General features: G+C 41.9%; 2 protein-coding genes across 7 annotated transcripts in view; one reads left to right on the plus strand and one right to left on the minus strand.

The window, feature by feature from the left end:
• Nucleotides 1-1486: 1486 nt before the first annotated feature.
• On the plus strand, nt 1487-57539 carry LOC143287551 (solute carrier family 22 member 21-like). Of its 3 annotated transcripts, none has more exons than XM_076595629.1 (12): nt 1487-1602; nt 6439-6814; nt 9305-9392; nt 17976-18093; nt 19544-19759; nt 36272-36496; nt 41084-41218; nt 45584-45666; nt 47370-47490; nt 47754-47826; nt 49315-49490; nt 53838-57539. In XM_076595629.1, exons 2-12 carry the CDS (start codon nt 6449-6451, stop codon nt 53872-53874), a joined length of 1638 nt encoding a protein of 545 aa, XP_076451744.1. In that variant the 5' UTR covers nt 1487-1602; nt 6439-6448; the 3' UTR covers nt 53875-57539. The 3 variants fall into 3 exon arrangements, with proteins under 3 accessions (XP_076451744.1, XP_076451743.1, XP_076451745.1); XM_076595628.1 differs by having other exon boundaries at nt 49315-49486; XM_076595630.1 differs by lacking the exons at nt 1487-1602; nt 6439-6814; nt 9305-9392 and adding an exon at nt 14771-15125 and having other exon boundaries at nt 49315-49486.
• Nucleotides 57540-67639: 10100 nt separating this feature from the next.
• The window catches only part of LOC143287552 (kinesin-like protein unc-104), a 123257-nt gene continuing 118807 nt past the window's right edge, over nt 67640-72089 (minus strand). For all 4 annotated transcript variants that reach the window (XM_076595634.1, XM_076595633.1, XM_076595632.1 and 1 more), the window contains one exon: nt 67640-72089. This exon is cut by the window's right edge and continues 1335 nt beyond it. The gene's annotated coding sequence lies outside the window, so the exon portion shown is untranslated.

Below are 72089 nucleotides of genomic sequence, written 5' to 3' on the forward strand. Positions count from 1 at the left end.
TTCTCCCCAGGGGCGGTCACTGCTGTTTGTCTCTGACACATTCCCCCCAGGGGCGGTCACTGCTGTTTGTCTCTGACACATTCCCCCCAGGGGCGGTCACTGCTGTTTGTCTCTGACACATTCCCCCCAGGGGCGGTCACTGCTGTTTGTCTCTGACACATTCCCCACAGGGGCGGTCACTGCTGTTTGCCTCTGACACATTCCCCCCAGGGGCGGTCACTGCTGTTTGTCTCTGACACATTCCCCACAGGGACGGTCACTGCTGTTTGTCTCTGACACAGGTCTCCTCAGGGGCGGTCACTGCTGTTTGTCTCTGACACAGCTCCCCTCAGGGACGGTCACTGCTGTCTGTCTCTGACACAGTCCCCTCAGGGGCAGTCACTCCTGTCTGACAGTCCCCTCGGGGTTAGTCATCCCTGTATTTCTCTGACATATTCCCCTCAGGGGCGGTCACTCCTGTATGTCTCTGACAGTCCCCTCAGGGGTGGTCACTCCTGTGTTCCTCTGACAGTCCCCTCGAGGGCGGTCACTGCTGTCTGCCTGACACATTCCCCTCAGGGGCGATCACTCCTGTATTTCTCCGACAGTCCCCTCAGGGGCGGTCACTGCTGTCTGTCTTTGACACATTCACCTCAGGGGCGGTAACTCCTGTATTTCTCTGACACAGTTCCCCCCAGGTGTGGTCACCGCTGTCTGTCTCTGACACAGTACCCTCTGAGGACAATTCACTTGCAGTTTCAAGAAGGCGTTGTTACCAGCTGAATTGCCGCCCTCGCTGAATTGTCGCCGGCGATAATTTGGCAGTGCTCAGTTGACTACTGATTTGTCGCTGGTTCGCTGATTTGTCGGTGACAATTTAGCGGACCAGGGACAAATCAGCGGGTCACAAAACCGCCAAATTGTCGCCGGTCGACGGCAAAACAGCAGCGGTGGGCAGTTGTCAGTAGTGGTTAGGAGTGGTCAGTGGTCAGTGATGTGAGTGGGTGTTTACTGTGTGTGTGCGCGCGTGTGTGCGTGTGTTGGGCATATGTTGTGCAATTTTGTGCAATTATTAATAATTGCAATTTGTAGTATTGTCTTGGTGTATAAAGATTTTATTTTTCTCTTCTGTGCCTTCATGTACTGTTGTGTGGTACAATGCATTATTGTGTAAGTAATGTTTCATGTGAGGCGCTTAGAGCCCAATACATGGGGAGTTTGTGCCAGATAGTACCATATTATTATTATCATTATTATCATCATCATTCTTCGTCTCTTTTTTTCAAGGCCTGACTAAGCGCGTTGGGTTACGCTGCTGGTCAGGCATCTGCTTGGCAGATGTGGTGTAGCGTATATGGATTTGACCGAATGCAGTGACGCCTCCTTGAGCTACTGACACTGCCACTCGTCTTTTTTTCCCTTCATCTTCTATCCAGAATTGTCCCTAATTCAAACAAAGAAGATATATACTGTCTTGGGTAACACCGGTACGCGCGCGGTGCGTAGCGTAGCAAGACTAATCACGACACGTGATGATGCGCTGTCCCTCAGCTGGTCATGTTAGTTCACAGTCTGACAGTCTTCAGAGGCTGGTGGGTTGTTCACGTCTTTCACCGTTTGCAGGTATGTGTTGTGTAAAGTTCCTCTTGGTCCTTTTGGTCTTGTGTGTGTGTGTGTGTGTGGGGGGGGGGGGGGTGTTAGGGGAGGGGGGATTTTGGTGCATGAACTGAGTGCTTACTGCGCGCTGCGTTGATTTAATTATGCGCAATATGTTTATGATGATGATGATGATGATGATGATGATGATCTATGTCTGTTCTGCCTCTTTATTTTGAGTGTCATTGTTAATAAAAGGAGCTTCCTGCGCGCAAAAAACCAAAACCAAACAAACAAAAAATAATTATTGCTGTTGTTGTTGTTGTTGTTCCTCTTTTCTGCTTAATTTCTTCTTCTTCTTCTTCTTTGTTCGTGGGATGCTACTCCCACGTTCATCGCATGTATGAGAGGGCTTTTACGTGCATGATGGTTTCACCCCGCCAAGTTGCTCATGTTCACAATATAAACATAATATAGGCATGAATGACTTGTACGTGTTTGAACAGCAAAGGGATCACACGAAATCATAAAAAAATGACATGTACAATTACTATATATAGGAAAACTTAACAGTATTAAAAACTCAAGAGAATATCCAAAGAGATCACGCGAAATTATGTCGACTCAACACATAACGTTCAACGTATCCAAGAACGCTCAAACAGTATTAAAAGTCAACTAAAACCAGTTAAGTAAAAATATATCAAGGAGGAAATTAAGAACCCACCTCTCTCTCTCGCTCGCTCGCTCTACCTCTCGGCCCTTCCCCTTTCTCACTGTCTCCATCTTTCGTTCTCATATAAATATACATTCGTGCCCCCACCCTCACCTCCACCTAATCCCTCACAAACACCACACACACTGAGGCTCATCATAGCACAGGGGTTCATTTTTGACTCACTTGTGTAAACAATGTGAGTCTATGTAATAACCCTGTGTTCGGTTGTGTGTGTGTGTGTGTGTGTGTGTGTGTGTGGTAAATTTTAACATAGTCATTTTCTCTGGAAATACTTAGTATTTTTCGGTTTAACAGTTTAAGTCACGTTTTGTGGACAAAGATAATTTTGTTCCCGACAATTTTATATTTGAATGCATAGTAGCGTCCTCGAGAAGGCAAAGTTCATACTAATTTGCAAGAACATGATTAACGTTACATGTTAAAATCTCTTTCTGTACATACATCACGGGTCTTGTACTGTGCACCCAGACTCACAATCTTTCTTCCTAACTTCGCCACTGTTTCGCGGTCAGTCCTGCACTTCACACTCAGCCCACACCGTATCAGCACACAAACAAAAAAGTCAAAACCGATTCCAAGAAGCAGGAGTAAAACAGCCGGAGTATATAAGTAATTACATGAAACGATCGTAGCTTATGTAAACAATACAGCCTGGTTTGACATTTCTTGTGGATACAGTCAGTGTGAGACCTAAATTCAGCTTGTTGCTCAACCTGTTCCTAAATATTTGTACGTATTCACTTGCTCAGTGTCAATGCCTTTGATAACAAGGGATCGGACAACAGTTTGCATCTCTTAAGTTGAAAAAATTTTTTTTTAAAGAATCTTTCAACTTCCCCAAAGTGTGTGAAATCGAACTTAGACAAATCTTCAAGTGCGGAATCAACAGAATCTTTGATGAAAGATGTGGGGTTACTTCCTTTGCAGTCATTTGCGTACAACGTGAATAAAACTGGAGATAAAACTTGGAGAAATTGGCACATGATTTTGACATTTTATGTCTCCAAGAGACCAGGACAAGTGCAGACAGACCAATACATTTTGAGAATTTCACAGTCTTTCAAAGGAATGAAGGAAGAGGGGTAGCAATCATACTGAACAAAAACCTAAAAAACAAAGTTTCCACCATAAATCTAGAGAAATGGTGTAGCAACTCATGTGAATTAGTGGGGGTGCGTCTTGAAAAACCTGACGGAGTTCACAAAAGCATCGTGCTCATCAATGCCTATGTTCACCCAGGAACCTGCACAACAAAAGAGGATTGGGCCTTTTTAGAGGAAATAGAGAACGAACTTGGAGACTCAGTCATTATCTGTGGAGACCTTAATGCAAGATCGAAGTTATGGGACCAGCGGAACACCAACCCACAAGGACTCGCACTTGAAGGAATGATAGGGGAAATTCTTCTTAGCCCTTTAACAACCACATCCCCAACTCGCCTTGGAAGAAGACAAGGGGACAGTGACAGTATGATCGACATCGCTCTAACATCTCCAATTCAGAGCAGAAATGAATGCAGAGACGCTTCCACACCAAGGCAGCGACCACCTCCCGGTAGTTTTCAGTCTACAGAAACTGTCAGATAAACCCTGTATGAAACTGCGTGATCCATTTCAGTATGAAACCAAAGAGACAACCGTCATCGAAAAATTAAGACGCAGAAGAAACAAAAGAACGGCACTGAACAGGATGCAAACTATTCAGCCCCCATGGTGGAATACCGACACAGAGAGAGAGCTTGGATAGAAAAACATGCGGCTGTCAAACTTTGGCAAAAAGAAAGAACAAACCATCTCCGGACAAAGATACTGAAACAAAAATGAAAGAAAAAACTAAACAGTTTGAAGTCATTGCTCAAGAGGCCAAAAATGACAAGTGGAAACAGTTTTGCGAGGCACTCAGTTATCACACAACATTCTGGCAATTTTATCGTCGCATGGAAGGGAAAACGTGCACAACAACAACCCCAGACATGGTAGACACTGACGGAACCAAGCTTAAGACAAACGAAGAAAAAAGATCTGCCCTGCTCAAACGTTTCATACAACAGAGCGATCAAAGAAACTTAGATGAGAAAAAGAAATATGTTGAGTAGTTAAACCAAACCCTTATGCAGACTGGACCTGATGATGACTTGACAATAGATGATCTAAACGAAGCAATAGCTAAATGCAAGAAAGAATCGGCTCCTGGCCCAGACAAAGTTCGCTACTCAGACATCAAGGAGCTATCGGAAGAAGACAGAAGCAAACTTTTGAATCTATATCAAAATAGTTTCCACAATGGACATGTGCCGGAGGACTGAACACACAGCTTCTTAAAACCCATACCAAAACCAGGAAAGGACCATCGTCAGGTAAGCGGCTATCGGATCATAACCATGCAAAACATTGCCGGAAAGCTCATGGAACGCATGATAGCCAGGAAACTTGCAAGGGATCTTGAACACAGGCACATTCTCCCTTCAAATCAAGGTGGTTACAGAACAGGCAAGTCCACATGGGAAAATGCAGCGAGGATTGCATTTCTTTGGGACAGGGCAGTAAGCAGCAAATTTCCAAAATGCAGGGACAGTATATTCGCTCAGAGACCAGGTGAACAGACAACTGTAAACATAAGAGAGACGAGAAACACACAGCTTTATTTATCTTCCACAGATGCCATCGAGACCTGTAGCTTTTCTTTCATTTAAACATCTAAACAGGAACCAACCACATGTTCAGCAATGTCAATAGTCATTTTCATCGTCATTCGTCTTCATTTTATTACATCTTCCTAAATTTCTCTAGTTTCTCTGATGAGGCGTCCAGGTTCTTCCCCATCCACCCTACAATCCTGATTAGTCTCTTGCGATCTTTGGTTACTTTCGTCTCCGAAGCACAAGTTGGCACGGCGGAACATTTTACGAGTCCAAGGCCTGTCAAAAGCGCTTTTTTTGGAATGGTAGTTGAGGCGCTTCAGACTTTGACTTGCGGGAAAGTGCATTTTGAAGGAACGTGTATACTACAGGAAAAGCCCACTGTCGGTAGCTTTTCTACAATCCCAAGTACACGTGATCGACATTACACAAAGTGACAGTTCGTTGGATATATCGAGAAAGCATCGATGGGTATCCATAAGGCATTATGGAATGAATGTCCAAGGAAAAGGGAGAAAAAGTAAGTGGATTTTTTTTTTTGGTGACGATCCTAGTTGACATCAAGATTTAGGAATTTTCAAAGAATGTTTTCATCAATGGGAAATTAGGAGGCAGTTGTCTACTCGGATTATTCTATTTTCCAAGCAAGAGGAAGGGGAGAAATGGCTCTGAACTGGATGCCGTTTAGTTTGCACTATTTTGTTGTCACTCTTTCTCTAACTTCACACTATGCAACCAAAATTACAAAGTGTGCGCATGTGTACCGTCCATAAAATGACAGAGAAGGCGTGTGGTGTGGATGAAGATAAGCTAAACAACGTCATTTACAAAACATGTTTCCAGAGCTCAGTAACAAATCCACGGTTTAATAATCGCAGTGACGGAGAGAACCTGGCCTTTCCCGTCTCCCTTTGTTCTGGAGATACATGGGACCGTGGATGACCCGTTCCGCAAACCGTATCGGCATTAACTTTCTCTAGCTTCTCTATCGCCATGTTGCTCTTACGCTCCTCTTAAACTCTCAAAGATATCGCATTTCTATTTAAGGTCCGTTCTTCCTTTGATTGATTTATGCCTTTTCTTCAGCAGAATTCCATCAGTGACAATAATGATATTCGTGTGTGTGTGTGTGTGTGTGTGTGTGTGTGTGTGTGTGTGTGTGTGTGTGTGTGTGTGTGTGTTCTTTCTTTAGTTTCACGTCTTTTCACAACATTAGACGAAAAAAGCATGGTTATGTGTGTATGTGCTCATGGGAGATGAGGGAGCGGGGAAGAGGTGGTGGGATGACTGAAGTGACAGAGTAATGAAAAAAGAAGAGCTGTGTGTGTGTGTGTGTGTGTGTGTGTGTGTGTGTGTGTGTGTGTGTGTGGATGTGCGTGCGTGCGTGCGTGCCTCTGTGTGTGTGTGTGTGTGTGTGTGTGTGTGTGTGTGTGTGCACTCGCGCTCTGTTACTGTGTGCGTGCAATGGCCGTTCTTTACCTCCCAGGTCACAACTGATGATGGCAACTCTTGAATCGCTGGTGGAGGAGGTGGGACCTTTCGGCCGCTTTCAGATCATGCTGATTACTTTCACCTTGCCCACTCTGTTCATTGCCGTTATGAGCATGATGTTCATGGTCTTCGGCGCCGTGGAACCCGATTGGTGGTGCGTGTCACGTGACCAACAGAGCCAATTAAGTCTCTCCCTTTGGAACGAAAGCATGGCGGACACTGGAGTGACGGTCCTGCCCTTTGCCTCTGATGGTCAGAGAACGACGGGAAGGAATTTCACATCTACCAAGGCGTGTGAAGTCATGAGAGAAGGGGGAGGGACGTGTGAGAGGATTGAGTTCTCCCCAGGGATGAACACCATTGTTACAGAGGTTGGAATTGAGGCTGTCTGACCCTGCCTCTGTCTGCCTGCCTGTCTGTCTTTCTGTTCGTCTATCTGTTTGTCTCTCCCGATCTTTCTTTCTCTGGAATAAACATGTACAACTGCTTATAAACAAAATCTATCATCAATGTAAACAAAACAGTCTGAAAGTCTGTGGCCTTTCATGCCCTGCTCTTATGGTGACTTCAGTTTCGATACCCCTCCACTTCCGCGCTTGGGGTGAGTCATGTCAATGTCTTCAGTATCGGCAGATTCATGGGGGGCTGTTGTTGGAGGGACTTGGTGACGGTCTCCACTCTGGGAGGGACGCTCACTCAGTCTGGCTCCGCGACTGAGCCATTATTGTCGTTAGTAGGGGGCTTAGTAAGTGGTGTCTCTCTCTCACAATGGTGTGACTGGGGGAGGGATTGATATAGGTGGTGATTGTGATTACATGATGAGATTAAACACAGTGTGATGATGTGGTTGGTAAAATAATTTATATGGGTGGTGATTGTGAAGACATGATGTGGTTAAGCACTGAGTGTGATGGTGCAACTGGGAAAATTATTGATATGGGTGGTGGTTGTGATAACATGATAAGATTTAACAATGATGGTGATCGTGATGAGAAAAATGATAATGATTCTTTACATTTGGATGGTGTAAACAGGTAAACAGTGGTTTAGAGACATGTGATATTGTTCGTGAGAAAGAACGTGAGGAAGAAAATGATGGTAGAAGGGTGAATGAGACGGGAGGGGATAGTTTTATGTATCAAAATTTGGGAAACTTGGCGTGGGAAGAATCATGCAGAAAAGGGAAAAAGGTGTTATTGAAATCTTGAAATCATAAAAAAAGCTTAACTTGACTGATTGTTGTGTTTTTTGGAAAATGGTTGACATACAGATTGAATCTGTACTTACATATGTAGCTGAAGTATGGGGATTGAAAGTAAATTCACAAACAATGAAAGTGCATACGCATGCAATAAAATGCTTCTGAAATGTACCGATTTATTCGTCCAACATAATATTATATGGCGAAACAGGCAGATACCCTTTGTACTTGAAAACATTTATGAAATGCAATAAATATTGATTTGATTAGAATTATTGAAACTTCCACAATCACGTTTATGTAGACAGGCTTACGATATGAAGTTGATACAAATGGAATTAGATAAAGAAAACTAGGCTTATAGTGTGAAAAAGGTTTTGTGTGAACATGGTTTTGGAATTGTGTGTATGTGTCAGGATGTAGGAAATGAACATCAATTTATAGCAGAATTCAAAGACAGACTGATTTGTTCTTTCAAAGAGAATTGGCACTCAGATATGGAAAGTAAAGAAAAATATAGTTGGTTTTTCACATTTTAAAGCATATTCCAGATGGAAAAATATCTTACAGTTTTTGCAGATAAATGACATAGACTAAATTTGGCAAAATTCCGCCTGAGAACATTTGGCTTCAAGCAAACAAAAGATGGTTTCAGCCCGACACATCCACAGAATCGCCATGCCCTCTGTGTGCATTTAGGGTTGATGATGAAATACATTTCCTGTTTCAGTGTAAGTCATGTGATGACCTGAGAAAAAAAAGTGCATTCTTTGAATTAGACATTGCTAAAAGACACGACCTCGTTGCTGCTTTATCGTCTGATAATGAATTCATAATACAGTCAATAGTAAAATTCATTGCAGAAGCGCAAACATTAAGACATAGACTTATTAACGATAACAATAACAGAAATAACGAGGAAAATAATCATGTGCAGCATCTATTTTTGTGTGTGTTCTGATGATAAAGCAAATACAGATGAATTACATAACATCACTATAGAATGGATGGTTGAGTGTGGTTATATTATTCCTTTTTGATATTTTAAGTGTTTATTTTATTTTGTTTAATTTTGAGGAACTTTGAAAAGATTGTGTGAGGGCGTGTGAGAGGTATTACTGGAACGACCAGAATGTGTTTTGATATACTTGTGTTAAACGAAAATAACCCGTCCCCCCTTGTCAATTGACCCTTGCAGGTAATGACAATAAAGTGTGAAAGTGTCAAATATTGATATATTAAATTTGTGCAAGCATGACCTGAATTAATGCACAAGATGTGTGCATGCATGGCCTAAATCTCATCCTGTGTATCCAGTGTCCGTTCTTATCCCTGTATCCTGTGTACAGTTCTTATCCTGTATCCTGTGTACAGTTCTTATCCTGTTTCTCCTGTGTACAGTTCTTAGCCTGTGTATCCTGTGTCAGTTCTTATCCCTGTATCCTGCGTACAGTTTTTATCTTGTGTCCAGTTCTTATCCTGTGTATCCTGTGTACAGTTCTTACCCTGTGTCCAGTTCTGATCCTGTGTATCCTGTGTACAGTTCTTATCCTGTGTCCAGTTCTTATCCTGTGTACAGTTTTCATCCTGTATATCGTGTGTACAGTTCGTATCTTGTGTATCCTGTGTACAGTTTTCATCCTGTATATCGTGTATACAGTTCCAGCTGGTGTGTGACCTGTCCTGGGTTCCTTCACTGACCATCTCCCTGCAAATGGTCGGCGTGCTGATTGGAGCGTTTCTGGCGGGTAACTCTCTCTGTCTCGCTTTGTCTCTCTCTCTGTCTCTGTCTCTCTGTCTGTCTTTCTCTCTGTCTCTGTTTCCGCCCATGTCTCTGTCAAAATTGTATGATAACGAGTTTGTTTCATTTGTTCGCTCATTCGATTTTATTTGTCTTGCAGAAACATTTCTTCATGATTTCAGCTCTCCTGTTTTTGTTTTTTTTCTCATATACAAAAGTTTCAGTATCCCGGCTGTGAAATCTACAACAAAAGGGAGGCGATCTGCAGGAGTAATATGCCTTGTTAAAATGTGTACTTGCCACATGTGAAACAGGTTTTTGTTCAGTCCTTTTCGTTTTGTGCATTTATTATTGATAACGTTTTGTTTGGTACTGCTTGTGATGCATGATAGGTTTGCTGCTATGCGCTTCCTCAAAGTTCACATTTAATATCATTATTTTAACTGTGAAAACGGAATTGCTTTACTGGAAGAATATTCGTCTGATTGTGTGTTAATTTGCGGCCGGAATGGACGCATATTGTTGTGTGGTGATCTGAATAGCAGAGTGTCATATACTTGTCATCATTGTCAAGCCATTAGTGGTATTTTATATTTCCAATATGTAAGTCACCCAGCTAGCTTCAATAGAATATCGGAAGATAGAGTGTTGAAGGACAAAGGTAAGTTGCAATTGAATTTACGTATTATTTTTGATGTAAGCCTGGAATGTGTTAAGGTGACTGTCAAGGTTGCTTGCTACTCACACATTACAGAGAGCGAATGCGGTGTGAATGATTATCTTAAACGGTCGTGTGACCTATGATAAACATTAAAAGAGTAGTGTGAGTTACGAGTGTCTGAGCGGATTCATCTGACAACATGCCCGTGTTATGTACTATCAAATGTTTAGGTAACAATATCAATAATAAGCAGAATAACAGTATTTATATCGCAGAAGAAATGCATGGGTCGAAAAATGTGCTAATCAGCATATTCAAAATTTATGTTCACAAGAATATCTTGAAAGAATTGCTTTTAGCGATCTTAGAAATGTAGCTGATACCTTCATAATATCATAGGCAATCCTCCCAGATCAGACTCATCACTTATGTCATCTACTAACGAACGCTTTTATAAACAACTGGCAATTTACCTGTATAAAGCTTCAAAACAAGAAAATATAAAATGCATTTGAGTGTGTATTTATTTTTCTCTTTTGTTATTCTGTGTAACATAGAAATACTAAACACAGCTGTTGAATACATATTTTTTCTTCTCATTTTCAGGTTACATTTTTGTTGTTTGACATATCTATATATATGTATATATTAACTCTGAAATGTGTTCTCACCATCCCCTAATGAGGGGCCATGGCCTGTGTTGAATGATACATCCGTATATATATATATCTCTCTCTCTCATTGTGTGTGTGCGTGTGTGTGGGTGTGTGTGTCTGTGACTGTGTGGGAGATGTGCATTAATCTATTACTGCGGTGAAGGAATGGATGCTGACTAATAACCTTAATGACATTAAGACAGAAACCATACTAAGTCTACGCTTATCTTGTCTGCACTGCTGATGTCAACTTCCAAGATTCTGTCAGATGCTTTCAGATGATCTTTTTTATTATAATTATATTTTTTTTAAATGGATACTTATATAGCGCCTATCCTCGGTCGGAGACCAAGCTCTCAGCGCTTTACTAACACGGGGTCATTTACACAACAGGCTGCCTTCCTGGGTCATTGGTCACTGCTGCCATTGGTCGCTCATCATTCGTTTCCTGTGTCATTCAATCAGATTTCAGGCACGCACACATACACACTCAGACAAACATTTTACATTTAACATTTTACGCGTATGTCCGTTTTGCTTATTTACCCCGCCATGTAGGCAGCCATACTCCGTTTTCGGGGGTGTGCATGCTGGGAATGTTCTTGTTTCCATAACCCACCGAACGCTGACATGGATTATGGGATCTTTAACGTGCGTATTTGATCTGCGTGCGTATACACACGAAGGGGGTTCAGGCACTGGCAGGTTTGCACATATGTTGACCTGGGAGATCGGAAAAATCTCCACCCTTTACCCACCAGGCGCCACAGAGATTCGAGCACCGGACCGTCAGATTGAAAGTCCAACGCTTTAACCATTCGGCTATTGAACAATGATGTCACAAGAGATATTTTCATAAAGTAAAAAAAGATCGTTGCCTCTCTCATACCAGCGTCAACTTCACTGGTTATCAATTCGGTATAAATTCGGTTAAAAAAATGTCATATTAGCTTATTGCCACTTCAAAGGATCTCCCCCATCTTACTTATCGTCTTTCTTTTATATATACATCCCTTCCCGTTCTCTCAGGTCTTCAAGAGGAATGCTCCTTCCAAACCCAAAGTCTCTTTAAAGACATTTGGTCAAAGGGCCTGTGTGTCAAGCAGCTTTTGTGTGTAATTCTCCTCCTCTGGATCTCCACCATTCACCAATTCTGTCGTCTTCCAAAACAAATTAAAAAAATCCTTCCCGTTCCACGTGGCCCGTGGACGTGACGAAACCATAGAGTATTATGTCTACTCCCTCCCCCCAAGACGAAACAGAATATTATCTGTCGACTCCCTCCCCCAAGACGAAACATAGAGTATTATCTGTATACTCCCTCCCCCCATGACGAAACATAGTGTGTTATCTGTCTACTCCCTTCCCCCATGACGAAACATGGTGTGTTATCTGTCCCCCCATGACGAAACATGGTGTGTTATCTGTCTTCCTCTCCCCCCATGACGAAACATGGTGTGTTATCTGTCCCCCCCATGACGAGACATAGTGTGTTATCTGTCTTCCCCTCCCCCCATGACGAAACATGGTGTGTTATATGTCCCCCCCATGACGAAACATAGTGTGTTATCTGTCTTCCCCTCGCCCCATGACCAAACATGGTGTGTTATCTGTCCCCCCATGACGAAACATAGTATATTATCTGTCCCCCCCTGACGAAATATGGTGGGTTATCTGTCTCCCCATGACGAAACATGGTGTGTTATCTGTCTTCCCTTCCACCCATGACGAAACATGGTGCGTTATCTGTCCCCCCGCCCCCATGACGAAACATAGTGTGTTATCTGTCTTCCCCTCCCCCCATGACGAAACATGGTGTGTTATCTGTCCCCCCATGACGAAACATGGTGTGTTATCTGTCCCCCCCCCACACCCCCCCCCCCCATGATGAAACATTGTGTGTTTTCTATCTCCCCCCAATGACGAAACGTAGTGTGTTATCTGTCTCTCTCCTCCCTCCCCCATGATGAAACATAGTGTGTTATCTGTCCACCTCCTCCCCCTCATGACGAAACATTGTGTGTTATCTGTCTTTCTCCTCCCCCATGATGAAACATAGTGTGCTATCTGTCTACCTCCTCCCCCCCATGACGAAACATTGTGTGTTATCTGTCTCCCCCTCCCCCCCATGATGAAACATATGTGTTATCTGTCTCCCTCCTCCCCCCATGACGAAACATTGTGTAGTATCTGTCTCCTCCCTCCCCCATGACGAAACATTGTGTGTTATCTGTCTCCTCCCTCCCCCATGACGAAACATAGTGTGTTATCTGTCTCCCCCTCCTCCCCCATGACGAAACATTGTGTGTTATCTGTCTTCCCCTTCCGCCAATGACGAAACATTGTGTGTTATCTGTCTCCCCCTCTCCCCATGACGAAACGTAGTGTGTTATCTGTCTCCTCCCTCCCCCATGACGAAACATTGTGTGTTATCTGTCTCCCCCTCCCCCATGACGAAATATAGTTTGTTATAATTTGTCATCTGTCTCCCTCCTCCCCCATGATGAAACATTGTGTGTTATCTGTCTCCCCCATGACGAAACATGGTGTGTTATCTGTCTTCCCCTCCGACATGACGAAACATGGTGTGTTATCTGTCTCCCCCATGACGAAACATGGTGTGTTATCTGTCTTCCCCTCCCCCATGACGAAACATGGTGTGTTATCTGTCTCCCCCATGACGAAACATAGTGTGTTATCTGTCTCCCTCCTCCCCCATGACGAAACATGGTGTGTTATCTGTCTTCCCCTCCCCCATGACGAAACATGGTGTGTTATCTATCTCCCTCCTCCCCCATGACGAAACATAGTGTGTTATCTGTCTCCCTCCTCCCTCCCATGACGAAACATAGTGTGTTATCTGTCTCTCTCCTCCATCCCATGACGAAACATAGTGTGTTATGTGTCTCCCTCCTCCCTCCCATGACGAAACATAGTGTGTTATCTGTCTCCCTCCTCCATCCCATGACGAAACATAGTGTGTTATCTGTCTCCCTCCTCCATCCCATGACGAAACATAGTGTGTTATCTGTCTCCCTCCTCCCTCCCATGACGAAACATAGTGTGTTATCTGTCTCCCTCCTCCCTCCCATGACGAAACATAGTGTGTTATCTGTCTCCCTCCTCCTTCCCATGAAGAAACATAGTGTGTTATTTGTCTCCCCCCGCCCCCATGACGAAACATAGTGTGTTATCTGTCTTCCCCTCCCCCCATGACGAAACATGGTGTGTTATCTGTCCCCCCATGACGAAACATGGTGTGTTATCTGTCCCCCCATGACGAAACATGGTGTGTTGTCTGTCTTCCCCTCCCCCCATGACGAAACGTAGTGTGTTATCTGTCTCCACCTCCCCCCCCTCCCATGACGAAACATAGTGTGTTATCTGTCTCCTCCCTCCCCCATGACGAAACATGGTGTGTTATCTGTCTTCCCTTCTCCCCATGACGAAACGTAGTATGTTATCTGTCTCCCCTTCTCCCCATGACGAAACATAGTGTGTTATCTGTCTCCTCCCTCCCCCATGACGAAACATGTTGTGTTATCTGTCTTCCCCTCCCCCATGACGAAACATGTTGTGTTATCTGTCTTCCCCTCCCCCATGACGAAATATGGTGTGTTATCTGTCTTCCCGTCCCCAATGACGAAACATTGTGTGTTATCTGTCTCCCTCCTCCTTCCCATGACGAAACGTAGTGTGTTATTTGTCTCCCCCTGACCCCCCATGACGAAACATTGTGTGTTATCTGTCTCCCCCTGACCCCCCATGACGAAACATAGTGTGTTATCTGTCTCCCTCCTCCCTCCCATGACGAAACATTGTGTGTTATCTGTCTCCCTCCTCCCTCCCATGACGAAACATTGTGTGTTATCTGTCTCCCTCCTCCCTCCCATGACGAAACATTGTGTGTTATCTGTCTCCCCCCCCCCCCCCGCCCCCCCCCATGACGAAGTATTGTGTGTTATCTGTCTCCTCTTCTCCCATGACGAAACATAGTGTGTTATCTAACCCCCCACCCCCACCTCCACCTTTACGTCCTCTTCTTTTTCTCTCCCCTCTATTTGTCTGCATGCAGTATCATGGAATGAAAATTCAAACGCACTCGTGAAAAAAGTAAACAGTCGGTCGTACTGTCTCAGGAAATTAGGATCTTTTAATGTATGCAACCAGATACTACAAATGTTTTATTGCTCTGTTGTTTCTTGCGTTTTGTTTATCGTTCAGTGTGTTGGGGCGGTAACGTGACCAAACAAGACCGATTCGACAAACTTATCAGAAAAGCAGGTTGGGTGGTGGGCAGGAAACAGGATAATTTTGACGACGTTTACCGAAAAAAGATGGCAGGTAGATTTTACTCAATCTTAAATGACGAAACTCACCCTCTTTTTTTCGGACTTCAACAGCAAACGGGGAGACCGAAGCGGTAGGTTTCGAGCACCCCGTGCAAGAACAACACGCTACAACTGTTCTTTTATCCCAACAGCAATCCGAACACACAACCTTGAAAGGCAGCACACGCATTATTGACATAACCATTGGTATCATTTATTTGCTGTTTTGCGTGTGCGGTGTAAGTGTGTGTGTGTGTGTGTGTGTGTGTGTGTGTGTGTGTGTGTGTGTGTGTGTGTGTTAGGTAAAACTGTTGCACTTATACGAATGTGTGGAAATCTTAGTTATCGTCTTAGTTATCTTTTACCTTTTCAAATGTTTTTACTGGCAGTTGCGAGTTACGAGTTTTACAATATTGATGTTTTACATGTTTTGTTCAGTATCATGATTTAATTATCATGTATGCATTACCAGGTTTATGATTTAAGATGATGTATTTGTGACAGGGTTTCTTATTCAGGAATCCCAATTTTTATGTACCATTTACTTAACATGATACTTTTTTTTTCCATAGTTACCAGACCAGTGTTTTAACAATTTATAGTTATTTTGCAAAGTGTGTGTGTGTGTGTGTGTGTGTGTGTGTGTGTGTGTGTGTGTCTGTGCGCGCGCGCGTGTGCTTGTGTGTGTGTGTGTGTGTGTGTGTGTGTGTGCTCAAATAAATCTGGTGTACCTGTAGTATATCTTTTCAAATGTTTTTATTGTCTGTTGCGAGCCATAAGTTGATGTTTATGCATGTTTGTACAGTACGATAATTCAACTATCATATGTGCAATAGGATATATGTTTATGAGTTATAATGTTTGATTCATGGCAGGGTTTCTTATTCAGGAATCTTTATCTTAATGTACCAACCACTTTAGAATCATTTCTTTTACCGCACGTTGCTTAATACTGAACCTGCCATATAATCATTTATGATGATTTTATAGAAACATTTCTTGTTCAGATATTGTGTTTCTTAATGTTGATGTTATTTTACAAAGTGTGTGTGTGTGTGTGTGTGTGTGTGTGTGTGTGTGTGTGTGTGTGTGTGTGTGTGTGTAGGGTAAGGGGACTTGGGTGTGTGGGGAAAATGTGCCCGCTGTGTTGTATTACTTGCTTGTATGTATTTCGCTGTACGCATTGCTGTTTCATCTTTTATCAAACACTTGTTATGTTGCGAGTGTGTTGGACTTGGATGATGGCTGAGATATTGTGAAGGGTGAGTGACGAGCCTGTGGATGCACAATTTAATTTCCAAATGGATGAATAAAGATGTATTGTATTGTATGTGTGCTTGTGAGTGAGTGTTTATTGTGTGTGCTTGTGGGCGGTTGTTTGCTCTCTCTCTCTCTCTCTCTCTCTCTCTCTCTCTGAGGCCAAAATCAGAACAAGTCAACTACTCAGATGTCTTTAGAAGCTAGGAGATGTACCCGGGGAGGTTTTTTATTTTGAAATATTTGATATCCAGGTTGCTCCTGTTTTATTATGCGGCGCAGAAATTTGCGACTACCAACAGTTGGGTGTTATTGAAAAGATACATATGTTTGCATGTGAAAGGTACTTAAATGTTGGAATGCAGATGCCAAACAATATGATAGTTGGAGAACTGGGCTGCTGTCCAGTGCGTGTGTTAGCAGCCGAAAGTCGCATACGCTACTGGCTTAGAGTGCACAACATGCCAGAGGAAAGACTGGCCAGAAACGCTTATAACATGTTAAACCATTTCCAAGAGTTAAGCAAAAAGACGTGAGTGTTTCATATCGGGCAGTTGTTATGTGTCAACGGATTTGGAGACGTGTGGCAACAGCAGAATGTTGATGACGTGAGATGTTTTTTTTTACATTCAAACAAGGACTGAGTGATCAATATAGACAGACTTGGCATGATACTATTGAATCCACAGACCGCTTTGAATTGTACAGTACTTTTAAGCAAACGTTCCAAACGGAAAAAAAAATACTTGGACTATGTCAGGCTCGAATGTTACAAATATACATACATAAAATTGAGATTTGTATTTCATCTATCAATACACATAAACTACGATACAGAAAGGATATTGCACCTAGACATTATCATCCCGTGTTTATAAACAACAGATCGAAGGCAAATCCCACGTGCTGTTTAACTGTAAAGCATGTGATATTTTCAGGACAGATGTAAATATTATTTTTAAAGCAAATGGAAATGTTTCCTATGTGATGTCGTGTGATGATGAGTTGTCTGTTTTTCAGTTGTCAGTGTTTTTGTACAAGCATTTCAGGAAAGGTCAGAGTTAAGAGCAGAAGATTGATTGGTGATGATGGAGGATCATGAATAATTCATTTGAAGTCAGGAAGTCCTTTTATGAAAGAAAAAGTCATTTAATTGTTAAGTCAGCCCATTTGTGGTATCTGTATGTACGGTAGCTATCCTAAGTAAAAGCTTTTCACTTCGTGCGAAACTGAACTGATTGATAGATGTGTTCTGACCCCATGCAATTACCATTTTGTTTATTCAATAAAATGTCATGTTATCTCTCTCTCTCTCTCTCTCTCTCTCTCTCTCTCTCTCTCTCTCTCTCTCTCTCTCTCTGTCTGTCTGTCTGTCTGTCTGTCTGTCTCTCTGTGGGTGTGGTGAGGTGTGTACGTGTGTTGGGCATAGCTTGTGCGTTTTTGGTATAATGGTTCATATTTGAAACTTGTAGTGTTATCTTGGTGTATATAGATGTATATGTGTTTTCTACTTCTTTTTCTTTTTGTTGTTGTTGTCTTAATGCGCTGTTATATGCCTTTATGCACGATTGTACATGTATTATTTCATGTGAGGCACTTAGATTGAGCTATGTAAATACTTTATCATCATCGATAGTAATAGTAATGATAATAATAATAATGATATTATTATTATTATGTAACAGGACAACTATCAGACAGTGTGGGGAGGAAGAAAGCAGTAATTTCCTTCACAGCTTTGCATGCAGTGTTCAACCTCATTGCTGCTTTTTCCGTCACCTGGCAAATGTTTGCTGTTATGATGTGAGTTTTTGATAAATGCAGTTTATTCATCACCTCCCGCCCTCCCCCCCACACCCCCCGCGCCCCTAATAAAAAACGAAAAAAAAAAAGATAGAAAAAAAAAAGGGTTTGAAATTCTGGTACACTATCGGAATTCCTGACTAAGCGCGTTGGGTTACGCTGCTGGTCAGGCATCTGCTTGGCAGATGTGGTGTAGCGTATATGGATTTGTCCGAACGCAGTGACGCCTCCTTGAGCTACTGAAACTGAAACTGAAAGTATACCAATTATTGTTATAAACATGTTTGTTGAACTTAACAGGCCATCTAAACATGGTCAAAACAAATATTTGTGTGGTAGATCTATTACTGTTTGATACTTTTCAAACTAGCATAGCATATTCAATTGGCAATCTGGATGCTAGTTTTTTGGATGAAATTTCTACATCAGTAGCGTGGAAAACATACAGCTTTCACGGGCCTTGAAATAGGTCAGAGTGGTCTGGATTATGTGTGGGCACCTCTCCCTCTGTTCTGATAAAAGAATGATAGGGTTAATGAACTGGATTCACAATCAGTGACGAATTCGTGTATGTGACCAACATACATTTTTAAACGCTCTTTTAGCAGAACGAGTTCAGTGTTACAGTATTATCATCACAGACGTCCGTCGCGAATGATGAAGCCGTCATTGAACCCGGAGACGAGAACGGAGCCCAAAGACAGGCTTACAATGCGGTCGCACTGTGGGCAAGCAATAACAGATGACGGGTCTCGTCTCTTTGTGGGATTGACACTTCTGGTCGAGGTCATGAAGGTGCCTCTCCACGATCGCCTTTTAGTAGAACGCGTTCAGTGTTACCGTGTCATCTATCCCGTAGTATCAATACCATAGGGGCACCACTGATAACTTGACAAACAGTTTTCTGTTACAGTTTTTTTACAAGCTAATTATGCGAATAGAGTTTGTTCAGTTCTACTGTATTTTACGAAAAGCATATGAAGATTGCCAAGGAAAGAAACGGCCTGATAAACTCATAGATAAATATATGTTTAGAGTTTGCATTTGCAACGAACAGAAACCCTAATATATGAATACATACATAATGTGGTGTGTGTGTGTGTGTGTGTGTGTGTGTGTGTGTGTGTGTGTGTGTGTGTGTGTGTGTGTGCTTATTAAACGCTTGAAAAATACGCTTGAAATCATTTTCTCCCTTGTCTGAATGGCTGCATTGCTGTTTGAGAATAAAATGTCCAATGTCTGTGTCTCACTCTGTCTCTCACTCTCCCACCCTCCTTCTGTCCCTACACTCTCTTCCCTCAGAGTTTTCTTTCTTTCTTTCTTTCTTTCTTGCTTTCCTTCCTTAATTTCTTTCTTTCTTTGTTGCCAGCGCGTTGACAGGAACGATGATAGGCGGATTGTTGGTGACCAGCTTCTTCCTTCCTTACTTACTTTCTATCTGTGTTGCCAGCACGCTGATAGGGACGACGATAGGCGGACTGCTGGTAACCACCTTCCCTTACCATACGGAGTTCATGGGGGTGAGGAGGAGGGCCGTGGTAGCCACCATTCCTTTTTGGGGGCTGGGGTCCGTGCTCTTCAGCCTCCTGTGCTGGGCCGTACCCCACTGGAAGGTCCTCCGGCTCCTCATCGCTGCCGGCTCCGTCCTCTGCCTCCCTCTCTGGACGTGAGTTGCTTGGACCAGCACTAATCTTCGTGCATACTTGTTTTGTAGTTGTCAAAACAGTTTCCTTATTCTTAGCCACATTTACACAAAATATGGTAATAGACACATTTTGAAGACAGACAGCCACAGCCATGCCATTTCTTACCCATGCATAAGTAGGATTTTCTCTCTCACTGTTTCAGTATATCCGTTTTTTCAGTTTGTCATATATATATATATATATATATATATATATATATATGTGTGTGTGTGTGTGTGTGTGTGTGTGTGTGTGTGTGTGTGTCAGATCAGATAGATATATCTGCTACTGGTAACCTGGATCTCAGTACTACCTGTCACAGGGTCGAATTGCTGGCGACTAAACCAGCACCCCTACCAGTCCTCTCAGGAGGATGGTGAGGAGGGTGGCTAGACATCCTGGTGGAAATAAATGACCCATCAAAGAGCGCCAGCTCTGGAGATCTACCTGCGGCCACCTAGCTAAGGGAGTAAACCTTGACAGAAAACCCGGTGCAGGGCCCCTAAAGCGGTTGGATGGCAAACTTTGTCACTTTCCGGCAGCTCCTGCGGCCGCGTTGGCACCAAAACGTAACAGCCTTGATGTTCCTTCGGATCTGTCAGCGAGGTGGAGAGGGGGGACAAGCTTCATGGGCAACAGCCTGTCTTCCATATTACATTGCCCAGGCTTATATCCGTCCATCCATCCACAAACACCTTGCACCTACAACCTGGAGAGGACACTCCAGCTTCGCTACTAGCACTAGCGTCGGAACAACACGTGAAGCAACAGTTACCGGTTATAAGCGCTCAATTGGCGTAGAGCCGACGCCAGGGGTTGCATTTTACGGCGGGAGGGACCCTCGCGTCCCACTGGACAGCTACCACCCGCCGAAGCTGGGCAGCCCCCAGCCAATTAAGTGCTGTCCTGCCACGACCTGCCTTCTTCTATGGGTGTATGAAGATTAGGAGAATATCCGACAAGCAGGTCGTTAATATCCGCACCAGGCAAAAAGAAAACTTCAAGAAACGGATCAACAATGAAACTGGCCTATTGGAATGTCCGGACAATGATGCCTGGGCTCTCCCAAGATCTGCAAGACATGAGCGACGCCAGAAAGACGGCCGTCGTAAACAGCGAGCTGAAGAGACTAAACGTGGACATTGCCACTCTGCAGGAAACACGGCTGGCTGACTCAGGAACACTAAAGGAGAGGGACTACACCTTCTTCTGGCAAGGAAAGAACTCTGATGCCCCAAGAGAGCACAGAGTAGGCTTTGCAGTCAGGAACAGCCTGCTGAACATGATCGAACCAGGCAGCGGCGGTTCAGAACGACTCCTGACTCTCCGCCTCAACACCTCCGAAGGCTATGTCACTCTCGTCAGCGCATATGCTCCAGCTCTGTCCGCCTCTCCAGACGCCAAGGATGAGTTCTACGAAAATCTCGCATCAGCCATTAGGAACATCCCCAGGACAGAACAACTTGTTCTTCTGGGCGACTTCAATGCCAGAGTGGGTGCAGACAACGATTCGTGGCTCTCCTGTCTCGGTTTCTTTTGAGTGGGGAAAATGAATGAGAATCGACAGCGACTACTTGAGTTTTGTACCTGCCATGAACTGTGAATCACCAACTCCTTCTTCAAGACGAAGCCCCAACACAAAGTCTCCTGGAGGCACCCGCGCTCAAAACATTGGCACCAACTGGATCTGATCCTAGTAAGACGAGCTGCCATCAAAAACCTTCTCCACACTCGCTCTTACCACAGCGCAGACTGCGACACGGACCACTCTCTGGTATGCTGCAAGATCAGACTGCAACCAAAAAAGTTCCACTGCTCAGAGAAACAAGGGAACTCTCGCATTGACAGCAAGATGTCTCAGCCAGACCTTGCAGAACAGTTCGCAGTGGCCTTTGAGAGAGAATTCGATGCATTGCAGCGCAGAGTCTCTGCCACAGAAAGATGGGAAACGCTACGAGACACCATGCACCGCATTACTGACCACCTTTGGGAAGAAAACCGCGAAGTCCCATGACTGGTTTGAGGAGATGACTCCCAGTACTGAGGCAAAGCGCGCTGCACTCACCGAGTACAAACGGTCACCCAGTGAGAAGAACCTGCAAATCCTCAGGGCCGCCAGGAGTAAGGTTCAGCTTAACGCCAGGCGATGTGCAAATGAGTACTGGACAGAGCTCAGTGAAGAGATACAGAATGCTGCTGAAAGAGGCAACATCCGAGGGATGTATGATGGCATCAAGAAAGCACTGGGACCAACACAGAGCAAGACTGCCCCCTCCTCAAATCCTCCACTGGGGAAATAATCAACGATCCTAGCCAGCAGATGGAGAGATGGGCGAAACACTACTCCGACCTCTACTCCACAGAAAACATGGTGTCCAGCTCAGCCCTCGATGCCATCAAGTGCATGCCGGACATGGAAGAACTTGACTCAGAGCCAACTGAGGACGAACTCAGCAAGGCCATTAACAGCCTGACATCAGGCAAGGCACCTGGCAGCGACGGAATTCCCCCAGACCTCATTAAACACTGCAAGACTACTCTTCTGCATCCTCTGCACACAGTCCTCTGTCAGTGCTGGAATGAGGGAGCTGTACCGCAGGACATGAGGGACGCCAAGATCATCACCCTGTACAAAAACAAGGGCGAAAGGAGCGACTGCAACAAATACAGAGGCATCTCACTTCTCAGCATTGTAGGCAAAGTCTACGCTCGGGTCCTCCTAATTCGCCTACAGAAACTGGCCGAACGCGTTTATCCGGAATCACAGTGCGGTTTCCGAGCAGAGAGATCCACGGTAGACATGATCTTCTTCCTTCGCCAGATCCAGGAGAAGTGCAGAGAGCAGACGATGCCCTTGTATGTCGCATTCATTGACCTCACCAAGGCCTTTGACCTAGTCAGCAGAGACGGCCTTTTCAGGGCTCTTCGAAAGATCGGCTGCCCCCCCAAACTGCACAGCTTGATTGAGTCCTTCCACTCCAATATGAAAGGGACAGTGCAGTTCAATGGTAACCTCTCCAAGCCCTTTGACGTACGCAGCGGTGTCAAACAAGGCTGTGTCCTCGCCCCCACCCTATTTGGAATCTTCTTTGCTCTTCTCCTGAGGCATGCGTTCAGCACAGCGCAAGAAGGGATCTACCTGCGGTCCAGATCAGATGGCAGGCTCTTCAATCTCGCCCGCCTCAGAGCAAGGACAAAAGTCCGCGAAGCCCTCATCAGAGACATGCTCTTTGCCGACGATGCCGCAGTTGTGACCCACACCCAGCGGGACTTGCAGTCATTAATGGACCGCTTCTCCCAGGCCTACAAAGATTTCGGTCTGACCATCAGTCTCAAGAAGACAAACGTCCTAGGCCAAAACACGCCATCTCCACCAGCCACCACCCTTAATGACTACGAGCTTGAATCCATCCATCATTCACTTACCTTGGGTCCACCATCACCGACAACCTCTCCCTTGACACCGAGATCGACAAGAAGATGGGGAAGGCAGCCACAACGCTAGCCCGCCTCACACAAAGAGTGTGGACAAATCCCAAGCTGACCACAAAGACAAAGATGGCTGTATACAACGCCTGCGTCCTCAGCACCTTGCTGTATGGCAGTGAGGCATGGGCCACACATGCTCGTCAGGAGAAAAGGCTCAATACCTTCCACCTGAGAAGCCTACGGCGCATACTCGGCATCTCCTGGCAAGACAAGGTGACAAGCACTGAAGTCCTGACTTGCACTGGTCTCCCGACCATGTATACTATGCTGAGACAGCGTCGGCTGCACTGGCTGGGCCACGTTCGCCGCATGCAAGATGGTCGCATCCCAAAAGACATCCTTTATGGAGAGCTCGCCACGGGGCAGAGAAGCATCGGCCGCCCACAGCTGAGATACAAAGACATTTGCAAACATGACATGAAGGCGCTTGAGATCAACACAGAGTCCTGGGAGGACATTGTAGATGACCGCAGCAGATGGAGAAGCACTTTCAAGAATCAGCTACGGATTAGTGAGGACAAACTGTCAGCTGCTGCAACAGAAAAGCGAGCTCGCAGAAAAGGGACGGCAGCCAGCAGACCAGCATCAGCTTACACATGTGACCGCTGCGACAGAGACTGTTTCTCTCGTATCGGTCTCTATAGTCACAGGCGACGCTGCTTGGTCCAAGCAGACAGCCCAGTTAGACATTAGGTCGGATATACTCTATCCATGGTCAGCCATGACCGAAGGAGGCCTACTATCTATCTATCTATCTATCTATATATATATATATGTATGTATGTATAATATCTATGTATAATATATATACATACATACATAATCATATTGTATTGTATTATTCTTTTGTCACTAAAGATTTCTCTGAGTGAAATTCAGGCCGGAGACGGCGCGTCCGGTTTTGTTTTCTTTTTGTGTCTGTAGGTGTATATGAAAGTATGAAAGTGATTTTTTCTAAAACATTTTTGACAGGACAACCCTTTTGTTGCCGTGGGTGCTTGCTGCACACGGGACCTTGTTTTACCGTCTCATCTGAATGACTAGCGTCCAAACCACCTCTCAAGGTCTAGTAGAGATGGAGAAAATACTGGCGAGTGAGGGATTCGAACCTTTGCGCTCGGACTCTCTCGCTTCCTGCGCGGACGTATTAACACCAGGCCACCACTCCACCTGCACCTATAAATGCATACATATAAACATACATATTCATTGATACATATGTACACATACGCATATACATCCATGCATACACTGTCATATTTATTGTTCTGTAACTAATCAACATTACAAAACGATAAAGCATTTTAGTCTGTCTTTTTTAAGATACAAGGGCGCTTTTAATACACTGAGGAAAACAAGACAACTCCCCCCAAAAAAACAACGAACAAACAAGACAAATAGAGCGGGAAGTAAAGAAAAAATACTATTCTTGTTGTTCTTTTTATCATCATCATTATTATTATTATTTCACACACACGCACGCACACACACAGTGGGAGAGCAAAACACAAGGCTAACTTAATGACGTGAGAAAGCACAATCATTATGCCGTCCATGGTGTGTGTGTGTGTGTGCGCGCGTGCATGTGTGTTTGTGTCCGAATGTAAGTGTTCGTGCATGTGTGTGTTCATTTACATTTGCGTATACGGTATACATCGCCTATTTGTGTGGTAAGCACGTTCACCCTACGTCCTGACAAATTAGGTCCGCAGATTACTACACACTGAGGAAATCCGTCATGGTTTGTGCCACAGACTCAGATACACCTCAGACTGATTCGTTTCCGTCGTGAGATTGAATGGAAGATGGAACAGTGACACAGGATGAATCCATTGTCAAATGTAAAGTGATGTAAATCAAGGAAAAGTAAAGTAAAATAAACAAGAAAGGCAAGGCTTTCAAGACTCACTTGTGATACACTTTTTAAAAAAATCCAAGCTTTTTATGTATTGAGTATAATGCATTTACTGTTATATTTATATTTTTTTGTATTCTCTAAACTCTACACTTTGATCTGATATTCGACCCAACAAAAGATCTGTCATTATTATCATATTTTGTTCAAACAGGAACTTCTTTTGCTAAGCATGGAAGTTTTATTTATTGCAAACGTTTTGGTGTAGACAGTAAAACAAGGGAAACTACTCTGCTGGGGAACTTAGTTTGCTTTAAACTGATCTTTCTCATCTTAAACATTACATTTTGAAATTATACTCAATACATAAAAAGCTTGGATTTTTAAAAAAAAGTGCATCACAAGTGAGTCTTGAAGGCCTTGCCTCTCTTGTTTCAAAATGTAATGTTTAAGATGAGAAAGATCAGTTTAAAGCAAATTAAGTCCCCTAGCATTAATTAGAGTAATTTCCCTTTTTTACTATCTGCACCAAAACGTTTGCAAAATAAAGAAAACTTCCATGCTTAGCAAAAGAAGTTCCTGTTTGAACAAAAAATGATATTTATGACTGCTCTTGTTTTTGGGTCGAATATCAGATCAAAGTGCCAAGTTTAGAGAATACACAAAATATAAATATAACAGTAAATGCAGTTTGCATATAATTAGGCTTCATTTTTTATTTTTTTGTGCCCATCCCAGAGGTGCAATATTGTTTTAGACAAGATGACTAAAAAGAACTGAATTTTTCCTATTTTTATGCCTAATTTGGTGTCGACCGACAAAGTATTTGCAGAGAAAATGTCAATGTTAAAGTTTACCACGGACACACAGACACACATACACACACACAGACAACCGAACACCGGGTTAAAACATAGACTCACTTTGTTTACACAAGTGAGTCAATAAAACGAAAGGAAAGGAAAGGAAAAATAATGTGATAAAATGAAAGTAATGTATGAAATAGAGAATGGGGCAGAGAAAGTTGAGAGTCAGAGTTCCGCAACTCCAGCAAACTGTTGATTTAAACAAAATTTTTATTCAGTAAATATGTTACACATGTACAGATAGACAGCGGAGCAACAACAAGCTAACAGCTTATATCGTGCTCAGGAATGTGATTAAACACATTTGTTTCGTTTGACGGCTGGTGGACGCTACACAATTGCAATTAAGTTGAAATGCACATTTTCCAACTGCATATAAACGACAGTCATTGCAGACATACTTTGTTTCCCCCCCCAACCCCCCCCCCCCTTTTTTTTTTTTTTGAGCCGCCGTGGGGATTAATATATTTTAAGAATTTATAATGAATATAAACATCATTTTTAAGATACGTTGTTCACACAAAAGAAAGCAGAAAAAGGTAAGAAAAACAAGTTAGTGAATAAGATAAAGAAATGAGAGAAGAAGGAAAAAATAAAAAGAGAAGAAAAAATAAGAAAAAATATACACATGGAGAGGGAATAACATTACACATAAACGTACTTGATTAGACCGACTAAACAGGAAGTATGAAAAGATTACATGTTCAATGTAGAAGATATAGTGAATCACACCTACACACCTAGAACAGTGCATACTTAAAATCTATTGGATTCAGTGATGAATCTGTGTACAGTTTCAAATATCAGCATGTTTATGTTAAGTTGAAAATTGGAACTACCATGCAGGAGAGTATGTATCTGAATATATTCTTTGGGAAGATTTAAGACAGTATTTCTACGAGCCACCCGAAAACGCGGACACGATAGCAAATAGTGCTCAGCTGTTTCTCTACCATTGCCACAATCGCAGAATGGATCATCCACTAAGTGGCGATGAAACATGTCATTTCTAAGATCACTTCTCTGAAGACGGAGTCGACAATGAATTATTTGTTCCTTACGTTCACCAAAATAATAATATATAGGTACAATGGAATCGTTAGCAGACAAGTAGCGTTTAAATGCACTTAGAAAGTTACAATTCTTGACATGATCAGGGAGAGAGTTCCACAGGGTTGTTGTAGAAGGAAAGAAAGATTTCCGATATATTTCAGTATGACATTTTGGAACCGTGCGTTCAAGAGGTCTACGTCTGTGGTATGGGTTCCTTACTGCAACAAGATCAGGTAGAAGGTCTAACAAATAGTCTGGACGCATGCCACTAATGATTTTATAATATTGTATAAGTTTGTGCCTATCTCTTCTTTCTTTTAGTGTACAAAAGCCAGACTCGTTATATAATTTCTGGTGATTGGTTCCACGAACAGCTCCAACAATGGTTCTTATTGCTTCCAAATGCAGACCCCCCAGAGAATTTGATAGTGTGGCAGAGCAATTATCCCAAATGATATCAGCATAATCAAAATGAGGTAATATAAACGATTTATACATTATTTCAAGGGATTTTGTACTAAGATTATACTTACAACTTTTTAGACAAGAAAGTAACATGGTAACTACGCTAATTATACTTTGAATATGTGCGTCCCATTTGCAGTTGTTCTGGAGTATAATACCAAGATGTTTGTGTTTATCTGTGCTCAGTAAATGTGAAGAACAAAATGTAAGCGGTAGAACAGCGTTATTGTCTCATACAAAGTTTAATAATTCTGTTTTCTCTTCGCTGAATTTCACTTTCCAGAGTTTAGCCCATTTGCTTATTTTTTCCAAATCTGAATTCAGTATTTCTGCTCGAGTGTATGGGTTATTCAGTGCTAAAGACATGCTTGTGTCGTCTGCAAAGAGTTTTACTTTAGATTTGATATTGTCTACAATGTCGTTAATGTAAATAAGAAATAAAAGTGGACCCAAAACTGAGCCTTGAGGGACACCTGCACGAATCTTCTTATAATCCGATTTGTCACCTTTAATTATAACAGCTTGATAACGATCTGATAAGTAATCTGTAAACCATTCGAGTAGTTTCCCTCTAATACCATTCACTTTCAGTTTGTAAATAAGTCCTTTGTGCCAAACACGATCAAATGCTTTTGATATATCAAAATATACTGCTTGTGTTGTAACTTTACGATCAAATGAAAGACATAAGTCATCATATATACATAACAGTTGATTCACGGTGGAATCACCAGGGATAAACCCAGACTGTGAGGGGGAAATAATGTTATTAATTACCAGGAAACTGAAAGTATGTTGGTGAATACACCTTTCAAAAACTTTGCCCACACAGCTAAGTAGAGAAATTGGGCGATAATTGTTACAAGGATCATTAGATCCTTTTTTATGTAAAGGGTTTACATGAGCAGTTTTCCATACCTGTACAAACTTAGCTTCGTCAAGACTTCTGTTAAAAAGAGAGGTCAAGGGATCTAAAATAACTGGAAGTGATGCAATCAATAACGTATTATGAATTAGGTCGGGTCCTACTGCTTTATTCTTGTTTAAATTGAGAATAACTTCTTTCACACACATAGTGGTTAATATTATTTTTATATTTCTTTTAGTTCTGGAATGCGGAAAGGTATATTGGGCAGTTCATCATCCTCGCCTTCCAAAGTGGACTGATCAATGAAAAAGTTGTTGAAAACGTCTGCCTTTTCTTTGTTTGTATGATAAATATTACCGTTGTATAAAATTGGGGGGATTTCATTCGAGTCTATGCCTTTCTTTTTAAGAAACGATTTAACTAGTTTCCACCATTCCTTCTTACCAAAGTTGGATGAATTTGAAACTTTATGCTCTAATTCTGCAGTATAATTGAGTTTCCGTTGTTTTTCTTTTGCTACAACAAAATTACGAAATCGTCTAAATTCTAGCCAGTCTTATAGTTTATTGCTGTGTTTAGCTATGCAATGGAGATGCTTGCGTTCATCTATTAGAAATCTTATTTCATCTGTCATCCAGGGTACATCGTTGGGGTGGACAGTGATAATTTTAGTTGGCATGCATGTTTTTGCTGTGTCCATTAGAATTTGAGAAAACATCTCAGCACTTTCATCTAAAGATCTGTTGCGAATAACATCGTCCCAGTCAACATGACTCAACAAAATGCAAAATTGTTCCACTTCTAATTTACTGTATTTATATATTGTTCTTCTGAAAGACCGCTCTTTCGCTGCAGTGTCTCTGATGATGGCGCAAGGAACACTGTGATCACTACATACTGCTGGTAAAACTTCAGTAGATTTTATAATGGTGGGACTTTGAGTCATGATCAGATCTAAGCAGGACCTGTGTGCCTCAGTAATTCTTGTTGGTTCACTGATTAGCTGCGTAAGCTGATAACGATTCATGATTGATACTAAGTGAGGTGAAGGTGTACTTAAGATGTCAGTGTTGAAGTCACCCATAATTAAAAATTTTGATGATGTGTTATTGACATTATGTATACTTTCTTCTATCAAATCCCAGTAATTTACATTTGAATTGGGTGGTCTATAAAAAGATCCAATTAGCAAACTACATTGGTCCAACTTTGTTTCAACCCAAACTGCTTCTAGATGGTCTATGTGGAGGTCTATCCGTGCTTTACAATGTAAGTTGTTTTTAACATAGATGGCGACACCACCATGTGGATCATTAGGTCTGTCACACCTGACCGGCGGATGAAAATTTATCAAGTGAAGTGAATCATTATTGTCTGAATCTGCAAGCCACGTTTCCGATATTGTAATGTCAAATTTGCTATATTCTGCTTCTAATAGCTCTGTTTTGTTTTTAATACTTCTTATGGTGACATGCATAACTAAGAGGTCAGTTTTAGTACTTGGTCCAGCAAACTGTTCTTGAAAAGAGAGAAAATCACAGAGAACCCACGCCTTCATTAGAGACGGGGCTTGACAAGAATATATATATATATATATATATATATATATATATATATATAAGGCACACAAAATTGTAGTGTTGGTAAACCGCAAACCATTCACACGCATCTGAATTCGTACTTTTTAAGGAAACTCGGCAAAGCATTGTTTTGAGGTATTTTTGAGAATTTGATGAATGATGAATATTAATTTCTGATCATATCATCGACATAACACGCACTCCCACCCCACCCTATCCACGCTAGAGAAAAGAAAAAAAAGTTACCCACCTCCGGATTTGAACAAGCGATCATCACAACTTTAAGCTGTGAAGGCCGAGACAGAGTCAGTAGCACACGCATTGTAACGTCAGTACATTACCCACTACCGCCCCTTTGCCCGTGTAGTCCTGAGCAGGCTGCAGTTACTTGCTGAACGCGTATACCCTGAGGCACAGTGCGGATTCAGAGCTGGAAGATCAACAGTTGACATGATCTTCTCTTTGCGACAGCTGCAGGAGAAATGCTGGGAGCAGAGACGGCCACTATACGTCGCATTCATCGACCTAACCAAGGCCTTCGACCTGGTCAGCAGAAAAGGCCACACTGCTACAAAAGATTGGATGTCCCCCAAGCTCCTGAGGATGATCACGTCTTTTCATGAAGACATGCAGGGCACCGTTCAGCATGATGGATCTTCCTCTGACCCATTCCCAATCAAGAGCGGGGTGAAGCAAAACTGTGTGCTGGCCCCAACACTCTTCGGTACCTTCTTCTCGCTGCTGCAGCCAGTCTGAGGACGGAGTGTATATCCACACCAGAAGCGATGGCAGTCTCTTCAACCTGGCCCGCCTTCGCGCTAAAACCAAAGTGCGAAAGGTTCTCATACGCGAGATGCTTTTTGCAGACGACGCAACTCTGACAACTCACTCTGTGGAGGCACTCCAGCGACTCATCAACCGCTTCGCCCAAACATGCAGAGAGTTTGGCTTGACTATCAGCCCAAAGAAGATTAACATCATGGGCCAGGACGTGAGCAGCACCCCAAGCATCTCCATTGGTGACTTCACACTCGAGGTCGTCGAGGTCTTCACATACTTCAGCTCCACCATCTCCAGTAGCCTCTCCTTGGACGCCGAACTCAACAAGCGGATTGGCAAAGCAGCTACAGCCATGACCTGCCTGGCAAAGATGTTTTGGGACAATCCCATACTGACCATCAACACCAAGATGCAGGTGTACCAAGCCTGTGTGCTCAGCACTCTGACCTATGGCAGCGAGACATGGACCCTCTACTCTCGCCAAGAACGCAGACTCAATTCTTTTCACCTGGGCAACCTCAGGAGAATTCTGGGCATCACGTAGCAAGACCGTGTACCAAGCAAGAAAGTCACTGACCAGGCAGGCATCTCCAGCATCTTTGCACTCGTGACCCGGCGCCGTCTTCGGTGGCTCGGCCACGTCAGGCGAATGGATGACGGGCGAGTCCCCAAGAACATCCTTTATGGCGAGCTCGCCACAGGTTCCAGACCTGCAGGAAGACCTGTCCTATGCTACACGGACGTCTGCAAATGAGACATGAGGGCAGGCGACATGGACCCAGCAGGTTGGGAGGTGGTGGCTGAAGATCGTAACAGCTGGAGATGGACCGTGAAGGCATGTGACTAGAGGAGCAAGGAGAAGAGAGAACACCACTGGGAAGAGGGAAGAGAGCGCAGACGGCAGAGTGCAAAATCCGTACCCTCTGAGCCAGGCGCGATTTTCACCTGCGACAACTGCAACAGAGCCTGCCGATCCAGAATCGGACTGTGCAGCCACAGCTGGCGCTGCAACTCAACAACTTGGCCGAACTTGACGCAGAGTTCCATTGTCTCCCGAGACAGACGGACACCAACCACAACAACAACATTACCCAACCCAAAAGCAAATCCCAAGCGCTGATGTCACGATTCGCTGTTTGAAGTGAAGGCTATCGCAAGAACTAGAGGATTCAGTGACTGAAAAGCCGTTTTTGGTATGGTATGGTATGGTATGGTCTGATATGTCGCGTCGCGTCGTATGGTATTGTATTGTAAGACCTCATTCACAGCACAATGATAGGTCTGAGATGATGATAAACGGATGATTAGCTTGAGAATCCTTTTCAGGTCTGAGGGCAGGATGACGGCATAGCGCTACAGACATGAATAATTAGTCAATTTCGAAACATTCATAAGGCAGCTTCTAGATCCCCCAAGTAAAACCGCAAACGAAATTGAGTTGATGTAAGTAATTAAAAACAACAGCAACAAAAACTTTTGCCTTCATCCAAGAGTGATCAGCATTCTCCATAATTTTGAGGTGATAAATCCGAAACTTCTATATATCTACCACTCCAGAACTAATGAATCTCTTTTGGGGGCACTGAACAGCCGAACCATTTCAGAAAAATTAATATTAGTCAGAGTTTTTTTAATTGAACTTCGGATCCACTCCAAATTTGCCAAAATCTCGTTGGACATCGTTACTGACTCTGATTGGTAAATACATGATTGCTCCATAACACAGACAGGCCGACAGACAGACGACACATAGACCAACCAATGGTCCGACAGACCGACAGACAGACTGAATGACAGATATTCAAAACTCGACAAAATCCCTCTTTTCGTTTCGTTTATTTATTTATAGTATGTTCATCTAAGATGATGATATTAGACTGAAAATAAATGATATTATTAATATCATTACCATTATTATTTGGATTATTATCAATTCTATCATCATGATGATTGTTATTATTAATTATAAATCACCATTTCTGTATATTCAAATAAACAGGGGGCGGTTGAGGTGGGGGGTCGAGGGGGAGGGGACTAAGGAAGGTAGAGAGAGAGAGAGAGAGAGAGAGAGAGAGAGAGAGAGAGAGAGAGAGAGAGAGAGAGAGAGAATGTGGAAAAGATAGAGTACAAAATGTAAAATGGAGAGGGCGAGTGTCAGTGATTAGAGAAAGAAAAAACATAATATTAAAAGGGTGTGTGTGAGAGGGGGGGACGTGAAAGCGGGATTAGGACAAAAAATTAATCAATAATCAAATATTGTATGCACTATTTCTGTAGATTATTATTTAAAAAGAGGTTGATGTGGGGACCTACAATAAACAACCAACTGGACTATTTAACACATAACCAGCTAACTTTAATAAAGAACAGTTTGAAATATACAACTTTTTCCAAAAAATATTAACATTTGAAACTGGTAACACGTGTTAAGTACTTTGTGGAGGCAAAAAAGGTTTCATTACTAAACAGCTTGCTCTGCCGTTAAACGTCCCTTGCAAATGCATTCAGTGTTTTCACAATATTTTGTGTATGGGGCATTTAGTAATAACCTAAATGCCATGCTCTTAACAGCCCTACCAGTTCTTTTAGCATTTGATAAGGCAGAAGTGTTGATTTCAAAAGACAGAAATGAATTTAGCATATTTCTTTCAACAATATTACACATTTAAAATGATGATAAAATGAGGAAGTTCAATTGCATGTAAAGCGTTTTTAGCTCCAAGTTTTTTCAAGATGTTATGCACGTTCATTAGAAATAAGCCCCATAGTGTGAGGGAATCCAGCACATTTCAATATTAGTTCCTCTAATTTGAATACAGTGAATCAAAACTCTTATTCAAAAATTGATGTTATAATTGATGTTTGTACAACCTGATTTGATAGACTGCAGAACCGATTTTGAATCGACACAAAATGAAACATTAATCAAGTTTAGGGGCAGATCAATTAGATATGTTAATTAATGCCATAAGAACGGCAATTAATTCAGCTTTAAAAATTGAGAAGCACTTTCTAATATGATATGGCTTTTCAATTTTCAAAGCAGGAATTGTATATCCAGAACCAACAAAGTGATTTCCTAAAACAGAACCGTCTGTATATATTTTTAAGTGGTGGGGGTATGTTTCAGACAAGTGTGATTAGACTCGAGAAGCTAGTATATCGGGATTTTCATCTTTCTTAATGTCACAATATTGAATGTCAAAAGCTGCTCCAGTTAATTCCCATAATGGAATCCCCCCCGCCCCCTTCCATTCATTTCCACAGGGTATTATGTTTAATAGTTTTACCAAATCTCAGTTTTAATATTATCATTGAGTGATCTGATCGGTAACCCGGTATGATATCTGTGTCTTCAAAGTTCCACATAAGTTCCTCAGAAAGAAGGAAAAAGTCCAGTCGACTTTGTTTTAATGGGGAGGTTCTTCGCCAGGTGTATCGTTTAACTTGAGGATTATTTTCTCTCCACACGTCTATTAAGTTTAATTCTGATATGATATTTTCCGATGTTTCTTTTGCTCTTGTATTGTTTATGTTGTTGTAATTGTCATAGTCCAAATATGGATCAAGAACTAAGTTCCAGTCACCCACTAATATGCGATCATGATCATGATATTTTAGTATTTTATCATTTAATAATTCATAGAAATATCGATCATCTGTATTCGGACCGTACACATTTACTACTAAAAATCTTTTCCCATACTTTTCAAAGATATTATTAGATAGTTACCAATGATATCACATTCTGTTACCTTAATTTTAAATTTAAAGTTATTATTGAATACCACTGCTACTCCTCTTGCATTGGACTTATAGGAAGCAAAACAACATTTATACCCCCATTCTCATGTTACATATTTTTCAAGTTTTGTAGTGAAGTGGGTATCTCGTAAACAGTATATATTGTTTGATTTTTTTCTAAGGTAGTGGAAAACATCTCTTCTCTTTTGAATATCTCCTAATCCCTGACAGTTCAGGGATGATATCGTAATATTTGCCATGTCAAATAAACATAATCATACATAAACACACAAACATATTCAGTGACAAAACACTGAACAAATTGCAAAATATCTGTATGAACACACTGAACATAGTTTTTGTTGACTAAAGTCATGGATTTGATGGGGGTAGAGTACCGATGGACAAATTATAACAATCAATTTAATAACATTTGCCACATAAATGTGAGTTTCACGGCAATTGTATTTGCTAAACATGAAAGCAAGAACCCGTGAATGAAGTTCAGAAGGCACACAACAGTAATATACGTTTACACACACAATCCAGTATCATCCGCTAGCAAAAAAAAACAAACCAAAACCAAAACAAAACAAAACAAAACAACCCCCAACCCCCCAAAACAACAACAAGAACAAAAAACAAACAAACAAACAAACAAAAAAACAACAACAACAACAACAACAACAACAAAACCAACAAAAAAACAAAACAAAAAACGCATCCATCTTGGCTTCGAAATCCACAGGGCTTCCAAACATAACTGCGTCACCCGATTTTTATGTGCACACAATAATTCTCGCGCAAACTCTTCTGACCTGTTTGTATTTTCAACAACTGAAATATTTTGAATAAAAATGTACATAGCCAATCAAAATAAAAAAGAGTAAAAACAAAACAAAACAAACAAAAAACAACAACAACAACAAAACAAAAACAAAAAAAACAAAAAAACCCAACAACCTCGAAACAAAATAATAATCATCCTCATAATAGGGGGGAAAAGAAGAAGAAAAGACAACAAAACATCAAACAAAACAAACAAACAAACAAACAAACTAAACTGTCAAGAATTTCTTGACAAAATGGATTATCTGACTGACTTGCCAGGACAGGAACAGTGCGTAGTTCCTACTTAAAAAAGTGGGATGAGCATATTATTTAAGTCTAAGACAAATTCGAGTTTATATGCACTGAAAAGAAATAAGAGCAACGACAAGGGAGGGTGGGAGAGTCTCTTTCTCCTCCGAAGATACAACACACAATTCCATGTTTTGCATATTTCACATAATTATGTATGAAAAACAAAGCAAACATAATACATGTATCTATAATATATTTTTTCCCTTTTCTTCCTTTTCCCCTGTTTTTACCCATTCCCCCTTCCTCCCCCCCGCACCCCTCCCCTCTCTCTCTTCCCTTTTTCTTTTTAAGGGTGCATGTCAGTGTCACTTTTCTTCTCTATTTTCCCTCTCAGTTTGTTTTTTTAAATTTATTTATTTTATTATTATTATCATTTTTATAACACATACACACACATACACACAGGCATCCTCTATCTTATTTCCCATAATGGAATTGGTGAAGTGCTCAGCAAAGATGGAATGTGCAACGAACTTACCCCCTTCCCCCCTCACCCCGTTTTCCTTCCTCTCTCCACCCCTCTCTCTTTCTTTCTCTGTCTCTCCTTTCTTCCGTTGCTCTTTTTACCTATTCGTTTCTTTCTCTGGCATACTCTATTACCCTCAGAAACTAAAAGTATTAAATAATATCAGAATTTTTCCTCTCTTCAGTTTCCTCCCAGAAAGTGTACGCTGGTTGATCGTAAAGGGTCACGTGACGAAAGCTCAGCGCGTGCTGTGCATGATGGCGCGGTGGAACGGACGGAATCCTCCCAACCTGAGTTCAGTGCAGGCTCTGTGCTCGGACAGTGACCACACTCAGAGGAAATACAGCTACTTCCACATCTTCTCCACCTGCAGAATAATGAAGCTCTCCTGTATGTCCGGATTCATGTGGTAAGATTAACGTCTGATGTTGAAGCCCATTCCTTGGCACGTTTAAAACGCTTTAAGGAAAAAAAGAAAAAAAAAATTGGTTGGGTGTTTCATCATTGCAACCTGTTTCGCACTGGACTCATTTGAACAATGCACAGATCATTTGCATGTTCTGGTTAATCAAATTATATATACATGAGACAGTAACAACCATAGTAGATGATCACAGTGACAAATGAATGAATGCACTCATCACAGCCTCGTCTTCATCAACACTGAGCAGCTGTCTGTTAACCTCTTGAGTGTGCTGTGGGCTCAAATAGGAAGACTGGGAGCACACAGTCGAAGGTCATCCATCCACTTCACGAATGCGTCTTTGGGGGTGTTACTGAAATTTTCTGACCATCACTGCAAGTGTCAGTATCTCTAACCGTGACTGACGTCGGGATATGATATTACAACCTTGTCAAGTAGTCCCATACCTGCATGGACCCCCATAGCAGCTTCTTCACCATCTCCGTTATCTTTCATCATTATCGAAATTTTAGAAATGTCCCAAATTACAGGGGCACCGAGACGATGTCACCAATAAGATACAATCGATTATTCCTTAGCCATAGCCGACGCTTCAACATCCTTTCGTGAACAGTCCGCCCACAACGCTTAGCGCAATCGTGCTGACAGATGAACACACGAACTGGAGTGAAAATATTTCCTCCTTAACAAGTGATAAAACAATTAAGAATTATTGTGACAGAAGCGAATGAGAATTTTATGTCGGTTGGCAAATGGTAATACTTACCCTGGCAGGGAATGGGGGATTTTTCATAGTGATTTTCTTGTGTTTTTGTACGTCAGAAATCATAATTTACATGTCTGCCAAGTTTAAATTACGATATGAATGCATGGGGATGGTAAATATAGGCCATTTTCCTTCTTTGGGCCGTATAAATAACGTTTGGGGGTATATGTGCTTGAAATGACGCTATATCCAAATACTTCATCACACAGTTTATTTCTTTATGTCTTCAGAAAGGAACTAGGGTGAGCTATTCCATTAATTACATTAAAATTGGACGAGTGCCGTAATAGCTTGATCACGTGATCAAATACTTCCGGTGTACTAAAATGCTTAATTAAATGCCAGCAACATTCTACTGGGTGAAGGATTTCTTTATCAGCATGAGGTAACTGCTGACATAATGAGGCACTGTATTAGAATACATTTGTGTCAGATATGTAGTACTGCATTCAATCAGTCCAATGAACATGGTTTTTTGGCTCAGCCGACCGCAAGGGCCATATTGTAAATGAAACGGAGTGGGGTTTTTTTCTGTTCGTTTCTTTTACCAATGCTTTTTATGAAAGAAATCACACTGTATCAGTCTCACTGGGGTAATTCAATTTTGTGGTTTGAAAGCAGGCGTAATACATACACACACACACACACACACACACACACACACACACACATACACACACACTACACACACACACACACACGTTGCTTTTTCTTCTTTAAACTATGTAGATTCTTCATCTTCTTCGTTCGTGGGCTGCAACTCCCACATTCACTCGTAGGTACACGTGTGGGCTTTTACGTGTATGACCGTTTTTACCCCGCCACGTATGCAGCCACACTCCGTTTTCGGGGTTGTGCATGCTGGGTATATTCTTGTTTCCGTAACTCACCGAACGCTGACATGGATTGCAGGATCTTTAACGTGCGTATTTGATCTTTCTGCTTGCGAATATACACAAAGGGGGTTCAGGGACAAGTAGCTCGGCACATATGTTGACCTACGAGATCGGAAAAATTTCCACCCTTTACCAACCAGGCGCCGTTACCGAGATATAGATGAAATCTGGGGTATACATACATACATATATATATATATATATATATATATATATATATATATATATATATATATGTGTGTGTGTGTGTGTGTGTGTGTGTGTGTGTGTGTGTGTGTGTGTGTGTATCGGATGTCATTCGGATGAGACGATAAACCGAGGTCCCGTGTGCAGCATGCACTTAGCGCACGTAAAAGAACCCACGGCAACAAAAGGGTTGTGCCTGGCAAAATTCTGTAGAAAAATCCATTTCGACAGGAAAAACAAATAAAACTGCACGCAGGAAAAAATACAAAAAATGGGTGGCGCTGTAGTGTAGCGACGCGCTCTCCCTGGGGAGAGCAGCCCGAATTTCACACAGAGAAATCTGTTGTGATTAAAAGGAATACAAATACAAATACAAATCTATCAAAGAGATGTATATCAAAGAGACAGCTACTCTAACTGAGGGTATTGTGATCGTCTAAATACATGACAAATATTGTGACAATCGAAGCACATTTTCACAAAATCTTTTGGAAGGGACTTAATTCTGAGGCATGTAGATAGACATGGAAAAAGAGACAAATTATTTACAGAACAAAAGGAAGCCTGCAGGGGCAATTTCAACCATGTTTATGTGTGTAAATGGAAGAGAGTGTCACTGGCGAAGAGGAAGTAGAGCGTGTGTCAGTGCTTAGAGAAAGAGAAACACCTGGTTTCACAATTCAAACCACAAGACTGAGCATATTTGGGCAAGATAGGTTTTGCAGCTCCAAATAACCGGAGTGAGTTACTATACTCATCAGACATACACGCAGGCTGAACCATGAAAAGTGCTTTTGTTGCTTCTGCATCAGAGAATAGAATGTAGTTTCATTCAGAATTACATAGAAACTCCGGTGAGTCCTTGGCTACCAGCAATGGCGTCTTTTTTGACTGAATAACAAAAGGCTCCCTATTCTACAAAGGGCTATCTGTAAAGTGTTCTGACTGGAAAGAAAATGCCCCCGAAAAGAAATATAGAATCACTGCCTCTATTTCGCAACATGTGTATTTAGTTTTCACAAGTGGAAAATGGATTTACTAAAGTTCTTCGTTCTGGAAGCACTAAACTTGTCAACATATATGTTTTGAACAACTTTGGCTACTGCATGTCTCACAGTTGTGTAATAGAACTTAAAACTGAAGTCTGCTGCAATGGACTTTAAAGTAGCAGCTTGCTGCCACAAACCATCTCTCCCGATCACGTGATTCTTTACTCCTGCGGAGACAATGTTGATTTACAGGGGACAGGATCAGGATCTGGAACAACACATTCAACATATGAAATTGCCATTCAAGAAGCAGCAAGAAACTCAGAAAACCAGGTCCAGACACCAGTGTTCAGTGACACATATCCTTCATTGAAACACCCACCTAGCTTTCAGTGTCAACCTCCAGAGCTCCGGCCATGTTTCACTAAAGATAATGTCAAAATAGTTGACACTCATGGCCCCATTCAACTCACTGCAGATGACGTTGTTATGCCCAGATTCGTGCAGATTCTGACCAGATACACGTATTCTGTGAGCAACCCATTACAGTATTGACGTTGGGTATCACACACTAGAACGAGCCTGTTCTTCATCCTGTCACAGACAGTATAACAGTGCGACACGTTCTGCATATGTCGCTGAACACAGCAAGACAACTGGGTCTAGAGTTGGCCCTTGTCACGTTTGACCCTGCTGTTACAAAGAAAAAACCGAGGGCCATTTGGCAAATGAACGGTCCCTGGAGAAGTGGTATGTCTTGGTGCGTTTCACTTCACTTGTTTTTTCCTTGTATTCCTGGAAACTCATGAGAGGAACAGGCTTTAGGGACATCATCGTTCAATAGGGCATCTGCGCTGGTGGCTCCACTGAATTCTTTGTGGCTGGGAAGTACAATGTTTTTTTGGTTTTGTTTTTTCTAACATCGCCTGGATTATTAAACCACAACTGACGTTATACGATACAAGTGTAGCCAAGCCCTCAGCTGGCTTCAAAAAACGTTTCACGCACAAGGTGTATAGCAGACGCCTTTTTCGCAACTAACCTGCTGGTCTTCAATGATTCGCATTGCTCGATGGCTTCGACTGAGGTGAAAACTGTGTTTCTGACACACCGTATTTAATTAAATATATCTTTTGTCGGATCAGTAAACCACAAGTATTATATACTGGCAGAATCGTCGCAATTCCATCTTTAAATCTATATCATTTGTGTTTGCCTATGTTAAACTGATTTAACGCAGTTTGTAATTTTCAGCGACAAGCTCGCAATTTACATTACTGAGCACAGCAATATTTTTTCTTCTTGTTAGAGATGTATCCACATGGTTTACCATAGCCATTTGAAAGGAAGAGGGAATTCGGCAATAAGACCAGTTTGCTGATCTGTACACTTCAATTCCGTGATCATGGGCTACTCATGTTTGTTTGGTGATAATTTAAGACGCTCATGCTTGAACTATGCATGTGTGATTACCCCAACTGTAAACATTGTTGTTTATTCCCTCCTTCTCCTCTTTGTTCTTTTTCTTGCCGTCGTCATCGTTGTCGTCGTTGTTTTTGCTCTTCTTCCTCTTCTTAATGATTGTGAGGATGACAGTTATGTCTATCATGATGATTTCGAATAAGGCCTCAGTGCCTCAGTAATGTGCCAGGTTATACATATCGTTGTTGTTGTTATTGTTATTGTATATTATTATGTTGATAATGATGATGACGACGATAGTCATCCGTTGCAGGATGACGGCCGCATTGGCTTACTATGCAATAACATTTGGCATCAAGAACCTGTCCGGACACTTCCATCTTAACTTCTTTCTAATGGTGCTGATGGAAACTCCAGCTTGTATGCTAGTCTACCACTTGTCAGGATGGTAAACTTTCTGTCTGTCTTTTGCCAAAGCGCCAGTAAAAAAGTTTGAACTTGTGACGTAAATGGGTACTGTATTATAACTTATGTCTTTTGGCGCAACCATTTGTGTGATGTCTGTGTAAAGGTTTAGTAATCCAGTTTGTCTGTTGGTAAAGGTTTAACTGTTCTATAGTACATAAGGTTTGTTTTTTGCGAAAGGTGTGGTTGTCCATCTGTTTGCGGTTGGTGACGTTTCAGTCGTTCATTGTTTTGTTCGCTGTTAAATGCTTCATTGTATGTGTCTACAGCTTAAAGTTTAGATGTCTAACTTTTTGTTGGTTGGTAAATGTTTAACTGATTGTCTTTCGCAAAAGGGTTTAGTAGTCCAACTGTTTGTCTGTTGGTGAAGGTTTAGCTGTTTAGCTGGTGATAAATATTTAGCTGGTGGTAAACGTTTCTCCCCTCGATTTCCGCAGGTCTGTCTGTTATGCGTCAAAGCCTGTGTCTCTGCAAATGTTTTCCTGTCCATTCTGCATTGTTGTCAGTCCATCATTCTATCTGTCTCCCCTTCCGCCTTCCTTCCTCAAAAGTTCCTCAGATGATTGTTGTAGCAATGCAAATGAATCTGTCACGTATACAGTGTGGGAAAAAGTGAGGAGACTATGTAAGGGCCATCTGCCTTAGGAAATTCACTCTCAGCCACATTAAACTCAGACAACAGTACACGCAAGTGGAGCACACACAGTTATCATTATTTCAGTTATCTTATTGTCTAAACAACTTCACACACATTCCACACTTTATCCATGTACCGCATACTGACATACCAGTTCTTACATGTGCACAATAATCACTTCACTAAATCGAACCAAAAGAGCAAGAAACAACGCCGGTTGGAATCCCAAGGGAACAAACAAGCTCGCCAAGTTCACCTCGAGTGACAGCTAGCGGCTTCTGAAGCGTACCTCAAACCTCTCAGCCTTTGGGCCACACACACACAAAGACCGTCTTTACAACGTACACCATTTGTGCGTTATGCACAACTTAAATCTACAGCACTGTCAACACCAGTTACAATTATCTACAGCATCTCAACAAATTTAATAACAAAGGCATGGCTCAGAGAGATTTTCGACAAAAGAATCCCACAAATACATTCTGTGAATTCACAGTACACATGCCAGCCATGCACTTCAAAAGATAAAAACAAATTATAAACAAATAAGTAAAAAAATACCGACAGGTATTCTGGTAGCACATCCGAATTCCATATGGGTGCTAACAAATATCAAAATGTACCATTCTGTCCAAGGTCACGTGGAATATCACAAATGTCCAAGCCGCACACGGCCTAATAATTTCAGACTTGATTCAGAGTCCGGTTTCTTGCCTTTAGTTTAAGGGCAGTGTCTCTCAAACAGGTTAGGCTAAACAATGCTTCACATTGACGTCCGCCGAGTGAACACCACTGTCCACCTAGGGTCGTAGACCTTACGTCCTCTCTAGAGGCCGGAGTATGCCAGCTGGAGTAAAGGTCGTCCTCTGCAACGTGGCCAACTGGCGTGCCACAGCCAGAGCGACTAAAGCCACGCTCAGGGGGAAAATGAGGGGAGATGGAGAAGGAAAAGAAGCTGACTGAGACAAAGAGAAACAACAAAGGTTGTCTCTGCCCCAACCAAACTTAATTACTACTGGCGGGGTTCGAAACAGAAATCTCAATCAAAATTTAATGATTTTGATTCACCGCACATTTTTTCGATTCTGACTTGAATTTTGAAATAAAAACAACCAAAAGTAGAAATGATAAACTTTGAATACAACCATTGAACTCGTTTAGAAAACAAAAGTTTTCTTATGCGATTCATGACACCAAAATATTCTAAGTTCACTTGCTGAATCAGCTGGCAGTTCACGACCTTGACGGGTGCAGACAACGACTCTCGACAACGGACGATCTCAACACACTGCATGTGCTCTAGCATTTCAAAGAGAGAGAGACCTAATTTTTTTAGCCGAACTCACTCTACAAACTAACACATGCAACTCGCAACATAGTCGCTGCGTTGACATTGGCAAGAAGCGACAGCCACATATCAAAATAAAATTTTTCTAAAACATCGCTTCTTGACAGAATCTTGGTAGTTTTCGTAACTGTCAGCATATCTTTATAAGGACCAATGTGCTGTTTGACGGTTTGGCGCACTTGTTTATTGGTGATGTAATCAGTGTATCAGATGTTTTTTATGTAGTGATACATCTCATTTCAGTGGCTTGAATTCTTCTTCCCAAATCCGCTGTGAGGGTCCATGTTTCGTATGTATACATAGCTGGTGGTAAAGTCATCCAACACCTGTGTGACAACTCCATATTTCAGGTCATTCTTAACGACAAGCTAAAATATCCGCATGCTTTAAGGATAGGCGTAAGACAGGGTCGCCTCTTATGATTTTGCTGCTGACATCTTAATTTCGCCGACGATGATAGCCTCCTCTCACACAGATGCCATGACGTGCAAGAGAAACTAATCTACCTTTCCAAAGAAGCAAACAGAACAAGGCTTAATATTAACACCAGGAAGACATAATCTATCAGTTACCGATAAACAATAAGACCCAATCCATGTATGAGGCGAGAATATCAACGAAACTGATAAATTTCTCCACCTTGGTAGCATCGTCACAAAGATAGCATAGTCAGCAAAGATAGAAGGTGTCGGTGAAGTCTTTAAAAACAGCACCACAAGGCAAGACACGTATCAACACCCTATATCCACACAAGATGAAGATATTCCACAATGATGTGAAGTCGATCCTCTTGTATGGAGGCTAACAAAGTCGAACACTGACTAACTCCAGACTCATTAACTGCTGTATAAGACAAAATATGGGCACACTGTAGCCAAAAGCAGCGTAACATGCCAACAAGAGGGATCGAACCAACCAAACTCTTATCAGTCGGGAAGTCAGGAACAGGAAGAGTAGCTGCGTTGACCTCACCTGCGCAAAACTCCAAACAGCATAACCGGATAACCCCTTGAATGGAACCCCGAAGGGAAACGAAAAGCGGGCAGATCAAGGCAGATATGGAGAAGATGCACAGACATAGAGGCTCCTGCGTTGTTGAACGCCTGAGGCAGTCAAAACGCTCCATTCTTCGTGTTTCCCAGCCAGTTTACTGGTATTACCCGTCGACAAATTTGAAGTCTCTCCTCTCTCTTTGCTGCCAGTTTATCATAGGACTATGCGCGGAGAACTGGAAGAAAGCAGTCGGATGGAAAGGGGCCCAACAGAAGAGGACAACCGAGAACCGAGTCCGCTGGAGGAGTGGCCCTAGAATCCTGAAGGAGTCATGAGGCGGACCTGAAACACACCGAAAATTAACATCGTTTCAGTGTCGTCATGGACATCATCTTCCTCACACACAGATAGTAACGCGATTTGACTTTGACAACTTGACCTCTGATCCCGCGTCCTTGCCATGCATACATGTATCCATGTCAGTCAGTCACGCACACAGCACTGCCTGCAAAACCGTTTGTTCTGCACTTGTTGTGTTTTCATGTCGTGATGTTATTTCTGCATGGTTTGCATCACAGTTGTGTCATGCTAATAATCGCTCCATCTGTTATGAAGTACGATTTCAGTGTTGAATCGGTGTTGGTGAAACACATGCCGTGTATCACATATTCCAAAGAAGGCAACCAAATGGTTAAGCAGATTTCTTAATGGGCATGCAGGACAATTCTGGGGGCATATAACTGGGATAGAGGCCGTTCTGATTCTTTTAATACGGCACCATCAATGTTGGGGATAAGAAAATCCAAACTTTCATCAGCTCCTGCCTCATAAAGATTATTCGGATTCGCTAGTCAGAGAAAATGAGTATTGAAGAACTGTGGGAGCGAACAAGACATCAGCCTGCAGAAAAAGTGATTCAACAATGAGGCTGGAGATGGACTGGCCACAAAACCCGCAAGCCTGCATCAACCACTACAAGGCCCTCGCCTGGATCCCGCAAAAGACGGAAAAGAAGGCGTCAAGTAATGCGAGGAGCCGCGACCTGGAGGCAGATATGAAAAGGACAGGCCGCATCTGGGGACAGCGGGATTGACTGGCACAGGACCGGGATGGCTACATATTGGTTGTCTATTCCCCAGTTGGTGCAACAAGTGCAGGCGGAGAAGGAGGAGCAGCAGTACACATTTCTGTTTATATATATATATATATATTTGTTTATCGCTACCGGTGTTTGTCCAATTATTTGTCTGTCACTAATAGTTTAGTCATCACCGTATGTATAAATCACTGAAGATTTGACTTTACACTGTTAGTTACTGAAGATCTTTTTTTCACTGTTAGTGAAGGTTTAATTGGTGTATGCTTATCAGGCTGGGCAGACGGTGGGCAACGTTCTCCGGGTTCCTGGTCGTGTCGCTGACTCTGCTGAGTGCTGTCCCCATCACTCTGCTGTGTGAGACACACACACACACACACACACACACACACACACACTCACACTCACACACACACACACACACACACACACACACACACACACACACACACACACACACACACACACACACACACATTCTCACACACACATATACGTACACACATACATATACGTACTTTCTCCCCCCCCCCTCTCTCTCTCACTCTGCTCCCCTTCCACATACACACACATAAATGCATACACTCTCCTCTCTCTCTTTCTCTCACTTTCTCACATACACACACGCACACTCTCTCTCTCTTTCACACACACACACACACAGAGGGACAGAGACAGAGACACACAGAGACACAGATACACACACATGTAAAAAAGCAATTGTTGCTTATTCAATTTACCATCATGAAATGGAATCTTGACTTCACACACACACACACACACACACACACACACACACACACACACACACACACGCACGCACGCACGCACGCACACGCACACATGCTTCGTAAGACACATACGTTTGAAACACACGTGATTCAGTTGTATATTTATGATTATTTACACGTGATATCACAGCATGCACACGATACATTGTCACCCGACATGATGGCAGAGCTTTCATGCAACAAACACGGCGGTGTACGTTCCTCGCACTTTGAAATCAGACATGTTTATAATTATAACCAACCGGTGACCTGCAAATGGATGTCATGACAATGAAGAGTGCATTGAACGCAGGTGTGCGTGCGTGCGTGCGTGTGTGTGTGTGTGTGTGTGTGTGTGTGTGTGTGTGTGTGTGTGTCTTTAAATTAAATTTTTTGTGTATTGTACCAGTGATGTTACGTAATATCTTCCAGCTCCAGGACATTCTTAATTCTTGGTTTTTGTTTGTCCGTCGAGTCGCGGAGGACCACTTCAGTTATCTTGGGGTTGGAAAAGCTGAAGTAGTTCAAGGGTTCATAGGTGCATAGATGGCTGGTTAGGTCGATCCATGTATGGATTGTGCGGTGCCAGCTAGGGCAGGGGATACAGGGCGTGTGGGCGGGAGGGGTGGGGGACATCCTCTTGAGGACTGCTGGCACGGGCTTTCCTGGCCAGTCCTTTTTGCTGTGCTGTAGCTGTCCTGTTTTGCTTACATACCTTGGAGCTTTTATGGATAGAGTAGCGCCACCATGCCATAACCAAGAAAATGTGTTCTCAGGTGTTGATTCCAAACGCTTTATGCGTGGTTCGGTGACCAGAAGGTTGACAGAATCACAACAGTACCAATACACAGAGACTAAAAACAAACAAAGAAGCAAAACAATCGAACGAAAGAAAACAAATAAACAATCAAACAAACAAAACAACATGACAAGACGAGAGCTGAACAGCAGAAACAACGTTGGAGGAACATACAATATTCGCTAAAAGAATATCTGTAATTTTCCATACAAGGTACACTCTGGTGGTTTTCTGTGGCAAAAGTTTTTACAATCGTCAGGGGAAAAAACCTGATACGAACCGAGTCTTGCACGTCCAATATGTCCGCCCGAGTAGCTGTAACAGTTGTGATCTCTTATATGACCCTAGAAATGCAGTGATAGTTTCAGTTTCAAGGAGGTGTCAAAAGTGTGCGATCTGGTGTATGTACCTGCAACACATCTGCTGTATAAAAAAAATAAAAGAAAAAGGAGGAAAAATGATGGATACCGTGATTATGTTGATTATTTTAGTGTCGGAGGACAGTGCAGGGAATTACATCACTGTGCTGTGCTCAGCGGCCCGCTTCTTTCTGCAACTGGGCTGGGGAGTCATGGCTCTGTTCCACACTGAACTCTACCCCACTGTTGTCAGGTACTGGTCCCATTGTACCTCTGCGTGTGTGTGTGGGTTAGTGTGTGCGTATGCGTGCGTGCGTGTGTGTGTGTGTGTGTGTGTGTGTTAGTGTGTGCGCGTGTGTGTGTGTGTGTACGTGTGCATGCGCGCGCGCACACACACACGCGCACACACACACACACACACACGTGTGCGCGTGGCTCTCTCTCTCTCTCTCTGACGCAAATCCACTCATATGTACATACTGTGATATCACTCACTTAAAAACCTTCTTTTTACAGAGCTATTGGTGTTGGATACTGCCACACCATATCCCGGTGTGGTGCAATTCTGGCACCGTATCTGATGTCTCTGGTGAGATTGTATTGTTTTATGTACGGGTGCCGTTTCCGTTATTCCGAACACACACGCACATCTCTCACTCACTCTCTCTCTCTCTATATATATATGCACACACACACACACACACGTATATATATATATATATATATATATATATATATATATATGCATATAGATAGATGAATATATATATATATATATATATATATATATACACACACACACCCTGTATTTAATTTGTACGGTTCTTCAGATCGAGTTCATGTGTGTGTCTGTCTGTCCGTCTGCCTGTCTGCATCTGTTCCCCTCCCACGTCTATACCAACCCCTCTCTGTCTACCCCCTATCCCCTTTCTCTGTCCTCACATCTCTCCACTCCGTGTTTCCTTTCCTGTGTTTCTCTCTTCCTCTGTGTACATCCTTTCACTCTCTTTGTTTCTGTCTGTTTGTTTTAAAGCCATGTTCCAAACATTTCGAGTGAAAATAATATATTGCAAGTTCGGACTAGATTCGTAGCAGTTGCAATGGATGTGAAAAAAAAAAAATCGAACAAAATGATAATCTATGTCAAGATGATCCACGGTGAATACTTGCGTTTCTTTAGTTTAGCGTCTTTTCACTATCAGTGATATTAGACGATAAAAAAGTAGGGGGCGGGGGGTGGGGGGTGGAGGGAAGAGGAAAACAGAAAAGGTAGAAAACTACCAAAAAATGCATAACTAACATGCAATTACATTTAACAGTAACAATTCAATAATGATGATAATAATCAGAAGCCATTAACACAATTCTGAAGTACATTACAGGAATGTAGAAATAGGGCTATGAACTAATGGCTGTGAAAGTTCCACCATAACAACCTCGTCAGAAACAACTTTCCAGAAATCATCTGCATAATAGTTATTCTCCTTGAAATACTTGGGCAAGAAGATAAGTAACTGCTGACAGTGAAACAAACAATGATGCAAGTTGAACTGCTTACCACATATGCATGTAACATTTTTACTATACTTTGTCTTCAGCGCATCAAGTTTTATACGGAAGAAAGTAGAGGTTATTAATCTTGTATAGCAAGCTGATGGATTCGGTATCTTTTCTTTAATAATATTCTCACGTATATATATATATATATATATATATATATATATATATATATATATATATATATCCCTGTGTACGTGCGTACGTACATGAGTACATACGTGGTAAATGTGTGTGTGTGTGTGTGTGTGTGTGTGTGTGTGTGTGTGTGTGTGTGTGTGTGTGTGTGTGTGTGTGTGGATTTGCTACAACACGCTTCAAAACGATGTTCCCCTTTGTTTTAAAAGCTTCATTGCTATATGGACAATAAAATGTCAAGTGTTTCTTTCTCTCTGTGTCTCTCTTACTTTTCCGCTCCCCTCTCTTCCTTTACACTCTCAAATAATGTACAACAACAACATCAATTACAAAGCAACAAATAACAACAACAACGACGACGAATCTGTTTATTGATCCAAAGGGAGCATCATACATCTATGCCATCCTGGGCGTTGCCATGGCGGTGACAGCGGTGGTGCCACTGTTGTTACCGGAAACACGTGGCCAACCGCTTCCGGATGACTTGGAAGACAAGCAGGGAGAGGTGGATGCTGGGATGCAGACCAAAGATGACATGGAGCTCAGTGCGATAAGTGTGTGAGTCCTTTATAGGTGATTGTGTTATGATTAATATATATTTTCGTGAATTTTTTTTTATTTTTTATTTTTTTTAATTTCTATTTGATTTCACGTTCATATATATATATATATATACACATATATATCTTTGTATATATGTGTGTGGGGTTGGGGGTGGGAGATATGGGCGTATGTGTGTGTGCTTGTACAAGTAAGTGTTCATCTCTGTGAGTGTGTGTTTGTGTGTGTGTGTGTGTGTGTGTGTGTGTGTGTGCCGTGGAAACTGCGATACGTAGACTAGAAATGAGTGTGTGGAGGAGGGGGGTAGAGGAGGTGCAAGGTAATGTGTGTGTGTGTGTGTGTGGTGTGTGTGTGTGTGTGTGTGGAGCTCATGTACGTTTATATGTATTTGACTGTGCTTTCATATCTGTGAAACTGCATGTTTGGTGCATTTCTGTTGTGCATGTGTGGGTGTGTGTGTGAATGTGTGTCTTCATGTTTTACATTTATTCGCTTATTTATCACCATTGTTGTCTTATTTATTTATGTATTTATTTATTATTATTATTATTTTTATTTTTTTAAATTAATTAATTAATTAATTTTTTTTTTTAAACTTTTTTTTTACTTTTTTTTTCTGTATTACTATTATTATTACTACTACCTTTTTCTATATTATAATTATTATTCATTTATTTATTTATGTAAGCTTATCTATTATTTATTCCCCCGTTTTTTGTTTTTGTTTTTTGTTGTTGGTTTTTTTTTGTTTTTTCAAGGCCTGACTAAGCGCGTTGGGTTACGCTGCTGGTCAGGCATCTGCTTGGCAGATGTGGTGTAGCGTATATGGTTTGTCCGAACGCAATGACGCCTCCTTGAGCAACTGAAACTGAAACTTCACGTTTCTCTCTTTCCCTGGTTCTCAACTCCTTCCTGCTCAATATTTTTTGTTCATTTAAAAAAAAAAAAAAAGAAATGTTTGGTTTTAAGGAATAATCACAACTTCTTTTCGGTTCATATATCATAACAGCGTAGTTTAACTGAAGAAACATCACCACTTCTTTTCCAATTTAGACGTGTATTTAATTTATTTTTTTATATTACATTTTCTTCAAACGTCCTCATTCTTTTCCTGCTAGTGCTTCTAATGATAATAAAAATAACAATAAACATGAGGCAAAGCCTTCAAGACTCACTTGTGCTTCGCGCTTTATCCAGCAAAGGAATCACGATGAGAGACAGAGAGAGAAAAAAAGAGATTTAAAAATCGTTGAAAAGGGTTCTGTACTAAATATGATATATAAGATAAGCTTGGGAGAGAAAAAAAAAATTAAAAAAGAAAAAAGGCATGCGAGCGGGATCAAACCACGCATGTTCAGTTCTGATGCAAGCAGACCAATCCCCAAGGCTGCGGCACGTCAGATGACTAAATTTAAAGCTAAAAGCAATGTTGACGTTTTCTTCTTCGTGCGATGAATAGATGTGATTGTTATGCACGTAATAACGCCGTTTAAATCATGATTTTTTTTGTGTTTTACTATATATCGATTTTATCTTTTTATTTCGGCGGTAAAGGAGACGTTGTCATCTCCTTCGAGCACATTGCATCACATTGTAGATATCTAGATCTGCACCACAGGCTGAAAGAAACGATCGATTCAATTTTTCTTTTATGTTCATTCCATTTATTTCAGTGTCCACTTTAGAATATTTATATGCAGTAAACACGTCGATGGTGTAGTTAGTATCACTGTAAGTGTTCTGTCCAGAATTTGTGTTTCTTTCCTTTTAATTGTGAACAAGAAATACGGGGTCATGTCGTCTTTGAAAACAACTTACCATCTAGTAGGCTTAACTCAGCGGAAAGCGGTTTTTAGAATTTTCGGATTTCGGAACACATCTCAGTGAAATAAACTGTTTTTTTTTTTTAATCATTAACAACCAACCCAAAAACAGCTTAATTCGGGAGACTTACAACCTGTCATTGGTATGACTGTGAAGATTTTTTTCATACTATGTTTAAGCCAATTTTGGTATTGGCAGACAAAGTATTTCCAGAGAAAATGGCAATGTTAAAGTTTACCAAGGACACACAGACACAACCACACACACAGGCACACACGCACACACACACACACACACACACACACACAACCGAGCACCAAGTTAAAACAGAGACTCACTTTGTTTACACAAGTGAGTCAAAAAAGCATTTGTAAGAAGAGTGATCCACACAAGCCATTATGGCTTTTGTCATTGAAATCTATGACGGCATTTTCCAATGACAGTCATGCCTCAATATTAAAAATCGTATGATAGAATCAACTAAAATAAGTCTCTTTTATTGTTCAGTTAACTTTTTGTGAGATTTCCTACGCACCACCCTCACCTTACTTTATTGGTATATCTGAAAAGAAAATATTCGTTTAATGTTTGAATTGATTGAGCAACTAAGTGGATGACACATTTATTTGTTGAAAGTTTCTGTTGAATTAGCTTAATGTTTTGGATTCATTTAATTGTGTGATACTAAATAAAATGCATGTTGTGTACATATTGATAACTATCATACAGGGGCTCTTTCAGGACAAACAGTGCCCCCACCCTCTTCTTCTTACTTCGTGGGCTGAAACTCCCACGTTCACTCGTATGTACACGAGTGAGCTTTTACGTGTTTGACCGTTTTTACCCCGCCATGTAGGCAGCCATACACCGTTTTCCGGGGTGGAGACCCTCTGAAGCCTGTGTACCAGTAATGTCCTCCTGTCCACTATAATAACTTTTTTCTGCTGTATTTTTTTCTTTCTTTCTTTAAAATATATGTGATCGCATATTGTTTTGTTTGGGTGTTGCTTTCATTATTTTTGGGCGGTATAGTTTCAGTTTCAGTAGCTCAAGGAGGACAAAACCATATACGCTACACCACATCTGCCAAGCAGATGCCTGACCAGCAGCGTAACCCAACGCGCTTAGTCAGGCCTTGAGAAAAAAAGAAAGAAAAAAAAGGTGAATAAATTATAGATAAGCTTACATAAATAAATAAATAATAATTATGATATAAAAAAGGTAGTAGTAATGAAAATAATAATAAAATGATAATAATAATAAATAAATAAATAAGACAACAATGATGATAAATAAGCAAATAAATGTAAAACATGAAGACACACATTCACACATACACCCACACATGCATAACAGATATGCACCAAACACGCAGTTTCACAGATATGAAAGCACAGTCAAATACATATAAACGTACATGAGCCCCAACACACACACACACACACACACACACACGCACACACACACATTACCCTGCACCTCCTCTACCCCCCTCCTCCACACACTCATTTCTAGTCTATGTATCGCAGCTTCCACCACACACACACACACACACACACACACAACACGCACACACACACACACACACACACACACACACACACACAGAGATGAACGCTTACTTGTACAACCACACACACACACGCCCATATCTCCCACACCCAACCCCACACACATATATACAAAGATATATATATATATATATATACGTTCCAATATCCTGTTGCTCCCACAGTGTAGGCATGCATACACTCACATACTGGCGGTATAACCACTGTAAACATTTTCTTTTTGCAACCCTGGGTATAAACTTCCGGCCTTTTTATTCATTAAAAAAAATATTATTTTTCATATAGTGACAAGTGTGCCTACGCCAATTATAGGCAACAAAAGGTAACGTATTGTTAATCAAATGAAAACTATTTATCATCTGAGGGGAACTGAAAATAATGCTACACAACCTTTCATATAATTTGATCGATGCATACTTGAGGGCAGCTTCGGGATTTGGACGGGGATGATTGGGATGCCTCATTGTCATAACATGACTTGATTGCTCACGGATTCTTGAAACTTTCAACGTGTGATCGGCGTGCTGGTGTGAACGGTGTAAGGTGGGTGGTGGGAGCAGGGGTGATGTTTTCACGTGGAAACACAACTGGCGGGACGTGCTGTCTGCCGTGTGAGCTCAGTGCAGAGTCAGCAGTGCGCCGTCCACGTGGCTGTTGTTGTGAACTTGTTATTGTGAAGGACTTCACGGAGCGCTGGTTTCCTGATGGGTGGGGAGACAGACTGGTGTGTCACACACGACTTTGATATCATGTCAACATTTTTTTGTGAGAATTATCTTACACATTTGTCTTTCTGCTTGTGTATGATGTCTTTTTGCCAGAGTCAAATCTCAGTGCTCCTGTTTATGGTTGCTGATTGTCGCTATTGTGACTGACAGTTATGTGTCATAGCCACCAATTAGAATGTGTAATACACTGTAATGTATTTTTACTTTATTTTGTTTCGCAGAACGAACGTTAAGATCCAGCCCAGAAAAGTCGCTTAAAGTTCCAAGGACTATTCTGAATTGCGCACGAAATGGGTTTTTTCTGAGCCCAAGTTCACAACGTGTGGAATTCTCTACCAACGTCTCTCAGAAATCCCCCAGTTCTCCTTTATTTCCGATCTGAAAACTTACCTTTTCCGTAAACATTTCTGTTCTGGGCACAACGGGTAAACCAAAGTCTGTTTGTTAGCAAGTATCTTTGTGCTAGTGTTTTTGTGACCTGTTTTAATGCATGTGTATTCTATGTAGTTTGGTCTCAGATGTGATGTCATCTTCTCTTTTCCGTCTGGATATCAAAATCCCGACACGTGTGCGCATGTGTGTGTACGTGTTGAAGCTACAGTGTTCTGCTACGCGTACATAAGTGTGTAAGCGTGTGTTAAGCCAAATGGAAATCTATGTCAGAAAGATTTTGATGCTCATGTAATTCTATTGTAGTGCAGTTGATATTCAATGAGATTGTGTGTGTGTGTGTGTGTGTGTGTGTGTGTGTGTGTGTGTGTGTGTGTGTGTGTGTGTGTGTGTGTGTGTGTTATGAAATGTATTCTATTCTAAGATTTATTCACTTGAGAAAATTTTTATTGTTTCATTGACTTTGAAATGTGCTTTTTATGAACATATTAGACATTTTTCGTTGACAGAGAGCTGTTAAAATTTCTAAGGCATGTTTATATTTAACTGGACGATGTAAGACGCTCTGAACAGCATTGGTACTGGATATTGCGCCAGAAAAAGGTGACGTAGGCTATTATCATTGTCAACATCATCATTTTTTCCTGACATTTTCAAAACATGGAAATTTGTTTTAATTTCAAATATTGAAATGGATGCACGTGATTATGCAAGTGTTGTCGGACGTCCAAGAAATCGTGCCAGATCAATGGAAATGATGAAACGGTTCAGTCTGATTAATGTCTGATCGACGTTTCAGAGAAATATACCAGAGCAAGCGTGAATACACACGGCGATGCTTTAAAACTGTTAAACAGGGTCGCCTCGGTTAGTTTTCAGTTTCATGAGAGTTACTTTCTCAAATAAAAGGGTCATTTAATAGTCCTGGCCACAGATCGGATCATTCGCTAGATAACTTTAAACCTTATGAAAGAACAGTACGAAAGGGAAATTTAACATCTCTACTGCCAGATGAAATTATGTTAGGTAAATTAAAGATTTAATTCAGAAAGTCAGTAATGTCAATGTACCTGTTTACAATTTTGATAATTTAGATACGATCCCAGCAGAAAATCTCCAGTTTATAATATCCGATCAAATATTTCTACAGACCCTTCCTATGGAAATGCACTGGAAAATACTATAATATTCATCATAGAAAAAAAAGAATGAAAAAAAGAAAAGCAATTACATATCATTACTTGTTAAAAAAAAAAAAAAAAAAAGATGTCAATGACCAACGTCCATGAAATGGATCAGATAAAAAATGAATAAAATGAACACAGGAATAATAAATTGGATGGTACCAATCGCCACGGTAAAGTGGTTAGCGTCGCAGACTGACGGCTGGGAGGACGTGGGTTCGATTCCCAGCGGAAGTGGGGTTTTTTTTCGGCCCGTGGCCGGCTCCTACACAGATTTAGATATTACATTGAAAGACTGGGACCACAGAGTCGAGTAGCATCCACTTCATGGATGCGTCTTTGGGTGTGTTGCTCAAATTTCCTGACCAACACTGCAAATGTCTGTATCGACCCCCTTTCGACCCCCCTCCACAACCGTGCTTGGGGTCCTTTCAAGGTCTCCGGTGTCGGCAGAGTCATGGGGAGCTGTTGTTGGAGGGAAGTGGTAGTGGTCTCCACTCAGGAGGGGACGCTTACTCAGTCTAGCTCCACGATTAAGCCATTATTGTCGTCAGTAGGGGGCATAGAAAGTGGCGCTCAGTCGACGTGCTCAGTAAGTACGTTAATTAGTACGAAGTAAAAACGTTTAATCAAATCAGCACTACTGAACACCACTGATGTGACTCAGCAGCAGTGCAGGGTCTTCTCTGGTGTTTGGCTTCCAGGCGACCTAACATCAATAGTTCCATGTGGACTGCTGACGTTGGGACTGCGAGATACAAACCAGGTGTTGTATAACTTGTACTGGAAAAGAGCGGCCTGGGGGTAATGCCACTGTATCGCTGCTGCTAATGGGACAGCAGAAAAACAACAACAACAACAACAAAACAGCTGGGTAGTATGGAAGTGCGATTGAAGATAAGAAGGTGGCAAGATGGTGAAAAAGCTTGGAGATATTTCAGTAATTTAGAAAAAAAGAAGAACTTTTGTTAATAAAACAGTTATTTGGATGCCAAGGTAACGGTTCTATTGTGACTAACCAGAGGGATATTCTGACAGAATTTATCTGTATATATTTGCATTTATCATTATACAAGCATGTTTATATATATGTATGCAACATATATTATGTACCTCTCTATGTTACCGTTCAGTTCCTTCATGTGTGTGAATGTGAAAACACACACACACACACACACACACACACACACACACACACACACACACACACACATATATATATATATATATATATAGAGAGAGAGAGAGAGAGAGAGAGAATATATATATATATACACACACACGCGCGCGCGCGCACGCACACACACACACACACACACACACACACATGCAGACACATAGTCACTCAGCAACTCACTCACTCAATCACACGCTATATAATTTCATAATGCGTATCGATAGATATCCTGCCTATTCGATTTTTTTGTTGCTTTATGGTTTAATCAGAGCATATAAACACTGATGGTATACATATTTCAATTCCTCGCCTTTTTTGTCCTACGCAGACAACGTCTTGTACACACACACACACACACACACACACACACACACACACACACACACACACACACACACACACACACATATATATATATATGAAAGATTGCAACCATGCAGGAGGATTGTCATAAATGGAAGATTGTTACCATGGCTATAGATTACCAAAGATAGAAGATTATTGCCATGGGTACACAGAAGATTGTTGTCATGACGATGCAGAAGACTATCAGGGATAAAACATTGTTAGAATGACCATGCAATACAATGACTACGTCGTATAATGTTAGACGGATAAGATGGGTACCATAGGAATGCAACAGATTGGTGAAAGTTGATATTGTCAGAGATAGCGATTGTTACCAGTTTTATGTAGTGCTATCACCTGAAATATTTTTCGTGCTGAGGTTCATGCTGTCGAAAGCAAAAAGTAACAGAAAAGCCCTGTTGTCAGCTCATGAGGCATGGAAAATCAAAACACAAAAAGCGTTACAATAAACATATTCTTAACTTGTTGACTTGTGTTCAACGTATTAGCTATTGCTATAAGGAATTTATATGGCTGTAAAGTGATTTCCTTATTTTCACATTTATCAAACTCTTAATTACCCAACATCGTTTACGAGAATAATTGTTGTTGAATTGATAGCGATGTTCACTTTGCCTTTTGCTTACGAAAGTGTTTTACGTGGGTTAATTAAGAAAATATACCATAAAATTTCGATCATTTTTTGTCGAGTGAAAATGGTCGTTCGGTTTAGCTGAATTTGTACATCAGTGGTGGTCGGAGTGAAATTCCACAATGTTGTCACAATAAACAGAATCGTGTTTTCAATAAATATTTGATCAGAGCGTATACGCATTGACTGATTGTTTGTCTGACGCTTACGCTTACGACTCTCAGTACAACTGTCAAAACGAGCAACCACGGATGCATCCAGAAAATCACGTCCACATACGCACGTGCGCGTGTGCCTGCACACCAGACACAGACAGAAAGAGAGACACACTGTCACCCCACCTCTCTCTCTCTCACACACTCTCACACACACACACGCCTATTTCACACACACTTGTTAAAAAGAATATATATATATATATATACATATGTAGAGAGAGAGAGAGAGATCTGAGCATTTACGCTTCATCTTGAAAATAAGTCTTTGGTGTTTACAAAAACAACAACAAAAACCAACAACAACAACAAGCAAACAAACACACACAACAAAACAAAAACAACAAAAAAACCTAACAAATAAACAAGCAAAAATCAAAAACATAATCATCAAAAAGGAAAAATTGGACACAAGATACGAAACATTATTAGATTATTCGTCCCTCCCCACAGTCACACACCCAAACACACACACACAACACACACAAGCACGCGCGCACGCACATACACATCATAATACACAATCATGTTTTGTACTCAATCAAAACGTCATAATACACAATCATGTTTTGTACTCAATCAAAAATAGAACCTGCAAAATTCTGAAACTCTCAAACTCACACACTCACTGATAGTCATTTTAGTTCATACTGGAAAGGGATAAGCTGTTGACAATTATTCAGGTGGGGAAAAGGTGAGTCTCCAGACTGTATTTGAGCGAAGATGAGTGACGGAGAGGCTGAGGAAGTTGATTTCAAAGAGTGGGGGCTTGGTATGAAAAACTGCGTTGGCCATACGTTTTGGTTTGAACAGGCGGGATCCTAAGCATGCAGGTGTCAGAAGAAGAACGGAGTTGGCGTGAAGATATGTAAGGATGAATGAGGTCAATAAGATACTGTGGACCAAAAGCCTCAATGGACTTGAAACAAAGAGAGACGACTTTGTAAATAATTCTTTCTTGTACTGGGAGCCAGTGCTAAACATGAAAGATAGGAGAGACGTGATCAAATTTAGAGGAACGAAAGATAAGACGAGCAGCATAGTTCTGGGCTTTCTGAAGCCTAGCAATAACGCAGCTGGGTGAACCAACAAGAAGGAAATTACAATAACCCAGACGGGACAGCACAAAGACACAGAGGATAGTTTTGGTTGCATCTTCAGTCAAGAGATGACAAATGGATGCAATTCTGCGAATTTCAAAGTAACACAGTTTGCATACATTTCAACATGCTGCTGACAGGAAAGAGACTGGTCGAGTATGACACCAAGATTACGGACAGAAGAGGAAAGAGGAATGTCGGTGCCACTGAGGGAGACAGAGGAAGGAAATAAGAATGAGTGGCAAAGTTTTTGTGGGGTGATAATCATGATTTCAGTTTTACCCTAATTTAATTTTAGCTTGTTTTTAGTCATCCGTGTCTTCAGATCGGAGATGCAGGCCTGAGTAGAGTCGGTGAGAGACGACGGAGGTCCCGACAGACACAGCTGTTTGTCATCGGAAAAGCTATGGTGGGACAACGAATAATGATTCACGATGGTGGAAGTCGGTTGTATGTAGAGAACAAATGGAATGGGCACAAGCACAGAACCTTGTGGCACACCAAACTGTACGTCGGAAGGGGAGGATAAAAGACCGCAAACAGAAAAAAACATTGGACCGGTCAGACAGATAAGAGCGGAACCATGAGAAAGCAAGATCGAAGATTCCAAAATTGCGATTCAGACGGTTGAGAAATCTGATGATCAATAGTATCAAAAGCAGCCGAAAGATCAAGGAGGCAAATAAGGAAGGAGAGAATTGATGTTTCGTTTTTGTCAAGAGAAGTTAATAAATCGTTCGCAATTTTGAAAAGGGCTGTCTCAGTGCTATAACCAATGCGGTAAGCAGACTGAAATGGATAATTCGAGTTACTGATGCTGAGGTGGTCGAGAGGTCCAGCAAGGACAACTTTCTCAGGGATTTTTGAGAAAAAAGGGAAATTTAGAAACGGGTCTGTAATTCCTTAGTGAGTCCGGAACTCTCTCTCTCTCTCTCTTTATATTATATTATATATATATTATATATATATATATATATATATATATATATATATATATATATCACTACACATAAAAGCACAGAGTTCCAACATATAAACTTACGCACCCTCCACCCACCCCTACCCCCACACGCACACACGTTCCTGCATATCGCAGCTCACGCACACACACGCACACACACACATTCACACTTGTGGGAGAAGTAGCACAGAGCAGATTATCAACCTTCGTGTTTTGTGCGAGAAATATAGCACCAACAAAACATCTGCCATGTCTTCATCGAAAGGATTTGACCGAGTGTGACATCATGCACTGTGGGCAACCTTTAAGAAGTACAACATGGGCTGAAAGCCGATCAACACCATCAAACAGATGTGCACAAGAGCTAACAATGCAGTCCTTTTTCAAGGAACTGTCGGCGACTGGTTTCATACTTCAGTCAGGCTACATTCAACATCTTCGTGGAATGTATAATGACTGCTGCCTTGGAAGGACACCCAGGCACTATCAAAATCGGAGGACGTACCATCACAAATCTATGATTCGGTGATGATATTGATGGGCTGGCGGAGATCAACACCGAGAAGACGAAACTCATGACAAACTGCAAAGATTCAATCAAGGCCAAGATCAATGTCAGCGGTCAACAGCTGGAAACGGTGAATAAGTTTCAGTACTTTGGCACCATCATCAGTGGAGGCCGAAATACTGGCAAGAACTGTGTAAACTGCAACAGCACTGGCAAGACTGAAGCACATATGGAGGGACAAGCACATCACTCTCAGAACAAAGCTGAAGCTCCCACATACACTGGTTCTCTTTATCTTCTCGTATGCATGCAGCAGAGCTTCGCAGAAGGAAATGAGAAGCTTCATAAGACTGCTTGGCATCTACAAACACAACCTTACAAATGAAGTAAGAAAAATCAACAGACAGCACGTTGGTAGATATGAAGACCTCCTAATCACAGTGAAAAAAGAAAATGATATGGTATGGCCATGTGACAAGATCCGACGGGCTCTCCAAGACCATCCTTCAGGGAACAGTGCAGGGGAAAAGGAGACGAGGCAGACAGCGAAAGAATTGGGCAGACAAGGTCACTGAGCGGAGAGAGAAGAGCTAGGCCGAAACGCAAGCTCTATCCCACGACCGCCAGAAATGGAGAATTTTGGTGATTCGTCCAGCAGCACAGCGCCCACACGAACTAGAAAGTTTTCAGGACCAGTGACAAGTGACCAGTGCTTAAAAAGGGAAGCAGATGTCTGATCTACGCCTAGACAGGCCTTTAGAACATAGCAAAAGCTGTAGAAAAAATGAAGACATTAAATCAAAATAAAATGAAACAAAGAAACCAAACAGACAAATAAGAAAATTAATTGAAACAGATTTTTGAAATTGCATAGAAAGTAAATGATTTCTTACGAATCCAGATCTTTTGAGAGGCAAGGAACAATGGATGACAATGTATACACTTGAATGATTGTGCTACGTTAAATCCGTGCTTGAAGAAGCTTATCTAAAGAAAAAAAAGGATGAAACAATCAATATGAGTTCATGGGTTCAAAAACGCGCGTAAATAATGTGTTCTAAAAAGCATGGACACAAGGGCGAGACAAGCACGAGCCTGTTGAGACTATTCTTTTGACTCAGTTCGATCTAGCGTTCGATCTAGCGTTCTTTTTTTCATCAATTCTTTTTTATTTTTCTTTAATACTTAGCCTATACTTTTTCGCCCAACAGGAAAGCATTTTTCATGAATTTACACAATCAGATTTTGTTTTTCTTTCGGCAGAAATAACACTCACTCTAAGATCATGCCGGCGGAAACTGGGAGAAAACCAGTATTGTTCAAAATGTATGGCCTGTGTTCCAAGAATGTTCAATGAAAACCGTCGGTTTTTTTGTTTTAAAGGCACATACAAAAGTGCACCTAAACATTTTTGCTCCTTTTCGAGGACTTGCACAAATACCATGCTTAATCATTAATCAGGCATTAACATATCTAATTGATCTACCCCTAAACTTGATTAATGTTTTATTTTGTGTTGATTCAAAATCAGTTCTGCAGTCTATCAAATAAAGTTGTACAAACATTAATTATGACATCATTTTTTAGATAAGAATTTTGATTCACTGTATTCAAATGAGAGAAACTAATGATATTTCAATGAAACACAGACGACAACAACAACAACAACAACAACAACAACAACACACACACACACACACACACACACACACACACACACACACACACACACACACACAAACTCTATAGCAAAAACCCACTAAAATCTGGCAGCGCAGCAATATGTTACAAGAACATGCATCACGAATGTCAAGCTACTAGTAAGATACCAGGTTGACATACAATCCACACATACAGAAAAGCAGTTCGCTCCGGCAAACTGAAGCAAGTGTCTTAACACTTATTCCTCCCCGTCTTCTCACCAGACTTCATGTATGCTGAAAAATGAATGAAGCATCTGAATCTGGACCGAAATTCGATTCTCCCTCTCTCTGGGAACGAACATAGCCACCATAAAGGTGACTTGTTACAAACTATATGTGGCAGGCACACAATGAAGAGACTGACAGAAAGATGAGACAAACACCTGTGCCTGATGAAGACAGTGACAACAGAGGGACAGAGATCAAACGTACACAGAACAGTACAAAGGGTGACAGATGTAAAACCCCACCACGCCATGACACTGACAGAATGACACCTGACACACAGCACGGGCTGACAAGGTATCTTATCCAAGGACGGTCGCCGCGGAGGAGACGCCAGAGTCCGGAGGACCCGCTGCAGAGACCGGTTCCAGAATTAGGAGACAGTCAGCCATCCACAGCATTGCTGAGGACACCAGGAAGACCAGTGACATAGACACCGGGAATCCTCTCTTTGAGCCCACGCTTTCTCTTCGTCGAAGATTTGATGGTGTGTGTCCATCGAGATCGATGATGACCATCGTTGTCATCCAGCTGGGGGATGGGGGGAGGGTCACGTTGGTGTTGGGGGGGGGGGGGGATGCTCATGAATCTATCTGTGAATGCGCAGATGGCTGAATAGTCCAATCTAGACAAAGACAGGCATATCATTGTCAGGGAGCTCGTTTGCCCGGGACTTTCTGGCCTGCCTCTTGTGAACAACTGCAGCAGTCCTGTTGGCCTCGCACAACTTGGCGCCTTTGTGCACAGCAGCGCGCCATTTGTCACGGTCCACTGCAGATTCCTCCCAGGAGTCAGGGTTGATATCAAACGCTTTCAGAGAGACTTTCAGAGTATCCCTGAAGCGCTTCTTCTGACCTCCGTGTGATCTCTTCCCTTGTTGCAGCTCGCCATAGAAGAGCCTTTTGGGCAGCCGATGGTCTGGCATGCGCGCCACGTGTCCAACCCAGCGAAGCTGGGACTGCATCAGGATGGTGAAGATGCTGGGAAGGGTGGCTTTTGCAAGCACCTCCGTGTCTGGGGTCCTGTCTTGCCACTTGATGTTCAGTAGCTTCCTGAGGCATGTTGTGTGGAAGTGGTTCAGCTTCTTGGCGTGTCGTTGGCACACTGTCCAAGTTTCGCAGGCGTACAGTAGTGTGGGGAGAACTACTGCTCTGTAGGCCTTTAGCTTGGTGTCAAGACCAATGCCTCTGTTCCATACATTTGCATAGAGTCTGCCAAAGGTTGCGCTTGCTCTTGCAATCCTGACGTTCACTTCATCGTCGATGGTCACATTTCGTGACAGTGTGCTGCCAAGGTATGTGAACCACTCCACCGCACTGAGTATCTGACCGTTGACTGTGATGTTGGGCTCAACGTGGGGTTTCCCTGGGGCTGGCTGATGGAGAACTTCAGTTTTTCTCGTGCTGATGGTAAGGCCGAAGTTCCTGCTAGCAGTGGCAAACTTGTCAACGCTGAGTTGCATGTCAGCTTCAGATCCAGCGTTGAGGGCACAATCATCAGCAAACAAAAAGTCTCTGATGATGTCTGTCATGACCTTCGTTTTTGCTTGAAGCCTTCTGAGGTTAAACAGCTTGCCATCTGTTCGGTACTTTAGGCCGATTCCAACATCGCCATCTCTGAAGGCATCACTAAGCATTGCAGAGAACATGAGGTTGAACAGTGTTGGCGCCAGGACACAGCCTTGCTTGACACCATTTGTGACAGGAAAAGGAGCAGATGTTTCGCCATTGTCCTGGACTCGAGCCTGCATGCCTTCATGGAATTGGCTGACCAAGGAAATAAATTTCCGAGGGCATCCGTACTTGGCCATGATTTTCCACAGTCCCTCTCTACTCACGGTGTCGAAGGCCTTAGTGAGGTCGACATAAGTGGAGAACAGATCAGCATTTTGCTCCTGACATTTCTCTTGCAGCTGCCTTGCAGCAAACACCATGTCGGTGGTTCCGCGCTCTTTCCGGAATCCACATTGGCTCTCAGGCAAATGACCTTGGTCAAGGTGTGCTGTGAGGCGGTTTAGTAGGATCCTGGCAAGTATCTTGCCTGCGATGGAGAGCAAAGAAATGCCCCGATGGTTATCACAGGCTTGCCGGTTCCCCTTTCGCTTGTACAAGTGAATGATAGATGCATCTTTGAAATCCTGGGGGGTCGTCTCTTCTTTCCACATGAGTGAGTACAGCTGATGGAGCTTCTCAGTCAGCACAGTGCCTCCATCCTTGTAGACCTCTGTTGGTATGGAGTCTGAACCAGGTGCTTTGCCACTGGATAGCAGACGGATTGCTGTCTGGGTCTCAAGAAGTGTTGGCGGATCGTCCAGTGCTTCGTTGATGGGGACGTGTGGGAGACGGTCTATGGCTTCATCATTTATGGAGGAAGGGCGATTTAGGACACTGTTGAAGTGCTCAGCCCAGCGTTCGAAAATTTTCTCCTTCTCGGTGATCAAGGTATTCCCATCTGCACTGAGGAGGGGGGATGATCCTGAGGATGTTGGGCCGTAGATTTCTTTTAAGGCATCATAGAACCTCTTCATATTGTGCCTGTCAGCATATCCCTGGATCTCATCAGCTTTGTCACTCAGCCACTTATCCTGCAGCTGACGTAACTTTTGCTGAACAGTCCTGCGGATGGCATTGTACGTATCCTTTTTTGATGTGGACTTTGGGTTGCTCAGGTAGGCTTGATGCAGACGGCGTTTCTCATCCAGAAGCTGCTTGATTTCATCACAGTTTTCATCAAACCAGTCTTTGTGCTTTCTGGTCATGGGTCCCAGGGTCTCTGAAGCTGTACAATAGATCAGCTCGCGCAGGGTCCTCCAGTCAGACTCCACATTCTGGTTGTCCAGAGAGGCGGATTCCAGACGATCTTCCAGCAGCTCCACAAAGGTCTGTTTGATGATGATGTTTTTCAGCTTAGCGATGTTGAGCCGTTTTGGAGCCTTCTGGCCTTGGGGGCGTCTCTTGGGCTGGATTCGAATATTCAGCTTCAAGACTACAAGGCGATGGTCTGTCCAACACTCGGTGCCGCACATGGTCTTTGTCACACGTATATCTTGCCTATCCCTTTTCTTGACGATGACGTAATCGATCAGATGCCAATGCTTTGAGTGAGGGTGCATCCATGACGTCCTGTTACGGGTAGGGAGGCAGAAAATTATGTTGGTTATCAACAGTTCGTGCTCTGCACAGGTCTGAAGCAAAAGCAGTCCATTTGGGTTGCAGTAGCCCACGCCGTGCTTTCCAATCACTCCATCCCAGGAGATGTAGTCAGAGCCAACTCTAGCATTGAAGTCCCCAAGAATGATGAGCTTGTCTGCTTTCGGGATAGCAGCAATGACAGAGTGAAGGTCCTCGTAGAACTTCCCCTTCACTTCATCCGGGTTGGTCATGGTTGGGGCGTAGGCACTGACAATGGTGAGGTGCTTCTGGCCAGATGCCAGTGGGAGTTTTATGGTCATAAGCCTATCGTTGACTCCCTTTGGGATTCCATTTAGCTTGCTGACAAGTGCTGTTTTTACTGCAAAGCCAACGCCAGCCTCACGTCGCTCTTCGCTTCCTCGTCCACTCCAGAAGAAGGTGTAACCAGATCCCCGTTCATTGAGCTCGACTTCGCCTGCAAGCCGAGTCTCACTCAAGGCTGCGATGTCGATGTTGTATCTGGCGAGTTCGGATGCAACTAGTGCCGTTCTCCTTTAGGGTCTGTCCGCGTTATCTCTTTCCAGGAGAGTCCTTATGTTCCAAGCACCAATGGTGAGAGGAACGATCCTTGTTTTTTTCTTTTCTTTCTCTTTGTTTCGACCGCTGATGTAGGGTCCCCGCCAGCCGCGGTATGCTGGCCAGAGTGATATGGAGCAGGCAATTTTTAGGGCACCTTTTCTAGCCCCTTCCTCATGCCAGGGAGGTGAGCAGTGCATTCCTAAAGAGGGCTGCTCAGACGCTCAGACGGCTGCCAAGCTCCATCGCTGCTCTTGTCGATGAAGGGTCTATGGCCTGAGCCGCCTGCGTGCAGGTCTGCGGCTGCGACTGCCAGTGTACCCACACCTGTCGTTTCGTCGCTCGCCTGTCGCCACAGGACTTGGGGTGATGAAAGGATGAAGGATGAAAGGTCATTAAGGATGACTGATGACTTGCGCGATGAGTTTGTTTAAAGTGAAGAGGAGTTGCGCAACGTCGACCTCACTCTCTCGTCCGGGTTCACCAATTTCCAGTGGCAAGACTAAGTCGAGACGACTGGAGGATGAGCACGGATGCAGTGGATGACCAAGATATCCTTTCGGTGTCTCATCTTGCTCTCTGCACTCCACAGTGCATTGCTGTAACCGCCTTCCTCTCCGTTGAACCGATAGGTTTCTTCCGCAGATTCTGCCGGATCCAGACTTCACATGCATGGGTAGACACACCCCGAGGGCCAACTGCGTGTGGCATGCACACAGCACGGTGGAGCTAGATGGCCGTCGGTGGCTCTCCTGAGCCGACGCCCTTTTATGGGTCTCGTTTTTAATTCCATAAGGGTGTCTAGCCATCCGCCTCACCAGTCCCGCAAGGGAGCAGTGGGAGTGCCGGTTTAGTCGCCGGCAACCCGACCCTGAACAGGTTGTACTGGATTACAGGTTACCAGATAAGATTTGATAGTAGGCCAATAAAAGCCTTAATTGTGAAAGAATGAATGAAGATATGTCAATTCTAGATACTTATTCGAATAGAAAAGACATTGAAAAAGAAAACATGTAATATGTGGTGGTCATATAATATATATATATATATATATATATATATATATATATATATATATAAGGGTTTGAAGTTGAGCTTGTCTTAATTTCATTGACCGTGGCGGGAGAGGGTAGTCTTGTCCCGAGGGCAGTAACTCTGAGTGCGTCCCAACTTTTTTCTTGGGAACATGTACAAATTAGTTCAGCAGACTCTGAAGAACATTTTAAGACCAGTCTACATCATTCCTGGGGTGGGGTGGAGGTTGGGGGGAGGGCTGGGGGGGATGGGACGGGAGGAGGGGGGGCTGTACAGTAACCCCCTAGGCCTTGCGGACTGCTCTGTTTGACGAACACGTTTACCCTCCTCTACACACGCAGTGCGATGTGGTAGTGTGTTCAGCCATGACATTGGGCCACGAAAGATGCTTTCAATCCACGTTCAGTCAGGACTCTTATTGCACTGTAACACTTTGATCAATATTCACTTGTTTTCATATTTGTTTTAGAACTATTTCCTGGTGGACAACGCATCATCAGCCCCCAGTCTATCAGTCTCTCCTATCCCCTCCTCTCCTCTCTCTTCTCTCCTCAGCATGTGTGTGTGTGTGTGTGTGTGCGTGCGCGTGTGTGTGTGCGTGTGTTGCTATCACATTTCTTTACATTATTCAATCGCAAATATACTGCATTGTTCATGTGTACGTAAGCCAGCATACACAGACATACAACCAGCGGACGCACGCACGCACGCACGCACACACACACACACAGACACACACACACTCAAGTACTATCACAGACACACAGACGGACAAAAACAGAAAGAAAGAAAAAAAGGCTGAACACACTACGGTTGATGTGTATGTTTATTTTGTGAGCTGCAATGCCAAACGACCATCGACGCAGCTAGATATGATCACAAAAGAATCCGAGGGGGAGCACAAAAATCATATCACAAGCTCTAACAAATGTTGGGAAGCAAGCGAACTGTAAAAGTGAAACTCATCTGATCAGGACGTGCTGCAGGGGCTTCCAGATTATTCCAGACCAAACCAGGCGGATTCTATTCGAAGAACCACAGGAGATGAAAGGGAACGAAGACAAAGCGCATTCCCTAGTCGACAGAACAACGTAGCAGTAGCAGGCAGCTTTAAGCGTGTTCGAACGTCCTAAATTTCGATGTGACTTTTCCCCACCCGGTACTTCTGTCATAACTGCGAATAATATTTATTTGCCAGCGTTACATTTTTATATAACGTTCCACATGACATGACCATACTTTGTAGAATAGCAGTTGTTTTTTCCATTAAGATACATGACATTATTTATTTATAAAGCCTGGGAAGGTCTTTGTGACAGGCAAACACGTATTGAAAAGGTAAAACAATAAAGAAACAAAGGAATGAATAAACAAAAACAAATATTGTGAATGTGATTGGTCTTCAACTCCCTTATATTTGGCCTCACAACACACCATCTTATGGGCTGGAAGAAAAACCAACAGCATCATAAAAAATGAGTTTGCAATAATGTCCACATACAAACTACAACACCAGGTTGAATGTGAATAAATATTGGTTTAGAACCCCTCCCACCCGTTTGACCCCGTTAACTTACCAGTCCCACCACGCCCCCCACTTTAGTTCTTATCTAATTTCATTGGTTATCACCATACGCATTGTATCGAGCCAGTTCCTTTTGTTGAAGACTCTTCAACAAATTGGACCCTTCACCTGTGTGTTCGAAAGAGTAATGAAGTTGTCACGAAAAGAAAAACTGGTGATTCAATGGTAACCGTCATACTGGTAAAGCACTGGTAAAGGATGGAAAAACACGATCCTCGGTTAACTTTTAAAACTGTGCAACCAACCGGTGCTACGTGCTGAAAAATAATGAAACATAACAGGTTGCTAAAACAGAACAAACCACTCTCCACCCTTCACACGCATACGCGCGCGTGCACTGACACACAGGATCGGACAAATGCACTGTTGTTTTTAAACGAGTAAAACTTTGAAAACAATATAACAGTAAAACTTTGGAAACAATAAAATATCGGAGTAAAATAACATGGGAACGTACAGAAATTCGAACACAGAATGAATTTGCTGGATTCGTGAACATGTTTTTTTTCTTCTAAACTCTCGTTTTGTAAGTAACAGTGGACTCTACCTTCCAGTCAACCCATGCGTTTCACAACAGGTAACAAGCTGCACATACCAACATCCCCAATAACTCCATGTGGCCAATTAATTTCTGATCACACAAATGACCAAAAACTTTCAGATAGTGAACGCAAAATATGAGCAAACTCGTATCATTGCGAACTGCTGACAAATCCCACACGAAAAAATGCCAAACCTCGCACCAGATTTATCTTAACTTGGTACATTTTGGAAGTCTCTCTCATTCTTTGTCTTCGAAAGACACTGACCATTTCCCTATTAAACTGGTCCAATGAAATTATCTTGTTTGTACATGATAAAACCAATATTTACATGCAAGAAGTTTACCCCACTGGCAAACATCTCCTGTTCTAATTATGTGGAATATGTCACGAAAGAAAATCAACTTCCATATAACACTGCATTACTTACATTGTATTTCTTTGGGTAACATTCAGGTGAATTGTCGTACTGCATTCTTTTGGATGCAGATTTACATGAAGTGGGTATTATTCTGCTAACATTTCCGGCAGAAAATAGTATTATAAAGACCACTGAGAAACTCATATTACAATATGTTTGTTTTCGAACAAATTTTCTGAACAGAAAAAGAGTGATCAGAACCAGGGGCATTTAACTCCTTTGTCGTCAAAACGACAGTGGGCCATAAAAGAAGATGCATGGTAAATGCTTTTTCTTAGAAGCTGGTTCTATTTTGCCCAGTTCTTTTTTTATATTTGGAGGTGGTAATAATCACGATCACGTTACACAAAAAGCTAAGAAGCAGGGATCCACAGCACTTTTTCTGCGCCAGTAGCACAACACTGACAATATTCATAATGGATCAGGTTAATTGTGTTGCTATTTGCTATACGATGTTTTGTTACAATGGCGACTTTCGTGTCAACTAATGATTTGGACAATATGCTGGAACCCTTAACAAATTCAAAAAAGGAAACGAACGACTTCAATGCAATACGACAATGACCAAAAATTACAAGTCACGTTCATAACAAACACAATGTACTCGAACATAATTATATCAGGAGTCGACATAAAGAAATCAATTGAATGAACAAGTTGGTGTGTGAAAGAAAACAAACAGGTGATATTTTTTTTTCCGTGAAAGAAGTGACAAAATGTAACCAATGGGTTTTCATCAACCACTGTGCCCGGGTCAAGACTCTGGCTTTGATGACAACATGAGCAACACAATATACAAATCAGTTTTCTCACATTACTTCTTGACTGTGTGAGTATACAGATCTATTGTTTTCATCATGATGAAATACTGCTGGAATACGACTTTGGTTTCACCCTGCACTTGTGATCTTATGGTTTTCTTAGTCAATGGCTGGTTACCACTCATAACAATCTTGTAGTTGCTTGTCAAGACACAGTCGATGTGAATCACGTTTCATTCTTGATTCTTGGTAAAATTGGAAATGATATATACAGACAAAAGAATGAAAAAATACAACTGATGTTTTTCTTCAACAAAAATTAATTTGCCTTTAGTCAAATCCTCCACTTGTTTATAAAACTATTTGCTGTAGAAAGTTTCCAAAAACTGCTTGAATCTTGTCCTACTTGAAATCTCTGGATCTGCTGAGAGGTCTGTATGGTTTTCTTTCTTTCCAGCACAAATTTTTATGAAAAACCTCCAAAGATTTCTTGATTACAAAACACATCCAACTACATACATCAACTAAATCTTCATCGTTTCTGCTTTGAGGAGTGTGTGCAACATTGAAACTGTTAATATGCCTTAAATCTTTCACAAAAAGGCAAAATACAAAATGAAAAAAACAAAAAAAAGAAAGAGAGAATACAGGTATAATCGTCCAGCTAATTTGTATGTTATGGTGATAAATAGAACATAACACAAATTGTTTCCAACCTATTTCTCAAGTTTGCATTCTTCGTGACTGCATTTTTCACAAAGCATAAGAATCATTACAAACAACAGCGAACACCTTAACAGCTAAAATATGACGAGGAATGCACAGTCGATTTCACATGACAGTCTGGTTTGAAAATCTGCTGATTACAATTATAATGATGTGTTTTAATGGGGTGGATACAATGACACAGTTTTATGCAGACGAGTCTGCCAATATGTTCATGAAATTATCGCATGCTGATTGTAGAAGCAGACACCTTTATACACACTAATCTATGCAGGACACAACACTGACTTCGTCTGTTCGTGTTACATTTTCAATGTCACAACGTGTATAATAACACCCACACTACTCAGAAGTGGTGATGGACATGACTTATGAACCATTTATCACACTAAGGAATCATGTACATGTTGTTTTTCAAATCGTTCAAAGCAATTTTTATCTCCACAGATCACAGGTCACTAGAAGCAAAATATAACATAAGGAAGTCAAAGGCTGTGTAATATTGGGGAAGGTGATTTTTCCGGAAAAAAGTTATCAGTCAGAACAAGGTCAGATTAATCGCAAATACCAAACTGGTTGTTTGTTACAGTGACCACAAAAGCTCTACCCACAAAACTGGTGTATTGCACATATGTACATGGTTGACGGGATCAGATGCAAAACGTTTAAGGATGAAAAAACATGACATGATGACATTATACTGTTTTGGAATTATACAGTCACAGGTAGGATAAATGGATTACTTTTAAACGAGGTTTTTCATATCACATTTTATGAGTCAAGAATGGAAATATCAGATATGAAAAACGCATTTTTTCACTGAAGAAAGCGAAGAGAATCATCCAAAATATGTTTTAAAATGAAAGCATAATATAGCTTTTTGTTTGGCAAAATGGCTAAGTGGAATCTCATTCACTATCAACGAAGTGAAAAGGACTATTGTTCTGACTTATTAAATTGTTCAAGTCAGCTATATTATTTAATGACCTACATAATTAACATAAACACCGCTACAAATACCCTGAGATTGCCTTTGCCATCAGCTCGTTATATATAGAGCGTTTAAAACCTGGAGTGAACCAAACAATTATTTGTTATCGAAATTTTGGAAAATGATGCGGAAAATGATCACTGATATATATTGCACCAAACTATTTGTCAAAGTAAAGAACAATCTTTTGGTGATAAATGAAACATTTTTAGGAATGAATCCATGCTGCAAAATGGTGTATG

Source organism: Babylonia areolata, chromosome 11 (assembly GCF_041734735.1).
Source record: "Babylonia areolata isolate BAREFJ2019XMU chromosome 11, ASM4173473v1, whole genome shotgun sequence".
In the NCBI taxonomy this organism is placed as follows: domain Eukaryota; kingdom Metazoa; phylum Mollusca; class Gastropoda; order Neogastropoda; family Buccinidae; genus Babylonia; species Babylonia areolata.

Bases quoted from the DNA above. Each gene is read 5' to 3' on its own strand.
- LOC143287551 (XM_076595628.1), top strand. From the start codon at position 6,449: ATGATGGCAACTCTTGAATCGCTGGTGGAGGAGGTGGGACCTTTCGGC. The intron at 47,491-47,753 runs GTACTGGTCCCA...TTCTTTTTACAG, and splicing joins CTCTACCCCACTGTTGTCAG to AGCTATTGGTGTTGGATACT. The intron at 47,827-49,314 runs GTGAGATTGTAT...ATTGATCCAAAG, and splicing joins CACCGTATCTGATGTCTCTG to GGAGCATCATACATCTATGC.